The 72,089-nt window shown below is 35.2% G+C and overlaps 5 protein-coding genes and 2 pseudogenes across 5 annotated transcripts; 3 read left to right on the forward strand and 4 right to left on the reverse strand.

Moving 5' to 3' along the window:
- The first annotated feature begins 7,141 nt into the window (after positions 1-7,141).
- On the forward strand, positions 7,142-8,074 carry LOC144376757 (olfactory receptor 4C11-like). The gene has a single exon (XM_078045040.1). The coding sequence runs from the start codon at positions 7,142-7,144 to the stop codon at positions 8,072-8,074; it is 933 nt and encodes a 310-aa protein (XP_077901166.1).
- A 16,651-nt stretch (positions 8,075-24,725) lies between these two features.
- On the forward strand, positions 24,726-25,658 carry LOC101966140 (olfactory receptor 4C11). The gene has a single exon (XM_005329948.2). The coding sequence runs from the start codon at positions 24,726-24,728 to the stop codon at positions 25,656-25,658; it is 933 nt and encodes a 310-aa protein (XP_005330005.2).
- Positions 25,659-33,990: 8,332 nt separating this feature from the next.
- Positions 33,991-34,923, forward strand: LOC101973735 (olfactory receptor 4C16). Its single transcript, XM_013360620.2, has one exon. It carries the CDS (start codon positions 33,991-33,993, stop codon positions 34,921-34,923), a length of 933 nt encoding a protein of 310 aa, XP_013216074.2.
- Positions 34,924-42,940: 8,017 nt separating this feature from the next.
- LOC106144627 (olfactory receptor 4C16-like) lies at positions 42,941-43,880 on the reverse strand (annotated as a pseudogene).
- A 5,614-nt stretch (positions 43,881-49,494) lies between these two features.
- On the reverse strand, positions 49,495-50,440 carry LOC101974010 (olfactory receptor 4C11-like; annotated as a pseudogene).
- Positions 50,441-56,181: 5,741 nt separating this feature from the next.
- Positions 56,182-57,105, reverse strand: LOC101966435 (olfactory receptor 4C15). Its single transcript, XM_005329949.2, has one exon. The coding sequence runs from the start codon at positions 57,103-57,105 to the stop codon at positions 56,182-56,184; it is 924 nt and encodes a 307-aa protein (XP_005330006.1).
- A 10,087-nt stretch (positions 57,106-67,192) lies between these two features.
- Positions 67,193-68,116, reverse strand: LOC101974295 (olfactory receptor 4C15). The gene has a single exon (XM_005330060.4). The coding sequence runs from the start codon at positions 68,114-68,116 to the stop codon at positions 67,193-67,195; it is 924 nt and encodes a 307-aa protein (XP_005330117.4).
- Between the last annotated feature and the right edge of the window lie 3,973 nt (positions 68,117-72,089).

Consider the following 72,089-nt stretch of genomic DNA (forward strand, 5'->3'; position numbering starts at 1 on the left):
AAAATCTACTGAGAGACTCCCAGAAAGGAGTAGAAAACTACTGCAGAATATTAACAATGGTAAGATAGATAGGGTGCTATGAAACCATACAAAAGGGAAGTGAGGCTTGGGTCAAGAAAGATTCCTAAATGGGAAAACATTAAAAATCATAAAAATCATATCGAAGGGAGAGAGTAGGATCAGTAAATAGGCAAGATACAAAGCTAAATCATTCCTAGGACAGGTACTAGATACAGAGGTTATCAAAAAAAAAAAAAACCTATGCAGAAAAATTGCATACTAACCTAGAATAAAGGTAGATTTTAACTTCCAAGAATCAAAAGACAGAAAAAGGCAAGATCAAGAAAGGTTTCATAATACTGTTAAACCTTAATGGTAAGGTCCATGGGTCAAATTTTGATAGCATTTTTAATCTAGCAAGTAATGTTGTTAGATTCTTGTTTTGTGAATAGAGGGGAAAGCAAAAGACTATGATAGGAGTACAAAAAGTTTGTGGCCCCTGGCCTCCATGCAGACCATGTTGTGCAGTTAACAGTGAGTACTCTAGAGCTGCTGAGGCCAAAGTTAAAGCCAGACTTCACTTGAGACCACATGCTTTCTTCCCCCTACCATATTGGCTTTCTTGACTTCCATTTGTCATTTGTTAAAACATCTTCAGTTCAAGTTCTGTATCTACAGAACACAAACTGACATGGAGAGAGAGGAATTGTTCCCCAATTTTTTTTAAAGTTTTAGACAACAGAACTGATTATGAGGAAGATTAGATAGAGAAGAATCATAGGTACGATTCAGGTTCTGACTTTCACCACCAAATGTTTGAGGAAATTCAGAAGATGGAGGAGAGAGAAACATAAGTTTTGCAAGTGAAAAATGCCTCTGTTTCGTATAAAAATGTTTTCCCTCCCACTACCAGTGGACTTCAAAAGGTTAATTTTGAGGTTATTTGAGACAATAAGTTATAATGTAAAGGGAAGATATAACACTGACTCCCAATACTAATACTGACCCCAAACAAATGGAAAGGGGAACTGTAATATTATAAAAGTTAAAATGCACCACACCTATTTCAAAACTGGTGAAACTGGTTTTCTGAGTGTTCAACAACTAAGACTTGGAGGACAAAAACAAGAAAAATGAAAGTATAAGAAGCCATCCGTGAAACACAGGAGGATCTTCTCTTGGCCTGGAAGCCAGGGAGAGAGAGGCCTGGCATTGGGAACTTTCTGTATCTCTCCCATAGAAATAGATGCCCAATGCACACAGCCCTTCCCTTTGCTCTCCTAGGAAGGTCCTCATAGTAGATCCAGAGATGGGTGTAGCCCATTAGGAACGGAACAGCCCAACTTTAACCTTTTTTGGAGAAGAACATTCTATGGAAGGCCCTTGATGTCTCCCAACATAAATAAAGCAGATGTGGGCACCATTTTGCCAGAAGCTCCGTCCATCTGATCAGCTTGCCCATTCTGCCCCCACTTTTGAAAGTACTTTCTGTGCCCTGTGATTTTTTGCCATTGTATTTATCTTAGCTTTCACTTATCAGCCAGCCCATTCCACCAAGGGGAATCCCATTCCCACTGCCCCCATGAGATGTGGGTTGGATAAAAGATCTTAACAAAACTGTCAATATTTTGGCCATTGCCCTCCAGGATCATCTAAGACCAAAAGAACAATGGGGCCCCTCTATGTTGATCATATCCAGGAGGCAAGAACACAAGAAAGAGCATGAGGTCCCACAGTTCTCTTCAGAGGCACATCACCAATGAAAGAAAAACCCCTAAAGGACTTGCTTCTCAAGGGTCCCAGCACCACCCTGAGGACCAAGCCCCTAACACATAGGTTTCTGAGGGACATTAAAAATCTCAAACACATTAGCCACCAAATGACCATGCACACTGACCTGTCCAACATGATATTATCTTGCTCAAAAAACAAAGTTGAGCCTGCACGGCACTCACTACTCCATCATCAAATGTAGTTGTATATATTTCTTCAATTTTTAAAAATAAGCAATGTACTAAATGATCATTTCTCCAAAGAAGATAATTAAATGGCTAATAAGCAGAAGAAATGGCTGTCAACATTAGTACTCATAGGGAAACGTAAATCGAAAGCACAGAGAAAAAGAACCTTGAACCTTTCAGATGGCTATTATTAACAAAAAGAAAAGAAAGAGAAAGAAAAAATTGTAAAAGAAATAAAAATAAGAACACTTGTGTCCTATTTATGGGACTATACAATGTTTGACTTCTATGAGATTTGCTCCTTAAAAATTAACTACTAGATGATCCAATTCTATTTTTGTGCACAAACACAAATCAATTGAACTCATGGACTTTAATAGATGTGCACTCATGTATATGGCAACCTTATGTGTAATATCCAAAACACATAAGCAATTCAAGTGATCTACAACTAAAGAACAGATTTTTAAAATGTGATACATACATACCTAGGAATATTATCCAGTACTTGCGATGGATGAAGCTTGAGGACACTGTGTTAAGAAATATTAACCATGCACAAAAAGTTTAATACTAAATTAGTCCATTTATGTGAAGTACCTTAAAGTAGTCAAATTTTAAAAATCATTTGGAATTTTTTTCATGTGAGATATTTTATGCTTCTTTATTTAGTTACTCATTATATTACATATTTAGGAACTCATTGGTATTCATTTTATACTTTAAGATATATTTCAATATTGTATTATTTATTTCCATGTCCAAATTATTTATAGCTTTGACTATGATGGGTTCTATCGGCCGACTCCAATTTCTCTGTCACATATGCTTATTAACGTATTTGCATTTTAGAATTCCCTACTTTCTGCCATTACATGATGCTCATATAATTTGTGCTCCAGACCAAAAATCAGCCATTACCTCGAGAACTCCTAATATTTCTGTTGGAGAATGTTACTAAAAATAATACCAATACTCTAGACAATTATTGTTTCTTATTCTTTTAAACAATGGCACTTATAGATCATTTTAGCACACTTAAATACAATAGGCCACCTCTTTTTCCCACAATGAGACAAATGGCTGGTTAATTCATTATCACAACTTATTTGTGTTTCTTAATTGGGAGGTGAGGGACCCTTTAGAGAACAACCTTTCCCCAGATTCCTGTGTTTAGCATCATTTATGTATAAATACTCCCCCCAGGATGGCAAAAGAGAAGCCTTCACAGCCAGAATTCTGTGTGATCATGGATTTAAGGAAATGGGTGAATCTGGGACTAATTTAGCTTGTCTTCTAAAATGTAGATGAGAATAAAAGCCTCAAGTTGCAAATTTAAAGTGAATCTGCTTCAGACAGAATTAGAGAAGCATTTTTAATTCTCATTTAAATACATGACTCCCAAATTGCCTTGGGAAGGAAAAAAAAAGCAACTGAACATACTTAACTTATAAAAGAGTTAGCAAAGCAAGGAAGAATTGCACTTGGAAGTAATTTAGTCATATTTAATAGTTGCAGAAATTAGTAAAATCAATGCCACAGCCAGTATCTAAGGCATGGTAGGCATTTGTGGAAGATAGAAATTCTGGAGACTTCTCTGAGAGCACTACAATCCAAGGAAAGAAAATGGAAATAGAAAGCATGCACAGCAGTTGCTGATGGACATGGGCACTATTCTGTGGGTAAGGAATATTGGTAGACAGGGAGATGAGAAGCAAATGAAAACAGTAACTATTGCTGTGTTCCAGGAAAATATTTCAGGGTTCCCAGTGGTGATGATGTTGCAATGGATACAGTAGAAGGCAAGCATCCCTTCTCCTCTTGGCCATTGAGCATAGAAGAGTATGGAATGCCACTGCATTATATCTATAAGAAATATAGATATGAGGAACAGATGTAGTCCTCTTCCTTATGTTGCTTCATTCTAATTTACATCTTTCTTATCTATCTATGAAATTTACAAGTGTTAGGTTTTTTTTATTTGATATTCACTTCTGTTTGAGTGCATGTGGAAAATCTCATGAAGGCAAGCAAACCTGTAGGTAATAACAATTTTGTGGTGTTTAGTGTGATCAAAGAGCACTGGATTACTAAGATACCCATGCAATTGACTCACCATCTCAATCAAGACTCTGGATCACAGTCCTACCTTGGGAATATCACAGTACTGCCTGCCTACACCAGAACATAATTGTTAAGAAAAAATTATATGACAGTGTGAATAGAACTTCTACTAAGGTAAGGGGTTTCAGAGCTTTACTTTTAATGCATCAAGAATATAACACATTTTCACATGAATGTGGAGACTCTCATGCTGAGTGAAATTAGCCAAATTCAGAAACTCAAAGGTCAAATGTCTTCTCTCATATGCAGAAACCAGAATAAAATAAAGGAAAGAGGGAGGGAAGAATAGGATAACACAAAGAACCAATCAAGTGTAAATTAATAGATAAGCAAAAAGAAATCAGAATAGAGAAAAGAGAATGCAGGGGACAGAATTCTTGAAGGAGAAGAGGGAAAAGGGGGATCGTGAAGTGAAATTGATTTTCATGTATGTATGAATATGTTGTGATGAACTCAACTACTATGTATAACTATTAAGGCTTAATTAAAAAAAAGAATATGACACATTTTCAAATTTTACCATAGTGAATACTTTTTAAAACTAGGTCTTCCTCCAATCTCTGATGCCAAAAATACAATCTCCTCTCCAATTCGCAGACTATGAACACTTTGTAATCGCCTGATGTGAACAAAAATGTCACCATCTAAAGCATACATATCTATTTCTTTTCTTTTTATTTTTAATAATAATATCAACATTTATTTAATGATTGTATTACAATATCTCATTGGTAATGCATATTTGAAACACAGTATATGGGTTTTAATATTTTAAAAAACTTGGAGTCTTGGGGCTGGGGATGTGGCTCAAGCGGTAGCGCGCTCGCCTGGCATGCGTGTGGCCCAGGTTCGATCCTTAGCACCACATACAAACAAAGATGTTGTGTCCGCCGAGAACTAAGAAAAAATAAATAAATGTTAAAATTATCTCTCTATCTATCCCCCTGTCTCTCACTCTCTCTAAAAAAAAAAAAAAAAAAAAAAAAAAAAAAAAAAAAAAAAAAACTTGGAGTCTTATCATATGCTGCCTTTGCCTGTGGTACAACTATAGAAATTACATCTTAGTGAATGTGCCTTATAAGAAAATCCTTCTGATGTTGAAAAAGTCAACCTCCTTCCCCAGAACTGCTCTAGATTTTGTAAATTTTAATTTAGAATATATTTTAAAGGTCCGTGTGTGTATGTGTGTACTTGTGTGTATAATTTTTAATGTTTGCATAAAAATACCATTCCTGGTTCATTCAATCTCAAAGAGGCTGATATGGGCACTAAATTGTTATCTTTCACCTCCAGGGAAAGGGCTGTTAGGAAGTTCTTTGTGACCATTAGTGGCTATATAGTTGTATAAGAAATATATTTTAGTATTTATTATAAATACTATTATTTATGAATATAGAAAATTACCCCTTAAGAGATTGTGCCCATTTAAATCCCTATCAAGAATATTTAGAGATAACTGTTTTCCACATCTTTCTTATTAACTATTAATTAAAAGATATTTACTTAAAAATCACAGTTTTAGTTCAAGAACTGAAAAGATATTTCTTTGGAATTTTAATTTGAATATACTTTTCAATAAAAATTAGGCTTCCTTATGATTCTTTCTAATAAGAAAAAGGGTGTCTTTTAAAATTGACACTTTGTCAATTCTGTATGTGTTCTTTTTTTTAAGTTGACCTGTGAAATCCATTTAATTTGAAGCAAATATGCTTTCTTAAGTCAAGAGATTTTTACACATATTTTATTCACTTCATAATTAACTTTTGCTGTTGACTATGCCATTATTTAGAGAACATATGTGACAAGGTTCATAGAAAAATTTGTCCTGTATTTGGCATAGCCAAAACAAATGAATGACCATTTTATTTCTATCTTTTCTCCCTTGAAGTCAGGAAATGGAATACCTAATAATATCAGTTGTAATTCTATTGAAAGTTTCAGCTATAACTTGGAGAATTTACTGCTAACATTTCTAAAAATCCTTAGTCATGAACCTGAAATTTGGAAAAATACTCTTATTGATATATGTTTTCCTCTTTTCCTTTACTTTAATGTGTCTCCTAGGGTCTAAAAAAACATATTTAAATATTCAGAAACATAAAGAATTAAAAAAAATTTAACTATATATAACAATGTTATAAAAAATTGTAGATGCTGAATTTGGACATAAGATGTTTCAAGAGGTAAAGTAAATAGAGATTGACTTAGTTAAACAACAGATTAAACTAACTCTTGTTGGAATGGATCAATGTCTTGTTCATTCACAAAATTTTGCTTAATGTTTCTATTATTTTCCGTTCTCTTTTCTCCTCTTCTATTCTCTCCTCTTCTCTTCATGAAGACAATCTCAATGTTTAGAAAGTTATTTATTAATGTTCAGAATATTTTAAAAATAAATATACTAAACTGCATTAGCAGGTTCAAGAAGGTTAAAAGTATACTGAGGTAAATTCATTATCTCTGTTTCTCTCTTTTCCTCTCACTCATTGAATATGTGTGTTTGTGTGAAAAAAGTTATCTTAAACGTTAAACAATCATTACTAAAATGTTCAACATGCTTATTCTATAACTACATTTTAATAGAAGCACCAGCTTCAAATTATGTGAATGTCTATTGAGATAAATAAAGCTTAAGCATTCTTTAGATTTTCAGTGCATCAACCTACTGTTGATAGCTCCTTCCTGAGGACTGATGGAACACATTCATCAGTTTGGAAATCTATCTACTCACACCAAGTACCCTAAATTTGCTTGATGAAGCAATTGCATTTTTATTACATTTTCTATATCTTATTTAATCATTGTCATATCCAATCTGGTAAATGCAGTAAAATAGTTTCTAGAAAATTCATGTTATCCAGAGGGGAAAAAAAATACCCAGAATGAAAAGTGATTGGAACCTATTGGGGGTTCTCATTGAAAGCACCTCTTATAAAGTTGTAGTTTAGTGACAAAGAATATGCATTCTACTTCAAATTCAGTATTTATTTTATATTTTTTCTTTTCTTCTTTGCAGATTGTTTCAAACATGAGATATCCCCACACCAAATGAAACCATGTGGCAAAATAGTAATGTAACTGAGTTCATATTGCTAGGATTGACCCAGGATCCTTTGAGGCAGAAAATGGTGTTTTTCATCTTCTTAATTTTCTATATGGGGACTGTAGTGGGGAATACACTTGTTATTGTGACCATCAAATCCAGCAGGACACTTGAAAGCCCCATGTATTATTTCTTATTTTATCTGTCCTTTGCTGATTCCTGCTATTCAACATGCACAGCCCCTAAACTCATTGTGGATGCTCTCTCTGCAAAGAAAGTCATATCCTACAATGAGTGCATGACACAAATCTTTGCACTACACTTATTTGGCTGCATGGAGATCTTTGTCCTCATCCTCATGGCTGCTGATCGCTATGTGGCCATCTGTAAGCCTTTGCATTACCCAAGGATCATGAGGAGGCAGGTCTGTCTCATCTTGATTGTCCTTGCCTGGATAGGGTCCTTTATGCATTCCATTGCTCAGATTATCCTGGCCTTGAGATTGCCCTTCTGTGGACCCAACTTGATTGACCATTATTGCTGTGATCTGCAGCCCTTGTTTAAAATCGCCTGCACAGACACTTACTTGCTGAATCTGCTGTTGGTGACTAACAGTGGGGCAATTTGCTTAGTCAGTTTAACAATTTTAACCATCTCATACATTGTCATCCTGCATTCTCTGAGAAATCACAGTGCAGAAGGGAGGAAAAAAGCACTATCCACTTGCACATCTCACATCATTGTTGTTGTCTTGTTCTTTGGTCCCTGTATATTCATATATACACGCCCCCCAACCACATTCCCCATGGACAAGATGGTGACAGTATTTTATACCATTGACACACCCTTCCTCAACCCACTCATCTACACACTGAGGAATGCAGAGGTGAAAAACGCCATGAGAAATCTGTGGCATGTTAAAACTACATCAGAAAGCAGGGGATGAATTGCGAGTCCAATCTCATGTTTATACATTTATGATATGACTGAATCTCTATAAATATTAAATGTGATAATTTGTGATAACTGTGAGAGTAATATGTACTTATATATAAGTTTGTGGGTTCTGAATATTGTTTAGATGATAAGCAGTATGAATTCCATAGTATCTTTTTTACAGAGCTGTTGTGAAATTTTAAGTCAGGTAGTTATAGAAAATATTCCGTCTCAACAGGTTATCATCCTTTCCAGCCACTATGGTTCTAGGGCCTGGCCACTTCTATACATTCTAAACTCATGTGCCGGCTTTCTTAGAGTTTTCTGTGTTTTGACCTCCGACTGTTAATGCCCCTGACCTCTTTAGTCTGACTCTTTCTTTCCCTGAAATTCCATTCTGGTACTTGTGAACATGACCTACAAGTCCGTCAATCTTTACTCTGATCTATCTGATCAGAAAACATTTATACCATCAGAGCAGCTGAAATTTATAAGTAGATATAAATAAAGTGCAACCATTTTATTGTGATTATCTCCTCCCTCTTTAAGGGATTCGAAATAAGTAGCAAGTGTCTTCTTGAACATTCACAGACAAAGGAATCTTTTAGTATCTAAAGTGCCCTTGTCATTTATGACTGGATTGCCTTTGGAAAGTTCCACATTTTCAAATAAGAGGTTCTTTTCATATAAAGTTATTCTAACCTATATATTTCTAATCAAAACATTGTGAGTTTTTTTTAAAGCTAATGCTGAAAAGCCTTGAGATATTCAGGTTTTCTTACAAAATTAATGTTTACCATTTGTAGCAAAAGACCCTCTAAATCTAAGTTAAATAAAAGTACAATAATGGGCATTGTGAAAGCTAAATAAAACTAGAGATAGAGAGATACAACATGTTTTCTCAGACTGAAGAGCAGAAAGGTAGAAACTGACGTGAACCCCAAAGTGATAGGATCTATTTTATTTGAAGTGAATGATGTTGATGAAATTACCATGGAAATTCAGAAATACAGCACTTGTGTCTAGAGAGTAGGCTCAGGGAGAACTCACTACTATTGTGCAAAGCCCCTTTCTCTCTCCATTTATACTGCTATGTCCCCTTTCTTTATTTGTTATTTTTCTATGCCATTGTGTTGTGTGTATAGCTTCACAAATTAAAATGTCCATTGTTTTTCATGCCAAGAATGGGAAAAAGGACAGGTGAACAGTTGTACCTTAGAGGCCTAGGCTTCAGATTATATTCTGAAAATTAAAAATTCTTTGACTTCAGTGTAGAGAATTGTACCACATTTTTAGTAATGCTTACCAAATTCCATATTATTTTTAATACTGTGCCTTATAATTTATTTATTAAACATTAATCATTTAATATTTGTAGCCTTTCAATAATTCTTGTCACAGAATCTTCAATTACAGATTTTTCATGCTCTGACCTTAACATACTTTTTGACTTACCCTGAACTTTATTTGCTTTGCTGCTCCTATAGCCAAAATGAATTCCTTATTATTCTTTGAATGTTCTTTTCTTATTTGAATTTGACACAGTTATTCTCCTCCTTAGTTTATACCTAAAGGATTTAAAATTCACATACTACAGTGACAGAGCCACATAAGTGTTTATAGCAGCACAATTCACAAAAGCCAAGTTATGAAAGCAACCTAAGTACCCTACAACAGATGAACAGAAAAAGAAAAATGTGCTATATATACACAGTGGGATATTACTCAGCCATAAAGAAGAATGAAATTATGGCATTTGCTGGTAAATGGATGGATCTGGAGACTATCATGCTAAATGTATAAACCAGTTCCAAAACATCAAAGGCAGAATGTTCTCTCTGATATTTGGATGCTAACCCATAACAAGGGTGGGGAAGAACAGAAGTTCATTGGATAAGAAAAAGAGGAACAAAGGGAAGAGTGGGGAGATGGGAATAGGAAAGACAGAAGAATGAATCAAACAACTTTCCTATCCTTATATGTGAATACACCACCAGTGTGACTCCACATTATGTACAACCACAATAGTGGGACCCTAATTGGAACAAGTTATTCCATGTGTGTATAATATATAAAAATGTGCTGTACTGTCACGTGTGTCTAGCAAGAACAAAAACTAAAAATAGTACTCTGCCTTATAATTGAAAATTCTTACCACTATTCACCATATCTTACTGCCACAACTGGTTGTTTTAAAGTTAATTCATGCATAAAGGGAGTAATACACTTTATACTTTATAGACCCTGAAATGAATTGATTCTGTGATAGACTTATCTAATTTACTCATATATAATACAAGCCACACACACACACAAACACACACACCAGAGGATTCATAGAGCTTTGCATTTTAGAAAAATAAATCAAGATCAGAGGTAGATTAAAAAAAATGAAATATTCTTAAAATGTAGAGGAAAATGAATAGATTATACAACAAGAAATACCTCTATAAGGAAAGAAAATTTAAATAGTTCTATGTGATTCAAAGCACCATTAATATGTATGATTATTATTTGTCATTTAAAAAATAAAAAAAATCTTCTGATAAAATGAAGGAAAATTAACATAATAAATCTAGGATTCCATAAACATCCAATGAATAAGTTCACAGTGACCAGTTCACTCATATTAATACACCTAAAACCATGATTTCAAACTATCCTTTCACTTGAAGAATAAGGAGAGGGTCTAATATGTATCAGATTTTTTTTGTTATTGTTGTTACCACATAATTATGTCACACAAAAATATACGAAGTTATCTATATCTATTAAGGAATTAAAAATGAAAATAAAAAGTTTAGAGAAATGAATAAATTTCCTGAGAATTGTCAGAATAATGTTTTATTTTATTAATTTCTTAATTATATTTATGATTGGTTGTTATAATTATGTTTATTATTATTTACATTTTTTTTGTATTGAACACAGAGGCACTTACCAGTGAGCTACATCCCTACTACTTTTCCTTTTTAATTTTGAGACAAGGTTTCATCAAGTTGCTGAGCATCTTGCTAAGTTGCTGAGACTGATCTCAAACTTGCTGACCTCTGGCCTCAGCCTCACAAGTTGCTAGAATTACAAGTATGCACCACAGTGCCTGGCAGAAGTAGTTTTGAACCTGTTCTTTTAATCTCGCATGTCAGGAATAACTTCCTCTCCCTACTTTATCCCAAAATTGAAACATTGCTGTAAAAGTCCTAAAAAATCTAAAAACTTTATATGAGCTGTGCAATGGTCATAATTTGCATATTTTAACTTCAAGAAGGGAGGGAGAATTCAATGTAAGTCTACAAGTTTTGAAGTTAGACTGCATGAACTCAAATTCTATGCTTTTGTATCTGTGGTGAGAAACTTAATATCAATGTTCTTTTTTTTTAATTTTTTTTAGGATTTTTATAGGTTTTATTGATTGTTTAATGAGTGCATTATAGTTTTACATATTAGTGGGGACCATTATAACCTACTCATATATACAATGCTCCCCCACTTCCTTCCCCTCTTCCATCTCCCCCATTCCTCTACCTCTATACTAACTGTTATTCCTTCTATTCACTTAGTATTTTTTAATTTTTTGTTTTATAGGTATACATAAGGGTGGAATTCACTGGTGCATTCATATATGCTCATAGCGTAATTTTCATTCTACAGTCAATTTCATTCTACAGTTGCTTTTTTTTTTCCAATCCTTCCTTCTAACTCCTCAATCACTCATTGATCTTTTCCCTTTTCAATGGGGTTTCCTCTTTATTCATCTTATTTTGCTTACATGAGGGAAATATTTGATTCTTGACTTTTTCAGTCTAGCTTATTTCACTTAGCATAATGTTCTCCACCCATTTACCTGCAAAAGCCATAATTGTAATTCCATACTTCTTTATGACTGAGTAAAACTCCATTATATAGGTCTACTTATTTACTTTATCTTTAAACATCTGGAAGTAAACAGATTCCTAAATAAATAATCCTTTAACAAAAAAGAAAATCTCAAGAAAAAAAATATTTTAATAAACTTAATAAAAATAATAATATAAGAGATCAATATTTGCAGAGCATTGCTAAAACACTGCTGACTAGGAAATTAATGGAAATAAACACGTGCATGAGAAAAGATAAAGTCTGAAATGTATGATTTTCGAATGTTATTGAGAAGAATTAGAAAATTAAGAAGAAAGCATCAGTACATTTGAAGAAAAGTCAGTAGAAAATATACAAACTAAATACCAAAGACAAAAGGTTTTTAAAACTGACCCAAGATCCAAAGTAGTAAATGTAAGAATCAATGATCTAACCTCTATAAAAATGGGATGTCAGAAAAAATGGAGAGAAAGAGAGAGAGAGAATATGAGGCAAAATTTTTGAGGAGATATATGTAAAATTTCATATTAAATAAAAAACGTTTAGACACACAGAGAGAAATATATATGGAACTATGTGTATATACTTCATAAATCCATTAATATATATGGAAATATACAGAAAGAGAAAGAGTCAGCCAGATATTAAAAGTCATTCTACATTATATAAAAATAAAAAATATGAGCAGACACCTATTAGAAACTGGGAAGGCTATGATGAAAAAAAGAAAGCACCTAAAAGACAAGAGAAAAAAAGAACAACAAAAAAAATCAATGCAAGTGTACTTTTCCCCCCCACATCCTTGCGAATGTGTATTGTTGCCTGTATTCTCGATAATTGCCATTCTGACAGGAGTGAGATGAAATCTTAGAGAAGTTTTGATTTGCAAAAGAGTAAAATTATGATATTTGCCTTAAATGATAAGAGTTGGAAAATATCATGCTAAGCAAAATAAGCCAATCCCACAAAACCAAAGGCCAAATGTTTTCTCTAATACGTGGATACTAATTCACAATAAGGTGGGGGGCACTACGGAAGACTAGTGTTACCTTGGATTGGGTAGAAGGAAGTGATGGGTGGGAAGGAGAGGGAATGTGGGGATAGAAAAGACAGTAGAATGAAACAGACATTATTGCTGTGTGTATATATGTGACTATGTGACCACTATGATTCTGCAACGTGTACACTCAGAAAAATGAGAAATTATATCCCATCTATGTATGATATATCAAAGTAGCATAAATGCATCCTACTGTCATGTATAACTAATTAAAACATTATAAAAAAGAGATCCACAAAAATATATATATTAAATGAATATAGTCTTTTAAAATGAAAATTTGTAGAGGACCTGTAACTTTTCAGGAATGCAAGTCAGAGAGTTTGAACTAAATCCTGCAACATTATATATTTTCAGATAATCAAAAGTCAAAATACAAGGCTAAGGTATCATGTTAAAAGAAATATATACCTTGTGGAAATCCAATGTCCCAGGAAGAAACATGACATATGTCACTAAATAAACAATTATGTATAAAGAACAGTTTTTTTGTATTTTTTTTAAATTGAGTATAGTCAACATAATAATTACTGAATTATTACTTCTAAAAGACATGTTGCCAAAAAATGTATGACAGTAGCACATAGCACAAGAAAAGGGTAACTGGAATCCCACTATCATGAGTCTTTACATCACACATAAAGTAGTTTATTCACTTTAAGGTAAAATGTGGTGACTTTATGTAACTACTACATTTAATTATATGATGTTTATTCATTACAATATCTTATTATAATCTCTAACCAAAGAACAATAAGAACAGGTAAAGCTTTCAAGCCAGTAGGAAAGGTAGAATTAAACTTGAAACAAAAACAATCACTCAATTGTTCAAAAGAAAGAAAAGTACAGATGGGAAATAAAGAAAGAAAGAAAGAAAGGAAGGGAGGAAGAAAATTACAATAATGGTAAACTTGGATTAAAATATCTAAATAATAATGTTAACAGCAAACATTGTACATTTTAAAAGAAGAAGATGTCACATTCAACAAAACATTTTTCAGCAAAGAAAGTAATGGATTACTTCTCCACACAGCAACCTGATGAATCTTAAGGGCTAGGCACAGAAGATTCAACACTGTGGTTTAATATACATGAAGTTCTACATGAGGTAAAATGAATATAAGGTGATAAAACTCAGAATTGTAAGTGGTAAGGGGAATTTTTAACTGAAAAAGAAAAAGCAACAAAGAACACTTTGAGTTACTGGAAAAATTTTACATCCTAAATTTGTTAATAGTTACTTGAAAATATTAATTTATCAAAATACCAAATCATATGAGGTCTGCATTTCATTGTATATAAATTTAATTTTAATAAAAATGTATTTTTAAAACTCACCATATATAAATTCAATGGGAAAATGTTTGCCAAATATATTAATAGGCTGCCTTTTCAAAAAAAAATGAATGAGTGTTAGTACATGAGTATTAACTGAGACTCATGCTTTATGCAGATCTCCTTATTTTTTAACTCTTGCCCTTTTTCTTTTTAGAATCCTATCAAGATAACACATTGATTGAGTCATCACCTTCTTTTCAGCACATCTTGACAGGGAAAATTTGTTGAGGACCTGTAACTTTTCAGGAATGCAAGTCAGAGAGTTTGAACTAAATCCTGTAACTGTCTGATTGACCTGAGATCATGGATCTGAGGGAGAAATATCAAAGATATAAACTCGTTTTCTTCATACCACGTCAATGGGTATGTGCTACCAGTATGACTTCACCCTTGCTGGGAATTTGCCCTCTTAGCTGAGGCAGCCATGGTCACTTTCCTTTCTGTAGTTGCTCATCCCCTATCCCATACTGACTTGTTTGGAAGGGGTCACTAGGCACAGCCCACAAGAAGAGTCATGGGTGTTCTCTAAAACTTCCAGGACACTTTATCTATGTAAATACTTTGAATTTATATTCTTTGAAATTTCTCTACTCTCCTTTAAATTTAGTTATGTGAATGTCCATTTTCTGTATATGTGTATGAAAAAAAATCAGACCACTAGAATGATCCTTTGCAATGCTTCTACTTTAATTCTCTCCTATTGTCTTGTATGTTTTCTGGGTTTCTCTGGTTGTTTGTTTTCGTCTCCACTTATACAGATAATCTTCTAGCAATCTTCATTAAATAGACTTCCAAACATTCTACAATCAATATGCTGTTATGGCAATACCAGAGCTGGTTGTGAAATGAAATTATAAAAAACATTATGGTAATAAACTTATGCCCAGGGAAAGGGTCAGTTCTTCTTTGCTTTAATTAGACTTTCTTCAGGAAGCCTAATTAACCATGGGTCCCTACCTTTTGGATTATAAATAACTATCCTAGAAGTCTGATTACTACATTTATTTATTTATTGATTGATTGATTGCTGAGTTTTGTTTGCGACTAAAATGCTCAGGGGTCACTCCAGGTGAACTGAGCAAATTGGGCTGTACGAAGTAATCACACAAGAGATACAAATACCTTTTTCTTTTGGGATCACTGTGAAGGCTCCTCTGATCTTAAGGGTCCATAGGAAGAGAGAGAGAGAGAGACAGAGAGAGAGAGAGAGCCCACTCGTGCTGACCCCTTTTATTGAGGAGAAGGTATTCAAATGTGGCAAGGGGTCAGGTTTAAGGGGGGCTGAGTCTAGCTTCATGATATCTGCTGTCAGCAGGTTGACTCACATCTAGGTAGGCCACACCCAAGGGCATAGTAAGAGAAAAAGACACACAAAAGTTGTTTCCATGGGACATTCTATCCCAAACAGGGCAAAGGGTAATATTTCAAAGTATTAGGTGAGCATAGCTCCATCCATGGGGCTGTAGCAAGGCATGCCCATGCACGAAGACATGTCCCTGAAACCCAAGAAGGGTGGGGAAAGTCCTGCCACATTTCTGCAACTGGGTGCCTTAGCACCCAGATGGGAAGTGTGACTCAGTCATGTGCAATGTTAGTGTCCCACAATTTATTTATTCTAGTTAGGTATATATGACAGCATAATACATTTTGATTCATTGCAGACAACTGCACCACAATTTTACATTACTATGGTTGTATGCAATGTAGCGTCACACCATATGTGTAGTTATACATGTCCCTGGGGAATTATGTCCACCTCACTCCACCATCCTTCCTGCCCCATGTCTCCTTCCCTTCCCTTTTTCCCCTTTACCAATCACAGTTCCTCCACTTTTTCCGTGCTTCCACCATTATGGATCAACATCCACTTGTCAGTGAGAACATTCAACCTTTGGTTTTTTGAGATTGGTTTATTTCACCTAGCATAATATTCTCAAAGGCTATCCATTTACTGGCAAATGCCATCAATTTATTCTCTTTTAATGTTGAGTAATATTACACCGTGGATATATACCACAGTTTCTTTATCCATTTATCTACTGAAGGGCATATAGGTTGGCCCACAGTTTAGATATTGTGAATTGAGCTGCTATAAAACTTGATGTGGCTGCATCACTATAGTCTTCTGATTTTAAATCCTTTGGGTATAGACCAAGGAGTGGGATATCTGGGTCAAATAGTGGTTCCATTCCAAGTTTTCTAAGGAAGCTCCATACTGCTTTCCAGATTGTGCCGATTTGCAGTCCCACCAGCAATGTATGAGGGTGCCTTTTTCCACACATGTTTAACAGGAATGCTGAGAGAGAGCATCCCTGTCTTGTTCCAATTTTTAGAGGGAATGTTTCTAATTTTTCTCCATTTCGAATGATGTTACCCTTGGGATTAGCATAGATATCTTGTATAATGTTGAGTAAAGTTCCTATTTTCCTTAGTTTTTTTTTCAAAATGAAAAGGTGCTATATTTTATCAAATGCTTTCTCTGCATCTATTTATATAATCATATGACTCTTATCCTTAAGTCTATTGATGTGATGAATTACATTTATTTATTTCTGTATGTTAAACCTTGTATCCCTGGAATGAACTTCACTTGATCATGGTGCAGTATTTTTCAAATATGTTTTTGTATATGATTTGCCAGAATTTTTTGAGAATTTTTGCATCTATGTTCATCAGGGATATTGGTCGGAATTGTTTTTTCCTTGATATGTCTCTGGCTTTGCTATCAGAATATTAGCTTCATAGAATGAGTTTGGAAGGGTCCCTTCCTTTTCAACTTCATGGAATAATTTGAGGAGTAATGGTATTACTTCTTCTTTGTAGGTCTTGTAGAACTCACCAATGAATCCATCAGGTTCTGAGCTTTTCTTGTTTGGTAAGCTTTTGATGGTGTTTTCTATTTCTTTGCTTGAAATTAATGTATTTAGTTTGTGTATGTCCTTTTGACTAAGTTGGGTTTGATCATATGCCTCTAGAAATTTGTCAGTGTCTCCAACGTCTTCTATTTTATTGGAGTACAAATTTTCAAAATAGTTTCTAATTGTCTTCTATATTTCAATAATGTCTGTTGTGGTATTTCCTTTTTCATCAAGAATTTTAGTAAGTTGAATTTAACCTCTCCTACTTTTCATCAGGGTGGCTGAAAGTATATTTCTGAAAGAAAATGGATGCCAACATAGAATCTATAAGAAGAAAGTATATTCACTTGTTGATGGATGGAATATTATATATATATATATATATATATATGTATATATATATATATATATATATATGTCTGTTAAGTCTAAATTATTGATTTTTTTAATCTAATATGTCAGTATATGTCTTTTAATTGATGAGTTTAGGCCATTCATATTTGGGGTTATTATTGGTATATGATTTGTATACCTGAATATTTTGCTTTATTTTTGTTTTTTAACGTGACTTAGTTTCTCCTTTGATTAGTCTTCCCTTTAGTGTAGTTCCTCCCTTTGCTGATTTTCATTGTTGTTTTTCATTTCCTCCTCCTGGAATATTTTGCTGAGAATGCACTGTAGTGCAGGTTTCTCACTATAAATTCTTTTCACTTTTATTCATCATGAAATGTTTTTATTTTGTCACCAAATCTGAAGCTTAATTTTGCTGAATAAAAGATTCTTGGTTGGCATCCATTTTCTTTCAGAACTTGGTATATGTTGTTCTAGGATCTCCTGGCTTTGAGGGTCTGAATTGAAAAATCTGCTGAGATCTGAATTGATCTCCCCTATATGTAATATGATTCCACTCATGTGCCCTTAAAATTTTATCCTTATTCTATATGCAGGCATTTTCATTATAATGTGCAGTACTGTATAGCTGTTGTAATTTTGTACATTTGATGTCCTGTAAGTCTCTTGTATTTGATTTTATAATTCATTCTTCATGTTTGGGAAATTTTCTGATATTATTTTTTGAAGAGATTGTGCATTCCTTTGGTTTGAATCTCTGTACCTTCTTATATCCCAATAAATCTTAGATTTGTTCTTTTGAGGCTATCCCATAATTCTTGTATGTTGTGTTCATGTTTTTTTATCATCATCACTGTGTGGTCAACTTTATTTTAAAGGCTGTATATTTTGTCTTTATTATCTGATGTTCTATCTTCCAAGTGATCTAGTCTATTGGTGATGCTTTCTATTGAGTTTTTTTTTAACTTGGTTTATTGTTTCTTTCATTTCAAAGCTTTCTTATATATTTTTTTCAGAATTTCTGTCTCATTCTTGAAGTAATATTTTGCTTATCTGTATTTGCTCCCATATCTCTTTGTTGTGTGCACAACGGAAGCCTGTATTTGTCTCTTATCTCTTTTTGGAGTGATCAATTTTTTCCTGTATTTGCTCTATCAGGTCATTCTTCAATTACAGATCATTTTAATTATGATTATTCTGAACTCTTTCTCTGATATTTTATCAACTGTGCTGTCAATGGATTCTATTGCTGTAGTATCCCGGTTTGTTTTGGGGCACTTTCTTCCCTTGTGTTTTCATGTTGTCATTGTGTCATCCTTTCTTGCAGTGCAGATCTGAGGTATTACAGTTTATACCCTATACTTTTGTAGTGTTCCTGAAGATTACCTGTACCTCACCTTGGTGTTGGGCTTCCAGTTCGCAGCCAGTGTCCCAAGATAGATGCTGCTGCAACTAAAGATTGTGACAGCAATAGCAAAGATAGTGGCAGGAGTGTCCCAAGATGGATGAAACCACTTTCAGTGATGGAGCTGGAAGAGTGGCCTTACAATGGCTTTGGGCTGCCTGTTTGGAGATTCAGATGGCTTCAGGCCCTGTCTATTGTCCCAGGGTGAAAGCCATTACATGGGGAGGGCCATGTAGCAAGAGCTATGGCAATATCTGCAGTGTCCCATGGGTGTGGACTAGGCCTGGTCTCCAGGCTGGGTCAGCATGGGCAGTCCTAAGCCTGGACCTGAGCTTGCTGAAGGGTCCACAGGTGGGCAGGGATGGGGTAGTCCTGGGCTTGACCTGGGCCTGAACTTCCTTCTATATTGTATTTAGAGACAGGGTTTCACTGAGTTGCTTAGGGCATACTAAGTTGCTGAGCCTGGCTTTGAACTTGCAATCCTCTTGTCTCACCCTCATGAGTTTCTGGGATTACAGATGTGCACCACTGAGAACAACTTTTATTAAAGTCCTGACTGCTCACCAAGTAAGTAAATATGCACTTAAAATATATCCCAATGATCCAATTTCTAGCTCTTTGTTCAAGAAATACAGTATGTTCATAAAATGATTGTATTATACAATTTAGGCAGGTTTGTGAATAATAGCTAAGTACATCAAGAGATTCAAGTGTCTATTAATAAAAAATGAAGACTCTGGTATATATATATATATATATATATATATATATATATAATGAAATATACTTCAGCAAGAAAAAGGAGACAAGCACTGATAAGCACAATACCTGTAATTAATAGCAACAATATTTTGATGAATGAAAGAACCTGTTCATAAAAGAGTACATTATTTATGATTTTATTTATATAAGTTTCTAGAAGAGGCAAAATTAATCTATGGTGTAAAGAAACCTAAAAGCAGCAGAGTAGCAATGGCCTATTGGGATGGGACACTAGTAATTATCCGAGCTTCAACATCTCCTTCGGATCTCCCTTCTATTTTCACATTTCCTTCCCCCACTTTCCCCTTTATTTTGCCTTAGCTTTTTCATTAGAGAGAAAAGAGTCAAGCCTTAACTCTGGGTATGGTTTATTTAACTTATCATGAAGTTCTGCAGTTCCATCCATTTTCCACCTAATAACATAATTCCATTCTTCTTTAGGGCTGAGTAAAACTTCACTGTGTATATGCACCATATATTCTTTATTTATTCATCATCTCATGGACACCTGGGCTGGTTCCATAATTTGGCTGTTGTGAATTGCACTTCTATAAACATTTTAGTGCCTATATCACTACAATATGCTGATTTTAATTCTTTTAGATAAATACCAAAGAGTGGGAAAGTCGGATTGATTGTGATTCCACTTCTAGTCTTTAAAGAAATCTTAATTCTGCTTTCCAAAGTGATTGCATTAATTTGCAGTCAAATGCACTGTGTGGATGTACCTTTTCCCCCACACCTTTGTCAGCATTTATTATTATTTGTATTCTTGATGATTGCCATTTGGACTGGAGTGAGATGAAATCTCAACAAAATTTTGATTTCCATTTTTCTGATTGATAAAGATGTTGAACATTTTTTTTCAAGTATTTGTTTTCACTTGTATTTCTTAAGTTGAGAAGTATCTATTTAGGTCTTTTGCTAATTTATTGATTACATTTTTCAAAACAAATAAATAAATATTAGCACACAATTATTGACTGAGATTCATATTTTATTCAGATATCCCAATTTTTATGTCCTATCATTTTTCTCTTCAGAATCCTGTCCAAGATGACACATTGATTTAGTCGTGTTTTTGTCAGCACAGATAGACAGGGATACTGTCTTTGTTTTTCAATGACCTTGACACTTTTCAGGAAAGCAAGTCAACATTTTGAACTAACATTCTCAGGTATTGCTTGCCTGCTGTTACTCAGCCTGGAATTGTGAGATTTTGGAGGAAGGAATAGCAAAGAAATAAAGTTTTATTTTTATCATGTCACATCAGTGGGTATGTGCCACCAGTGTGACTTTACACTTGCTCAGAAGGAACTTGCCCAATTGGCTGAGGCAGCCATGGTTGCATTCCTCTCTGCATCCACTTGTCCCCCATTCAATACTATCTTGTTTGGAAGAAAGTCACTATTCACACAGCCCACAAGAGGAGGCATGGGTGTCCTCTAAAACTTCCAGGATACCTTGTCTTTGTAAATACTTCAAATTTATATTCATATAAGTTTCTCTATTCTCCTCTGTTTAGTTATTTATTCAATTATAGCACTGCGGACTCTTGGATGGATATGTCATACTTCAGGCTATATTTCAGTATGGTTTACTTACTTATGTTGCTGCTATATTTTCAGTTTTGATCCCTGTAGGCTCTTTCGGTTGACCCTATATCTCTGTCCCACATTCCCATCACTGTGAGCCTATGTGTGTTTCAGCAATAACCCATTCTCTACCACTGTAAGATGCTCCAGTTGCTCCTATGTATTCCCAGTCCAGTTCTGGAAACAGACACTCTTTCAAAAAGGCACTGTCATTTTATTGGAGAATAGTATTGGAAGATAAATTCCTACTTTTTTTTTTTTGTAGCCCAAACTGCTGCATATTACCCAAATTAGTATCTTTAATTACAAGAATAAATAACCTCTTTATCTCATAATCTGAAACAAATTGAAGATTAAGTTACTCATCATATATGACTTATTTTTCACCTGAGAGGGATGGGACACTTCAGGGAATTTCTTCCCAGGACACCTTTAATTTGCATCATTCATATGAAATACATCTCTAAGGCAGGCAAAAGGGAGGAAAGTCCTAGTGAAAATCCTGTGTGTGGGTAGATTTCAGAAAGTGCTGAATGAATCTGGAGCCAGTTTAGTTTGCCTTCCAGCATGCAGCTTAGAGCATAAACTTGTTGGTGAGACCAAAGACATCATGACTGCAGAAAAATCAGGGATTGATTTAGGACCACATTTAAAATTCTCCTTTGAGTAAGTAGACTCTAAATTACCTTGGAAAGAGGGCAAATGAACATTCTAACCTTGCATTCTAATCTTGCCAAAGTTAGTAAAGTTGGTATGATTTGTATTTAAACTTCAGAAAATGAGTCAGATTAATGTCAAAACAGTATCTAACACAATTCCAGGGCTTTGTTGAAGAATAGGACCTTTAGGATATTTTATAGAAATGCTTTACAATCTAAAATGAGAACATGATTTTTTAAAAAATATGTTAGATTTATTCTTCTGTCTTTCCTCTTCCTATCCTCCCTTCCTTACAGTCTTTCCCCATTGTCTAATCTACTGAACTTCTCTTCTTCCCCTCCTTCTCTTTATTGTGGTTTAGCTTCCACATATCAGAGTAAACATTCTACCTTTGGTTTTTTGGAACTGGCTTTTTATCATTTAGCATGCTATTCTGAAAGACAGTAGAATAAATGTAACATAATTTTCCTAAGTGAACTCCACCATGTGTCCACCAAAAAAAAGGAGTCCCAATTAGAATAAGATAAATCCTGTGCTTTTATAATTTTATCAAAATGGATTCTACTGTCATGTACAACTAAGTACCAATAAAATAAAATAATAGGCACAGTAAATAGAAAGTGGCACTACTAGGTATGGTTGTTGATAGGTATGGTTATAAGGTATAAATAGGAGTAATAGTTTTGGTGTTTTAGATGTTGCCATTCATATTGTGAAATGTAGGAATACCTTTTCTTCAATAGTAGCTAAGTAAAAAAATGATATAGAACAATACCTATTTATATCCATAGAAAATATCTTGATTCTCTTATTCAATTTACTCCGATATATACCATTCTTATGCCTAAAACACACACACACACACACACACACACACACACACATACACAGTGCCACACAGATGTGTTAGGATGATTACATATCTAAATCTAGCTATCTATAGAGATAAGAAAAGAAAATTGATTTGTTGATATAAATGAACATATTTTATATTACTTAATTATAGAAGACAAGAACGTTTTCTTCATCTCTGTTTCCTAAATAGCTCCCATAAGGAATATATTTATAAAATATACATATGAAGCAAGTAAACCTGTAGTTAATACAGTGTGGTGGTTTATGATGCACTTAAACAGTGCTGAGTCTTACAATTACCTCTCCTGTTGCTGAAGCTCAGTGATGTCTAAAATTAATACATCTGTCCTGTACACAACAGAGGATAGTTGTGATGAATCAATAACATGTTGATATGAATAATAGTCTCTCCTAAGGTAAGGTATTTCAACTTTTTTTCTAATTGGGGTATGATTATATATTTAATATTATATAATAATATTTTCAAATATTATTAAAGTGAGTCATGTAAAAATAGCACTTCCTCACTTCAAAGAAATCAGTGTCCACCCTGCAAATATTTTATGGTCTTTAAAATAATATTTATTTGTATAAGGATGTATATATATGCAACCATATTTTTTTCTGTTAATGAAAATTTTATCATCCTATGAGAATACCATGTTGAAATCTTTTTTGGGGGGGGAGGGTTACCAGGGATTAAACTTTAAACTAAGGGACACTCAACCACTGAGCCACATCCCCATCCCTATTTTGTAGGGGTTTAGAGACAGGGTCTCACTGAGTTTCTTAGTGCCTCGCTATTGCTGAGGCTAGCTTTCAACTCTCAAGAAATCCTGCCTCAGCCTCCCTCCTGAGGCTCTTGGAAGCAGGTTTGTGCCCCTGAGCCCAGCCCCTGTTGAAATTTTGAATTACAACTTACAAGGTGTTCTTTATAGTAATCAGTATTTACATAATAATATCATCCTTGATTTTTTCATTAGCATTTTGATCTTAAAGGTTGCTTCATTTTTTTTTTTTTCCTAAGGATTAAACTCAGAGGGCATTGAACCCAGGGCCTTGTGCATGGGAGGCAAGCACTCTACCGTCTGAGCTATACCCCCAGCCCTCCCTTTGCTTTTTCTTTTTAACTACCACTGAAAGGGCTGCAGTATTAGTCTTGTTCCCTGCTGCTTGTTGGATTTACTTATCAGCTCTAAAATGATTCTTTGTGCCTGACTGGCTGTGTCTAAGGGAAAGGAATCTCTGGATCAACGTCTTTGTACAGTTGTGAGACTACAAGCTTTGAGATCACTAGGAGCTTGCAAGCACTTGAACCCACCAAAGATAGGTGTAACTGACTATTTATCACACATTTCTACATATCTTTTGTTAAAAATACAGTTATCAAAGTATTGCTTTATTTATTTGATATAGGTGCAAAGGATATCCAACTGGAATTTTAATTTGAATGCATGAACTCTGAATGAAATGGAGCATTTGTTAATATGCTTAATCTTTTTAATAAAGATGAGATTCTGCTTGGTAATATGTTCTTTGCCCTCTGTTAAATTTTTAAGACAGATCTGTGATCCATTTGTATTTGAAAAATTATGCTTTTATATACTAAATGTGATACACACACACATTTGCTTGAGGAAGCTCTTGCTATTTATTAGTTTGCTATTTCCTTATTTTCAAATATAATTGGTAAATTTATTAAATAAATTGTAAATGCATTAAATAAATTCTAGAAATTCGATTTTATTCAGAAAAAAATATATAAAAATGTAAATGCTAATCTCTTTGAAATTTTCAGCTTCATGTTTGATAATTAATATTCAAAGCATATTTGTTTAGTATTCATTTTACATTTTCTTCTTTTCTTCTTTGCAGATAGGGGGTTTCCAAATTGTGATACCCCCATATCAACTGAGATGATGCAGCAAAAGATCAATGTGACTGAGTTTGTATTGCTAGGATTGACACAGGATCCTCTGAGGCAGAAAATGGTGTTTTTAATCTTCTTAATTTTCTATATGGGGACTGTAGTGGGGAATATGCTCATTATTGTGACCATCAAGTGCAGCCGGACGCTTGGAAGCCCCATGTACTTCTTCCTGTTTTATCTGTCCTTTGCTGATTCCTGCTTTTCCACTTCCACAGCCCCTAGATTAATTGTGGATGCTCTCTCTGCAAAGAAAGTCATATCCTACAATGAGTGCATGACACAGGTCTTTGCACTGCATTTATTTGGCTGCATGGAGATCTTTGTCCTCATCCTCATGGCTGCTGATCGCTATGTGGCCATCTGTAAGCCTTTGCATTACCCAAGGATCATGAGGAGGCAGGTCTGTCACATCTTGATTGTCCTTGCCTGGATAGGGTCCTTTATACATTCCATAGCTCAGATTATCCTGGCCTTGAGATTGCCCTTCTGTGGACCTAACTTGATTGACCATTACTGCTGTGATCTGCAGCCCTTGCTAAAACTTGCCTGTATGGACACATACATGATCAATCTGCTGTTGGTTACTAACAGTGGGGCAATTTGTTCCAGCAGCTTTGTTATTTTGATGATCTCATATGTTGTCATCTTGCATTCATTGAGAAACCACAGTGCAGAAGGGAGGAAAAAAGCTCTGTCCACTTGCACGTCTCACATCATTGTTGTTGTCTTGTTCTTTGGTCCCTGTATATTCATATATACACGCCCCCCAACCACGTTCCCCATGGACAAGATGGTGGCAGTGTTTTATACCATTGGCACACCCTTCCTCAACCCACTGATCTACACGCTGAGGAATGCAGAGGTGAAAAATGCCATGAGAAAGCTTTGGCATGTTAAAACTGCATCAGAAAACAAGGCGTGAACTGAGGGCCATGTCTTATACTTATTCAGTTATGATTTGATGAATAAGTACAGACATTGATTTCAATCATGTCTGAATATTGTGGATATATCTTACTATCATTGCATATGTTGTGGGTTTCTTAGTTTTTTAGTTAGTTGACCATATTAAGTCATTTTTGTGTGTGTCAGTGCTAGAGTATTCAAAATATCATGCTCCAATAGACTTTTTAAGAGTCTTTTGTTTTCCACTTTCCTGACTACCCCTTTGAACTCTAATATCATTACATTTGATTTCCTGCTGATGAATTGTTCTCCTGACCAATAGACAGGAGTTTCCCCAAAATACTAATTCTGGCTCATAATTTTTCTGAGAGCTCAATTCTGGCTGCCTGTGAGCTACATCTCACAACACTGTCTGCATACAGGTTTGGTAAGAAGGAAGACATTTATAAAAATCCCACCTGTTCAAACTTTCGAACATCTACCAACAACGTACAGTTATTTGTATTTAATTTCTTTTATAATAGATTTACAACAAAATATTGGTCTTCCTCATGAACATTTTAAGGCAAAGGAATGGATTCAGTGTATCAGGACTTCCCATTTCATTTCATGTCTAGTTTCTATTTGAAAACTTATATTCTTTTTAATCAGAGGCTTTCCTTTTACGTTTTAGTTTATTTTAATTTATTATTTCCTTTCACTAGTAAGATAAAACTCTATTTGCGAGATTCTTAAATGTGCTAGTGAAAATCTTTGAGATATTCAGCTACTTAACTCATTAGGGCATTGAAAGTATAATAACAAAACTGTGTGACTCAAGAAATAGGAAAATAAAATAATAGATGTTGCAAACTAAAAGTTCTTTTTTAAACTGCGCTGAAGATACAATGTATTTTTAGAGACTTAAGACAAAGATATAGAATCCAGTTTGAAGATAAAAATGATATGATCTGCAAAACTGATAATGTCAAAGAAACAAGTGAAAAGACTATATGCATTCAGAAAATCCTCATACTGCTTGTCTCTCTTCAATGAGATTGGGGTGAGCACATCACTGCTCTGATTGAACTCAGGGATGCTTTACTTCTGAGTCATATCCCCAGCCCTCTTTAGTTTTACTTTTGACAGGGTCTTTCTAAGTTGCTTAGGGCCTTTCTAATTTGCTGAGGCTGTGTGTGAACTAGCAGTCCTCCTGCCTGGTACTCTCAAGCTGCTGGGATTATAAGTATGCACCACCAGTTTATTTGTGCTGTCTACAAAGGGTTGTATAGATTATTCACAAGTTATAATTGTTAATGGAATTGTCATGCCCAAGTGTGAGGAGCATATTAACAGCTCCATGTTAGTTTTGCAAGCCCTGAACTGTACCATTAAGGGTCAATACTCCTTAGCTTCAGTGTATTATAAAGACCCCAGCCTCAGCATTATTAAATGAGAAAATATGGCCATTTCAGACCATGTCTTCTGTCAGAGATGATTATTTATCCCACTCAGTTCCTAAAATGCAGAGATAATTAAAATTCATAGTTTCCTTTTAGATCAATCATGTTTGAGAGTGGGTAGTCACTCTGAAATTGTGATTTAGATGGATATGGTGTAACAGAACTTTAAAAAATTATTTTCCTTCACTTCCACAGTTTTGGTTTGTTTGTGTGTTTTTTTCATTTTTTTATTTGTTTTAATTAGTTATACATGATAGCAGAATGCACTTTGACATATTATATATAAATGGAGTATAACTTCTCATTCTGGTTGTACATGATGTAGAATCACACTAGTCATTTAATTATATATGCACATAAGGTAATAATGTCCAGTTCATTCTACTATCCTCCTTACCCCTATACCCCCCTACTCCCCTCTGCCTAATCCAAAGTCACAATTCTTCCCTAGATCCTGCCTCCTTCTTATGCACTAACATCAACATATCAGTGAAAACATTTAGCTTTTAGTTTGGAGAGATTAGCTTATTTTACTTAGCATGATATTCTCTAGCTCCATCCATTGGTCAGCAAATGCCATCATTTCATTCTTGTTTATTGAAGAGTAGTATTCCATTGTGTATATACCATGTTTGCTTTATCCATTCATCTGTTGAAGGACATCTAGGTTGGTTCCCTAGTTCAGCTATTGTGTGTTGAGCTGCTATAAACATTGATGTGGCTGTGTCACTGTATTATTCTGTTTGTTTATTTTTTTAAGACAGGGTCTTTCTGTGTTGCCCAAGCTGGACTGGAACTCTTGATCCATGTAGTTTTTTCATTTCATCTTCAGATGACCATGGCCTGTAATCAAATGACACTATGCCTGGCTTGTTTCTTCAGTTTTAATTTGACTACTAATGCTTTTGGTATATAAAAGCATCTTCCATTTTTCCCTATGTAGCTTCTTCATATTCTGTTTTTATATCCATTTTTTTGTTATTTGTTTCCTGAAACCTAATAAAACCCAGTGCTCACATTGGTGTCCCACAATTGACAAATCAGGTACAATGAGGGTCTTATAATTAGCAACCGTGGGAATATGAGTCCATCATAGATTTGTTCAGTCTTTTCTTTGCATAACACCAACACATGTGCACACACACACACATACACACACACACCAACACATGCACAAGAATATACACTCCTATATTCCAACAGAGAATTTTTCAACCATGTCTCCTGTCAAAGATGATTTTCAACAAATTAATTTCCTAAAATGCAGGGACAATTAGAATTTATAACTTCTCTTTCGATTAGTCATGTTGAAGGGTGGGTAGTCACTTCAATATCCCCCTTTGGCTAGAGATTGGTGTCATCCTACATTTTAAAGATGATTGGCTTTTCTAATATCTCAAATTATTTCTCAGATGAACTCACTCAATATCATAATTTAAATTAATATTTAAAATTAATTATTACCAAAACAAGCTCTACAACCTTGTCTAGAAATTCAGACTTTAAAAAAAAAAAACCTTCCTCTGTCTTCATCTGTCAACTGAAACTTTTCCATTTGCATACCCCATGGATACCTGAATTTCAACATAACCTCATTAACTCACTATGGATTTTAAGCTCCACAACCTGAGGCCACATAACTCAGCCAATAGAAATTTGTTTTTATAGCTTTCTAGGTTTCTTTAACTGGTGTAGAAAAATATATGGAAATATTAAAAACCATAAAATAAGACTATCATTAGTGCAGACCTTGTTAATGAATTTACTAAATATGTAAGCTGAGCAAGCTACTTAACTTCTATGAGCTTCACTTTTCTCTCATGAACTATTGTTGATTTATACCTCATGGAATTTGTATGTGACTTGAAACTACAACTAATGCAAAGTGACAAATACAGAAATATTTGGAAAATAAAATTATTTCAACACAAATGTCTTTGTTAAGAAGTGTTGTTTTACTCACATGTGTTAGCAAACCAAGTGGAAATTAATTTGAAAATTATTTTGCAATCCATGTTTAATGTAATTATTAATCTTCAGAATATATTCTATAAATCTGTTGTTTTGTAGTGGGGGGCGTCTGAAGCCCACAGCATGGAACCTGTGATTTCAGAATGCTGCACTGATGTCCCTAGATTGTACTTGCAAATTAATTACAAGACCTAGAGAACTTGTCTTCTACAGCAAGATGAGGCAACATAGGGCATTGGGTAGGAGTAGAGTTGTGTCCTGATTATCCACTTCTATTTTCACTAGTATCATTTTGGTTTTCTTTTATTCCCCTTCTCTACTCTCTGCTTCCTTATCTATGGGTGGTTTTTCTCTTTTATCCTGGACCTTTGCTCAACCTGGAGTACTTAACCTGTCAAAACCCTTGTTTGTATTTCATTAATTATTGTGAGAAGGATCAGCTTTCTATTCTTATAGTCAAAGTAGGAAACCAAAACTTAAGTGCATTACAATTAACATGCTGATGAGCAGCAAAGTAGGAGAAGCCTTAGGGATAATACTCTCTTAGATACTAATGCCTTGCATCATTATGTCTTAAAATAACCTCCCTGGAATATAGAGAGGACCTTAATTTTCTAGTTTTCTATAAAAACAGGATGAGCACACCTGACATTAATTCAGAGAGTCCTCTAACGGGTAAGCAATATATTATTTCCGTCTTTGTGGACAGAGAGGCATTATTACAGAGTAATCCAGTATAACTTTCAAATTTAATTCTATAGGTCTCCTGATTATACTACTGACATATACTCTGAGAAAGGAAGTTTTTGTTTTTAAAAAACAATTCAAGTGGCTTCTTTTAGATTAATGTTAATATATAGCATAAATGAATAAAAAACAAGTATTGGGAAGAAATTATCCTTTGTGCTCAACTAATAATTTATGAGCACCCAGGCATGTGAAAGCCATGTTTATGTGGGGGAAAATGGAGGACATAATTATTTAAAATGTACCACAATTTCTTAAAGTGGAAGAATGAAAAAAAAAAGAGGTCTGTTCATGTTTTTGGATTAGGTTGCTTGGCAGAATACATCCTCAGTAGGTGTTTGGGTACTAGAAAATGAGCAGAGATTATGCCTGCTCAGAACTGAGAGAAAAAGACATTGCAAATAATGACTTTGACAAGCTACGAAAGAATGCCAGCTTCTCCACCTCCAAGTGAGAGTCTGGAATGCATGTTGTTTATCACAGTATACGGTTTGTGTTTCTTGCATGTTTCCTAAATGGTATCATAAGAACATAATTTGTACTTGACACATTTCTGAGACTTATAAGTAGAATCATTATTGTTCAGAATAAACATTACAATGTTCATAGGCTAAACACTGTGTAATGAAGGTGAAAGATAGATAGATAACAGATAGATAGATAGATAGATAGATAGATAGATAGATAGATAGATAGATAGATAGATAGATAAGGCACAGGAGGGAGTTCCTGAAAATACTTTGGATAAAGAGCTTTCCATTTTCTTCAATATTTGCTCTGTTCAGACTTCTTCAATGTGTTGTCCAACCCACCCTTGCTTCTCCACAGAACTCCTGCTCTCTCTCATAACATTTAAAAGAGGAATAACTAACTGTACATTTATTTCATGATATTTGTGGCAGGTAGATATACAATGCATGGGCATGGGTACTGAATTCCATGATGAGCTCTGGACCATATACCAGGCTGTTCTCCAGAGCATGTCTTGGTCAATGAGCAGGATTCATGAAGCTCCAGGAGAGATTATATTACTCCCAAATTTGGGTTATGGGCAATAAAACATCATGGGAGCACATCAGCTTTCCCACAAAGAATGGGGGATTCTGAATAGAAATAAAGTCAATGTGGATATTTTCCTGATGTATTAGACTGAATCTGGGAGGGTTGGGTAGTTCTGGAGAGAGTCCTGAAGGAGCAGCAGAGCTCCTCGCTGTGGTCTCACTCTGTAGCATGAAATCATAGGAGACCCTTGGTGCTGTATTCCACGTTCCTCTGTTGTCCACACAAGACATTTTACCTTGCTTCCAGCACTTCTGGTACCCACCATGCCAACAGGTTATCTGTTCATTAACATCATTTTGACAAATTTTTCCATTCTAAATTTGGCTGATTTTGTCTGAAGATTCAAGGTGAGAACATTAATTCAAAGGTGATGTGGTTTTGATGCTTTTTTGTTTTATGGTAGTAGGTATTGAAGGCTGAAGTATTCTACATCTGAGCTACACTTATTTTTTTTAATGAAATCTTTCCCTAAATTGCCCAAGATGGCCTCATAATTTGCAACTTCCCTGTTTCTGCCTCCCAAGTAGCTGGGATTAAAGATGTGAACCACTCACTGTTCCAGGCATTACAGGATGAACCTAGTTCTAGTGACATTTTTGTCTCCAAACCATTATGTGTATGTAAACACACATACACACATGAAAATATGAATTAATATCAAGAGGACATGTAAATCCTCTTCCTTTATCCTTAAGGTGAAAGGATTCATGAGAAACAAACATAAAAACAACCAAACACTTTAAAATGATCATTTTATGAGTTTTACATCCCCAATATCATGAATCACAACATGGTGTTTTTTAAAGTTAAAATTTTTTTCAAATTCAGGTTGTGGAGTGAATTTGCCAAATTATTTAAAATCAATCTTAGGTTGTTGTTTTATTTTGTTCCTGGATTTATAAATTAGGAGCATGTTTATGTCTCTACATACAGGATAGATAGAAAGCCCCAGTAAATTAATGATGTTAATGTGCTTGGTAATCATGGTACTACAACAGTGGTAAATGCTATTGCATTTCAGAAGTGGTAAAGAATAAGTGATTCAAAAACATTTAGAGGATACCTACATTGTACAGGTGTTGGTTTGGAACTTGGAGAATAATATCCTGAGAGCACATATTTTTCCAATGCTCTTATTCTAGGAAGGAAGCTTGTGTGCTAAAGAGTAATATATGATGTTATTTACAAGCTGTAAAGAAAGCTTGTAGGGAACAAGAATGATAATTTTCTTAATCATAAGACTATCATCAAAAGCTGCCTTAGAGATCCTCCTCAAAAGATAAGTCCTGAAGTTTAACCAGATGGAAATTAAAAGGCTCTTCTGGAAAAGAAAGAGCAAGATCAGCTTTAATACTCTGCTCTGCTTTAACATCTGGATTCTTCACTTCCCCATAATAGAGATCCCATAAGATATACATATTAACCTTCAGTATGACCACAAGGCAGCTGAACCTAACATGAGATAACATACTCCAGGAAATATTTGGTGGTGTGAGCACTATGTTCCCTAATATCTTGATTCCAGAGTATTGTAGATTACAAAATAAACTGTGTTTGAAAAAAATCCTTGAAATGTGCTTGGGGGCACAGAAAAGTGTCTTCAAAGATATCAAGAAATACATGATGAATGTACAATTGTTTATCTAGAACATAAAATGATTGAAATGGGCTTTGTGGCTGCAGAAGTTGCTGGGAACTTAATGTCATTGTGATACTATTGGTTACATATTTGAAAAGGACTAAAAATCATTAAAAAGTTAAATAAGTCATGTATTTATGGTGCATAATTTATCTTAAAATATATACATAAATATAAAAAAAGAGCTTTTCCTGAAAATTGGTAGGATATGGGAATGATATTATATACATGTATATATAATTATATGTATAATTCTATAGTATAATTACATATATACATGAATCACTATATGTAATAGTTATATATATATATATATATATATATGTATAAACACTCTCTTATACATATTTACACATACTAGTGAAAACTTTATTTTTAAAGTGACATTTGAAAAGTGACTAAACATTGAATATGAAAGGAATGGAAAGAAATTGAATGAAATTGGTTACTAATTATTCTGTGTCTTTTTAAACCACATCCCCTGTCATTTCTCACATTTCAATGTGAAGTTTGAGACACTATGATCCTGATCTGGTCCTAACCAACTGATTGGTAGTAACCATGACACACAACCAATTCAGGTCTGAATTAAGTTTAAAACATCAACCATGAAAATGTTTAACTATCAAGTAGGATAACTCCTCCGTTAAATTAGTGTCTTTTGGGACTGTGAAGGCTCTAAGATTGCTTTTCAGAAAAGGGAACAATAAAAATAAAGTTGGGATATTTTGAGCTATAACAAACTATAAAAGCATTCATTTAAGTGCCTTTTTTAATGTCAAATACTAAATGTCATAACGATGCTTGAAGGTTAAACAGCATCATGGAAAAAAGCAAACGGTTCTTACTCCTCTTTTCAAGCTGGCATACATGTTGGTAAATATGCAGAGAAGTAGAATTATTTATGTAGCTATAAATCATTTATTTTTATAATGAAGTATCATAAATATGTAATCTATTACACGTATAAAAAACTGTATGAGTTTGAGGGTAGTATGTTATTTTATGGTTTTATCATGAAGCTCCAAAGGCAATCAAATATGTCTTTAATGCAAAGTATTCAACATGCAAATACACGTAAAGAATTTTTAATATGAAAAAAAGAAGTGAAAAACAATTCTTAGGTGCAATTCATATATCTAGATTGCAAAATCAATCAAAATCATGACAAAGTTAAGAAGAGTTGTATTTGAAGAATTGTGTAGAAAAGCATCACATTCATATCCTTATTTAAAAATGATATCCCGACTAAGTGGTCACTAAAAATTGAGGAATCAAGTTTTGATATGAATAATTAAAATATCATAGCAGGAAGGTAGCCAGAGAGTAATATTATATTTGTTTTAAATATTCCATAATCACACACAGCACCATGAACTATTTTTTTCAAATATTTCATAACTTAACAGAATACACCATAAATTAAATCCATTCTCTTTTGCAGATAAATCATCTCACATTCACCCCTTCCTCTCATTCATGGAATCATGCAGCTGAACAATAATGTGACTGAGTTCATCTTACTAGGGTTGACACAAGATCCATTTAGGAAGAAAATAGTATTTGTTACATTTTTGCTTTTCTATTTGGGGACATTGCTGGGTAACTTGCTGATTATCACCACCATCAAGACCAGTCGGGCACTTGGCAGTCCAATGTACTTCTTCCTTTTCTATTTATCCTTATCTGACACCTGCTTCTCTACTTCCATAGCCCCTAGAACAATTGTGGATGCCCTTTGGAAGAAGGCCACTATTTCTTTCAGTGAGTGCATAATCCAAGTCTTTTCATTGCATTTCTTTGGCTGCCTGGAGATCTTCATCCTCATCCTCATGGCCATTGACCGCTATGTGGCCATCTGTAAGCCCCTGCACTACATGACCATCATGAGCCGCCGGGTCTGCAGTGTGTTGGTGGCTGTGGCCTGGGTGGGGTCCTGTGTGCATTCTTTAGTTCAGATTTTTCTTGCCTTGCGTTTGCCTTTCTGTGGTCCCAATGAGATCGACCACTACTTCTGTGACTTGGAACCCTTGTTGAAGCTCGCCTGCACAGACATATATGTGACCAACCTCCTCCTGGTGTCCAACAGCGGGGCCATTTGTACAGTGAGTTTTGTTGTGCTCATGTTCTCCTATGTCATCATCTTGCATTCGCTGAGAAACCACAGTGCAGAAGGGAGGAGAAAGGCCCTGTCCACCTGTATCTCCCACATCACCGTGGTCATCTTGTTCTTTGGACCTTGCATATTTATATACACAAGGCCTGCAACCACCTTCCCCATGGATAAGATGATAGCTGTGTTTTACACCATTGGAACACCTTTGCTCAACCCTCTGATTTACACATTGAGAAATGCAGAAGTGAAAAATGCCATGAGGAAGTTGTGGAGCAAGAAATTGATCTCTGATGATAAGAGATGAATGGAAGTTTTTGAATTCTTCTTACTTTGGATTAAACTAAAAGAAGTACATAGAAATTTTTAACTTCTAATAGCAGATTTTATAGAATATTCCCTAGGGGAATGAGAGTTCCTTTAGGAAATGTGCATACATGTGTACTGGTTAGTTTGAATTGACTATATGTAGAAAATGAGACTGGCTGAGGTCCCAACAGATATATAAGGGTTACTGCCTTAAATATTTTTCCCTTCTGTGTCATTCTCTTATTTGCCTATGATCTTTTGTGAAATTTATCTAGTGTTTGTCTGGTCTTTTTTCACATTGGTGTTCTCTGCTTATCAATATTGTTCCACATGCTCATATCCACAGACTGGCAGCTTCTCTCTCATCCAAATAGCCTTATTTGTTAGACATTTCAACCTCTTATATCTGATTATGTACCTCAACTTATTTGTTCCTCCTGACTCAGCAGAATGTACCATATGAAATGATTATAAAGTTTTCTGTTATTGTGAACATTATGGATAATCTAGGTAATCCCCAAACCAATACTTGAAGGAATATACTTTGGACTCTTACCTTATGTTTACAAAGAACCTTCCAGAACAGGCAGAATATGGGCAGAAATTTCACCCTTCAGAAGGAGTCCTTTGATCTTACACAGACTTTGTGGTTTTATTTTCTTTTTCTAATAAAGTCATTCTTTTCCTAAAATATACTTTATGGTCCTAATTTGTTGCTTCTAATTTGAAGGAGTGACCTTAGGTTCCTTAAAAAATTACAGTTATTGAAATTTGTTCATAATAGAGCCTTATTATGATTGTGGCATAGCTGGCACGAATGAAAAATGATACATTTATATGTATTATAAGGCAAGAATACAAGCAGTTGAGTCAGATGTATTAGTGTACCCCTGTAATCCCAGTGACAGGGGGCTGAGAGGAGGATCACAAGTTAAAGTCCAGTTCCTCAATTTAGCAAGACCCTGTCTCAAAATTTTGAAAAGTACTATGAATGTAGCTCAGTGATAGAGCACCCATAATTCAATTCTCAGTACTGCAAAGTAAATATATATATATATAACCAGTTGATGTTGAAGACTTTAAAAATATGAATGATTTTAACAAAGTTTGAAATACCAAAAAGAGAATTTGAGCTTTGTAACAAATATTTACTATAGTGTATGAATTATAAATTTTCCTCCTTGAAAAGGCAGAACTGAAGACAGTAACAAAACAATAAGTGGTTTTCAGGGATTCAGGAAGAGAAGAAAAACAAAGAACAAATGGAGCACGGAACATCTTCAGGACAGTGAAACTATTCTGTACGATGCATGTATAATAGATACATGACAACAAATTTATCATAAAATTCTACAATACAAAGAATAAACAGTAACAAAATATGTGAATTTCAGTAAAAATTTATTAATACTGGTTCAAAATTATTAGAAATGTTTAACACCAATGCAAGGGGCCACAACAGGGCCTTGCACAGCTATAAGGGGCAGAATGCCATTATTAAGATATTCTCTGTACTTTCTGTGTAATTTTCATGTAAACCTAAAACTACCCTAAAAAGAAAGCATATTTCTAAGTTATGCTAACAACAGAAAACCCAACTTTCCATTATAAGTTTTTAAAATGTATTATTGGAAATTTTTACAAAATTTTGGTATTTCTTCTATTAACATATTGGTGCCCTCAACCCAAAATTTTTCCTAGTGTGCAACACAAATGGTACAAATGCCATGATTAAATGCACAATATTATAATTTCTGTGTGCCAGTTTTTAAATATTGAGAAATATTAAGTATTCATAAACATTAATTTGAATGCTGGTTATCATGAGTAATTTGCATTAAATGACTTTAACTACATTTCCTAGAAAGATATTAGTATGTTCAAATTTAGAGATCTAAAAAGTGCCTTTACTCCCAGACCACCCACACCAGCCTCTGAGGGGGCCCAGTGCACAGCAGGCCTGGTCCACCCCTTTCTGGGGGGAGGGGGCAGATACTCAGCAGAGCCTATCTTCTGGTGAAGGACCAGCATTTCTGACCAGTGGACTACCTGGGAGGACAAGCCCAGCAGCTCAGATCCACCCACTCCAACTTACTCAGGACCCAGACCCAGGATGCAGTAGCGTTCATTGAGGGACACCAGCAGGGTCTGGAAGGGCCTCTTGCTAGTTTTCAGATGTCCATCCTCTTCCCATGTCCTCTTATGGCAGAGAGCAGAGAAGGAGGGAATCAGGTCCCCTTGTTGTCAGGGCACTAATTCCACGCATGAGGACTCTGCCTTCACAATTGAATTGCCTCCTTAAGTCGCCATCTCCTAATGGTATCTCAGCTGGGGTGAGGATTCAACATGGGAGTTGTGAATTCATGACATTCAGTTCCTGCCAAGGCTCTCATGGATAAAGCACAGAGACTGCAAGAACAGATGAGAAATGTAAGCAGGAATTGGAAGGCACCACATCTAGGTCCATGAATTTTTTTCTTGAATCCAGGACCCACTGAGATGGATCTCTTGATGGTGTGCAGGGTGGATGGAATTCAGCCTATGTCCACAGGGGCCAGTCTAATCTACAGGCGATTCTAGGAACTGGACTAGGCCTTGTTCTTCCACCACTTTGATGAACCTGTACCTTCAATTCGTGGGGCTTTGTCTGGGAATCAAATCTCCAGATGAGACTGTGGGTCTATGGTAACTGGTTTGGAGCCTGGGTCAATAGAGGTGACCTTAGAATTTCAGTTCATGGGAAATATCCTGGCATTGGGGTCTGCTGGGGTGAACTTTGATGCTAGGTCTTCTGGAGAAAGCATGGATCCTAAATATTGAAGAATCTTGGACCACACAGACCATCCTGGAGCCTGAAACTGGCCTTAAGCTGATGTAGGCATGGAGACTACATACACGTAGCCTAGGGTCAGCCTGTTGCTGGCCTGTAACCTGCAACTTTGAAGATTGGCCTGAAGCCTGAGCCCGCTACGGCTAGCCTGCATGTTGGGTATATGGATGCTGATCTGGAAGCTAGATCCATCTGGGAAAAGCTGAAACCTGGGCCAATAAGAATGGTCCAGGGGATTGAGATTGTGGGAGCTGGTCCAGCAATGGAAACCACTAGGAAAAGACTGGCCCTTTAATTTGCTTTTGGTGTGACCGAAGGGGCTGGCCTTGAGTGTGAGGCCATAGTGACTAGCATGCTGCTAATTGGACAAGGAGCCTGTATCCACAGCACCAGTCTGTGCCTGAGGTCAGGGGGGCTATCCTGGAAAAGAAATGGGCCTGGAACCTGGGATCATAGGGGATCCTGTTTTGCCAAGGTCTCGGCTTGGCACCAGAATCACGAGCCACCACACACCTTTGTAGGTTCAAACAGCAATTCTTTATTCCCGCTCTCACACCGCCTCCACACAGGTCCAGGGGCAAATCGCGTTCTGCCGTCTACCTGCACAATTCACCTACTCCACGAGGCTATCTCCAAATCCCATTTTAATCTCATGAGAACTCAACGGGAACAAGCAGCAGGAACACCCTAATCCCAGCAATAATCTTCAACCTCCAACTTCCCTAAAACCCATTGTCTTAAACTGGCAACGCCTTAAACTCAAGGAGCCGGTTACTTCCTCAAACCTGATCAGCTCTAAACCCGGATCCGCCTTGGTCCTTGAGCAAGGTCACCTTATTAAAGCATGCATGCAATGTCCCATCGAATGTCCTCTAAGCAGCATGGAGTACGCTTGGCAAGGAAATTTCGATGCGTCATTCCTACTTGGTAATGGCCCTCAGCACTGTTTGGCATGAAGGAGGGCTTGGAAGTTCAGTCTATGGGTACCATTCTGGAGTCTGTGTCTGCAGGCTTTGTCCTGGACTCTGATTAAATGGTGATGGCCTAATGAATAGGGTAACAGGTTCCAGCCTGGTGCTGGACGGGGCCTGAATCCTGGTCCTGTGGGACAGGCTTGGATCTGGAGCTACAGAATCTTGCCTGGCATAGGGCCAACTTGGAAGTTCAGTCCATGGCTGCCAGCTTGGAACTTATATCCAAAAGATATCCTTAAAGACTGAGTTTTTAAGATATCCTTAAAGCCTATGACTAGGGTCTGGATCATTCTAGTGCCTGGGGCCAAGATCAGTCCTTTGGTGGGACTGGTCTAGAGTCCAGGGCTACTAAAGTTTGGCTAGTGGTGAGTCAGGCCCCAAGAACTTCAAGGTAGACCTAGAGTCTGGGCCACTGGTGCTGTGGTGAGTGAGAGGCTTAGTCCACAGGTACAGGGACTAGAATCTGGTGCTCTAAGAGTCTGCACAGCACTAGATTTCACTGAGGCAGGCCCTGCTTAGGGGTCTAGGACAGAGTGTAGTGCTCCCTTCCCTCTTCTGTCCTGACAGGGAGTCTCTCTCTTCATGCCTGGGGATGTGAAAATGGGTGACACCCATAAAGTAAAACTGTTCTTCCTACCTCTTTAAATTCATTTTTTCTAATGTCTATGTTACACACTCAGGTACTATAAACACTCACTTGGTTTGTTAACTCTTATGAAAGGATATTTGTACATTGACAGTTGTTCAAAATATTTATATAGGGGGAAATATGATAGAAATTTCTATTTCATCAATTTGATATGGCATTGCCCCAATTTGAAACTCATGATTAGTAAATTACACCACCAACAGGTTATTAAGGATTATTTACAATAACTTCCATCAATTACAATGTAAATAGGAAAACTACTTTGTACTACACAATTTTCAAACCTTAATTTGTTACAGATCTAAAATACAACAGATTTTTTTTTAATATTTCTTCATTTTTTAATTGCAATGGAAACCTCAGTAAAAAAAGTTCTCAATTCTCTGTATCTGTAACAGATATCTCAGTTGAAATACCTGTTTCCCAAGACAGGGCACAAGTTTTAAAAAATAGTTGCCTACCAGCTATATTTTTAGATTATTTACCCATGGAGAAAAATTTTCTTGAAAAACAGGCAAATAAGGATATTTGACATTATTGTTATTCAAAATAGTGACTTTTACGAAGACTTTGGCATGCAAAGAATACAAAGCAGAGGAAGATGTAAAAATGAGACGAATATAATAAAAACTCCACATTGGTTGTCATTCAATTCCAATCAGCATTTGAAGCAATATCTTTGTTCTTGAAATCATAACAACAAATGAAAAAAGTCTAAATTCTAACCCCAAATAAGAAGTAGATATCTTAAGCATAAACACAGTGAAAAAATCCTCATGCTTTTTATGTAGCTTTCAAATTATATTTAAAATATAAAAATTTACTCTATGGGTACTAAGCATGAGAATACTCCAAGAGAAAAATCAGATGCATATTGGCCTTTCGCTCTTTCTTCCTTCAATGCAATAATGAGCATCCAAAACCAGTTCCCTAAATGCATGGAGTATAAAGGCTCCTGAAGTAGGTGCACGTAGAGTTGGGAGAAGATTTAAGGGCACTAGAGGTACCTGGGTTCAAGCCCATTGGCTATCCCCATGGCAATTCTTGGACAAATCTAACAATATGTAATTCTCATGACTTTATTTGTTCAGTTTTTCTAACATAATTTGTAAATTATTTTAAATAGCTTTAAATATATAATTTTAAATTTCAGGATAGATTTTATGGTTGGTAACCAAAAATTTTAAAAAATTGTCATAAGATTATTTATGCAGAAAATAAATATGTATTTATCATAAATATTAATAATCCTCCTCTCCGCTATCAAGGCTGATCATATATTAATAGTGAAATAATTTTTCTTTTTATTTAACACAATTAAGGCCAGACTTAAATTTCCCCATTTCTGTAAGGTTTTTCCTTTTTCATTGTGTTCCCTAAAACCTTATTCCATACCTTATTTATTTCATTGCTCTGCCAATGACTAACTTCTCCAGATTACTTAATTGGTCTTTCACAGTTAAATTTTGTGTTTTGTTTTAATTAAACTGCTCTTCTTATACTTTTTCTAATGACTATTAATCAAATGACATTAGGATCTATTCTTTCTTGACTTTTATATATTAATTTCAAACATTCTGTAAAATGTGCTAGAAATTGTAAAAAGCACCATAAAATGATTAAATTTTTTATGTAGTGCTAAGAATTGAACTCTGTGCCTCACATGTGCTAAGCAAGTTCTCTACCACTGAGCCACAACCCCAGCCCTTATAAAATTATTTTTAATTTAATACACATATTTTAATTTCATGCATGATATAGCACTATTAATACTTTCACAGAAGCACAAGGAGAAAATTTGGCAAATTGACACATGTAAAATGCTGCACAAACACTACAATAATTGTGAACATATTAGAAGTATTTATGAATTTCTAGTGTAAAATAAGATAATAAAATAGTGAAGTGATTATTTCAAAGTCAACTTTAAATTTTGAATTATATAGATAGGATTCAAGTAGAATCAAGACTTTCAAATATGGTTTGCTGGTATCAAAGATATAAGTTACATATTTTCCTCCAAATCATACAATCTATTCATAGTGGAAATCCATCAGCAAGGAAAAAACATTTCTAAGAAAATCTTCATCATTTTAAATGATGATGGCCAAAAGACTCTATTTAAAAGATTACTTTAATTATTTTCTTCAGCTATGTATATAACTATATTTAACTAAGAACAAAATAAGCTCTGAAGATGATTCTCTTTCATTTAATTTGTATTGCTGCATACTAATTAGACGGAAGAGTGAATTTCATTGTGACATACCTGCATATAAGATAATTTGATTAATTTATTATCCAGCACCACCCCTTGCCCCCACTTCTGCCCCCTTCCTCTGATCTCCTTTCTTTACTCTCTTGATCTCCCTTCTACTTTCATGAGTTTACTTTTTTTCCCTCTGGTTTCCACTTGTTATGGTGACAATATGATGTGTCTTCCAAACTTCATGTGTGAGAAAATGCAAGAAAGTGAAATATTTGAGTTATGGGCCTTAACCCAATTAGTGCATTAATCTCTTGATAGGAATTAACTGATGGTCACTATAGGCAGGTAGCACATGGCTGAAGGAGGAGGTTCATTGGGTGTTTTCCTTTAGTGTATATATTTTGTTCCCAGCAAGGTGGAGTCTCTCTCTCTCCTCCCTTTTCTGTCTTTCTGCCTCTCTAGCTATCTCTCTCTCTGCTTCCTATTGCCGTATCCCCCACTGCTTTCCTCTGCCACACTCTTTCACCATGATGCTCTGCCCCACCTTGAACTTAGGAATGGAATCTGCAGCCTATGGATTGAGACCTCTGAAACTGTGAGCCCCAAAATAAACTGTCAAAGGAGTTGTCTACATTTTCCCTATGTCCTGACACTCTCAGTGAGGCTGAATACAAAAGTTATGGAATTAATCAGGTGGAAAAAGATTCTAGGAAACAGTATTCAGGCAGTGGCAAGGATATTGCTGGCAGCTTTTATCCAAATAATGTGATGATCAGGAGTAGAAATCAAAGCAGAAAAATCTGTAAAACTTGCAGTTTGGCCAGAAAACTGCAAGTAAATGTGGGTCAATGAATATGTGGTTGTTAAAAACAACATTTTAGCCACTAAAGAAACACTAAAAGACTTTGCCCAGAGACAGTAAGAAAGATGACTTGAGATCTTCTCAGGAATTGGCAAGACCACACCCATCTCAAACTCAAGGATGAAAAAGTGAAAATTCCCCTGAGCAGAGACAATCAGGACACCCTGCTTTCACACAGTGGGTCTAGAAAGTTGTTTCACCATGCTCAGCCAGCCAGGCACTTGAAAGTTACTGCAGCCATGGTCCCTGGAAGTTGGTTACTGCTGGAGATGGCAGCAGACATTGGCATCAACTATGTGATGCTGGTTCTTCAGGATTGCTGATTCTTCCTCTACTAAACCTGACTCAACATTAATTAGTGTCTGTAAGTACACTTCCTCCTTTCCAGAAGGAACTAACCCACAGGAGATAAGTTTTTAGTATATTAACCAAACAATAAAAAGATAATATTCTTTTTACTTCTTCCAGGTCAACACAAAATATGAAGGCATTCATCTCATGTGATCGGAGACCAATTTCTTGCTCCATAACTTCCTCATGGCATTTTTCATATCTGCATTCCTCAGTGTGTAAATCAGAGGGTTGAGCAAAAGTGTTCCAATGGTGTAAAACACAGCTATCATCTTATCCATGGGGAAGGTGGTTGCAGGCCTTGTGTATCTAAACATGCATGGTCCAAAGAACAAGATGACCATGGTGATGTGGGAGATGCAGGTAGACAGGGCCTTTCTCCTCCCTTACGCACTGTGGTTTCTCAGCAAATGCAAGATGATGACATAGGAGAACATGAGCACAACAAAACTCACTGTACAAATGGCCCCGCTATTGGACACCAGGAGGAGGTTGGTCACATATGTGTCTGTGCAGGCGAGCTTCAACAAGGGTTCCAAGTCACAGAAGTAGTGGACCATCACATTAGGATCACAGAAAGGCAAACAAACACAAGGCAAGAAAAATCTGAACTAAAGAATGCACACAGGACCCCACCCAGGCCAAAGCCACCAACACACTACAGACCCTGCGGCTCATGATGGTCATGTAGTGCAGGGGCTTACAGATGGCCACATAGTGGTCAATGGCCATGAGGATGAGGATGAAGATCTCCAGGCAGCCAAAGAAATGCAATGAAAAGACTTGGATTATGCACTCACTGAAAGAAATAGTGGCCTTTTTCCAAAGGGCATCCATAATTGCTCTAGGAGCTATGGAAGTAGAGAAGCAGGTGTCAGATAAGGATAAATAGAAAAGGAAGAAGTACAATGGACTGCCAAGTGCCCAACTGGTCTTGATGGTGGTGATAATCAACAAGTTACCCAGCAATGTCCCCAAGAAGAAAAGCAAAAATGTGACAAATACTATTTCAAATACTATTTTCTTCCTAAATGGATCATGTTTCAATATCCACATTATAGTTTAGCTGCATGATTTCATGAATGAGGAGAAGGGGTGAGTGAGAGATGGTTTATCTGCAAAAATAAAGGAATTAATTAACAATATGCTATGTTACGTTATGAAATATTTTAAGCAAAATTTATATTTCTCACCAGGGACCCCAGTCTATGTTTTCATTTTTTTCTTTCTGCCTCTCTTCCTTTCTTTTTTCTTTTTTGTTCTTTCATTTTTCCACTGAGCTACATCCTAAGTATTTTTTTCTTGAGACAGAGTCTCATTAAGTTGTTGAATGTCTAAGTTGCTGAGGCTGTCCTCACACTTGCCATCCTTCCGCCTCCGCCTTCAGAGTCTCTGGGATTACAGGCATGCACTCCCATGCCATCTGTCTATAGTTTCTTAAAAAATCATGCCAACAAACTTTCCTCAATTTTAATGACCAATTCATTGTATTATGAGTCTCAAATATTCTTTTGTATGTAATTATTTTCCATAATTTCCTGAAAATACAAATGCTGTTTAATTTTTACATGATTCTGATAATTTCTTTGCCAATTCAGTTAATATGAAATTAAAAGGTATAGATCAATTTAATAATAACTTCAGCTTTTTCATAGTAAATATCAGCACCCATGTTTTACAAATAGGTCACAATATTTATAGTATATCTGTGTACCTTGGAGTTTCATGATATAAATAAGAACCTAAATGCCACAACTACCTTATAAAGAGCATTTGTAGTCTCTTGGTTACATTTAAATGAAATGGTAGTAAAGTATATGACAACTCCATTATTCATATTGCTCTCATTCAAGTTTGTAGCATATGAAGTTGGGAACTGCAGTTATTTGGAGGGACATCACCAGGCAGCTGTCATAGGATGAGATCATGGTTTTATCTCCAAGAACAGTTTTTATTATCCAATCTGAAAAGTACATGAAACAGAGTAGAAATCCGGAAAAGGGAACAATATGTTGTTTTAGAGTTGAGGGATAGAGATACTACTTGAATTTTTCATTTTGTTTATGTCCTGCAAAAGTCAATGATTATTCAATTTTGAAATGGCACTTCTTTCAATGAAGATTTATTTTAATGTGCACAATAATATTATCATGGGTTCCACTTTCAAAAACAAAACATTTATCCTAGAACTTTCTTGTCATGATGAGACTCAGATAGGGAAGTAAAAACATAAATTAAAGTGTAAGTTACTTAAATGCAATCTGGAAGACGTATGTGGCCCATTATGTTCCCATTCACATTGTCAATAGGTTGTATTGAGAGTCGTGAGTTAGCCAACACATGGGATATGACAGACGAAATAGACACAAAATTACTTTTACTTGCTTCTCCTTTTCTGTCAGTAAATTTTCTTCTTCTCAATAGGCTTGAAGTGTTGAAAATTAAATTAAAAAAACTTATTCACTTTTAAGGATTTTTTAATGATCTTAAACTATAAAGAATCTGAGTTGAACATCACTCTTGTGTTAATCATCACAAAAAGCTAATTCTTTCCACATCCCATGTGTGATTATTCAAAACATATTTATCCAATATTGTATCAATGAACAAACATTTTTAAACATGTCTCCTTGGAATGGAATTGATAGCTTGCCACATGTGCCAATGTTCAGCTTTCCAGACTAGGAAATGTAATCATGTACCCAAAAAGAAAGAGAGAGAGAGACAGAAACAGAGAATGAAAGAGAGAATATTTGTGAAACAATTTAGTAACTTCCACACTAAGAGAAGAGGATTAACTTGAAAAATCCTCTATTTTTTTATTTTAATAACATACATGGATAAATCAGTAACCCATAAAAATCTTGAGCTTATATTTTTAATGTCAATTTTTAAATGTCAGTTGATATGTATCATATTTAGCAGAAAATATTTGAACACTAAGATAGATGTCCTTTCTTTGTGTCATTACCCTTATGTATTAAATACATTAAAATATATGAGATAGAAATTTAGATTTGGTGTTTATGATTTTCCTATTATTGACAAGCATACTCATAAGAAACTTCCTTCCACTGCTATATATTTACATTAATGAAAGATGACTTGCAGAGGTTATCAGAAACATAGCATGTCTCCTTTGGAATGCGATTTTAAAATATCATATGAGAACTTAGTGTTCTTTCTTTCCTGAGCAAAGCTTAGAATCAAAAGTCTAACCAAATAGAATTGATTCTCCCATTTGGAAAATGATAATGAGATGTATTGCCTTTACTCTTTTACTGATTTGTTATGCAACTAAAAAAAATAGATCAACTTTCAGAACCTTGAGTCTTACCTGCTACCTTCTAATGGAGGACTCTGTATGCAGATATTTTTGTCCATAAAAAATGACTTAAAGTGAATATTCACAGTGATTTTCTAATCAAAGATTTATCTTCATCCTATTTCATAATTTATAAAAACAAAATGATTAATTTGCTGATATATAGAGGCTTGCAGGCCAAGTGTTTCTCTAGGGTGTAATTTCTTAGGGATATGAGCTATTCTGAGGGCATGACAATGATCCATTCTTTAGATCAGACCTGCTTACAGATCCCTTGAAACTCCAGCTTCAGCTGCTGGCTTGAGAAGCTGGGAAGGGAAAGGAGCATTCCCTGAGGAACATAGGAAGCTGTGGTCAATAGCTCCTTCCAACACAGTCCCTTGGTCTCCAAGGCTGATACAATGCTTTAATTATTCAGAATATTTGCTGCCAAAACTATTTCTACACTAACAGGCACAGTTGTTTTTCAATTCCCCAGTGATAACTTCTAGCAGCCAACAGTTTTTGGCAAGAAGCTTTGGAGTTGAATCCTACTGTTCACTACTGAAAATGGCTCTTGCTAGTAGACTCCAATTCCCTCAACACAGGAAAAGATTCTCTGAAGTCATTAAATCAGTGACCTAGGATGGTGTTTCTATCTCCAGTGTCTGATCTCTTCAAGAACTGTCACCAGGACTTCTTTCCATTCTCCATGACCATAAACTCATGTCAATTCTCTGCCTCTGCAAGAGTGTCTTCCTGAGATGACTCTTATCCCTTCTCCTCATATCTCCATCCTCACTCAAGACTTGCATGTCCCTTGGAATTTCCATTGTTTATATATGTGGCAGCAGACAACTTCATAAGGAGTAGGGAATTGTTTTTCAAATCTTGGTGAAGGTTTTTACATAGTGATGCTCTGAAGTTCCATCTCATCTTTGTTTCCAATGTATCACTTACATGTCAATATTTGGCAGGCTGAAGAGCTAAATGCTCACATGAGATTTATTTCAATTTTCTTTCCTCTGCAGTAATACAATTGCTTAGATTACCATCAGATCCAAACTGCATATCAGTATTTCTACTAGTCTTGGATATAAGATGCATTGGAACTGCTTATAGCCCCAGAAGGAGAAGGGACTAAAGTGGGTGGGAAAATCCTGCTAGGTGGAAAGCAGTAGGAGGATTCTTAGAATGGTAGGTTGAGCTCAGATACCCCATGCTTCAGCTCCTCATCTCCTCTCCAGCTCTATTGGGTCGGCTCCAATCTGCAAGCAACTCCCTTGACATAGACAGACTGTGTGTGTTCAAATGGCCCACATGGAAGAGCTTCTTCAAGAACATGAGTCATTCCCATCCTACTGTTTTGCTTTTAGGAATCTTGCTCACTCCTTAGTACTTTACCTAAGTTATTAATGCAAGAAGGAGGGAAAAAGAAAGAAGGCAGGCTCTTAAGGTCTTTAGTGCACTGAGTGTTTGTAAAGACTTGGAAGAGAAATAACTTAAAGAGTTGAGGCTGTTGGTGGATTGCCTATAGCCTGGGGAATGTGTCCCAGCCCTGGCACAGAGAAAGCATACTTGCTCCCTAGTACTGGTTCAGTAACTAGGTTAACTGTTTGAAAAGCTAAGCAAATGCAAAAGCCAATAGATGATAAAAGAGAGGTACCACAAATACTTCATATGAGAACTTCAATATTTATGATTTAGTCTAAGTAGTTAGTGAAAAATGCATTATTTTGCTAGACTCCCTCATGCCTATTTTATGGTTTAGAATTTTCTTTTACTTTTATTCCCATCACTAAAATGGTAAGAGGTGAAGCACCACAAACCTTTAGAATGTCTAGACTTTGCAACCTGCCTAGAGAAGCTTTGCCAATCTCATAACCTAGTGTATCTAGGGACCTTGTTAAATAATTAAATGACATGGGAAATATAATGCTCTTTTTATCAGGTTCTAGCTCAAATAGGCCTTTTAGTTATGTTGGTTTTAAATATAATTTTACAAGAACTGAAGAAACTTAGCTGTGTTCATCCTTATATATACAGAGATATAGATGTAGATATTTGGTTACTCAGAGGGGCAGAGTGTTTAGAAGGTAGCTACTGGCTGTTTGAAGATCAAAGAATACATCACTAATGATCTAAGGAATTGATATTTTATTCCTACATCAAGGAGTCAACAATTAGAAAAGTCAGAGATAATCTTGAAAAAGCTTATGAAAAGGCCCCCAAGGGAAGCAAAATATAAATCTTTCAACATCTGCCAGTTTCAGAGACAGTGAGCCAGTGTGCTAAGATACAAAGTCAAGTAGAGCTTTTTTCTCCCTTGTCCCCCAGACTGAGCTGTCTGCCTTTCCAATTTTAGGGTCCCAGGCCTAAAATTGAATTGGGGTATTTTTGGAGTGGAGTGGAGAGTGGGGGGATTTTTGACAGTTTGGTTAATGTAATGCACTGAACATTTTAATTTTCAGCCTTGCCTAACACCCAGGGGGATCTGGTCTCTGTGTTATGTTACAGTGAGAAGAAAAGAGTAAGAAGAAAGGTTTGTGAAATTTCATTCAGACAGATGAAAAAAAAATCTCTTCCCTGTATTAAGTTTGAAGGAGTAACAACAGATAAGAATCAAATTTTTATTTCAATTATTCCTTGCTTACATAAGATCCAATTACACTTTAAACTACATAGGACTAGATTCTAATGCTTTAAAAATAAATTGTGACCCACAAAATAAGGAGAATTGTGCATACTCATCTGAAGGGAGTGTAAATAAATGTGTCACTTGTGAATAGCACTGACGGCTTTGATAATGTACTCTTTGGCTTGTAAATGTTTATTCCACCACATCTGTATTACAGGTATTTGAAATCTTTGATTCCAAATCTTTGAGGTATTTGGTGCAGTGTTGTGACATTTTGTATTCAGTCAATGGAGATGCTCATGCACATAACAAAGTACATCATTTTCTTCCATTATCTTGGTGTCAATGTAACTGAAATCATGATATTATGGTGCCAGTTATTTCAGTTATTACCTAGTGACAATGTAACTGAAATCATGATATTTTAATTTGAAGACTGGTTAATGTGTTTATATATATATATATATATATATATATATATATATATATATAGAGAGAGAGAGAGAGAGAGAGAGAGAGAGAGAGAGAGAGAGAGAAAGGGAAATATAGGTGAGTGTATAATATAATATATACAATGTATAATATTATATATATATGAATAATTATTTTCAAATTATATAAAACATTTTCCCATAAAACCAAAAGTCCAAAGTTAGGAAACACTAGACCTGGCTTTTCAATTCTTGCATGTTCCCAAGAAATATGGTATCTTTCCAGTCCATGCAACAAAAACTAAACTAAAAGGATGTATATTATATAATACACATAACATTTATCAATTCAAGACATACTTTGCTGCACCATAATTTTTTCATGGCAATTTTCACTTCTGCATTCCTCAGTGTATAGATCAAAGAATTCAATAAAGGTTTCCAACTGTATAAAACACAGCCAGCATCTTGTGTACTGGAAAGGTGGTTGGTTGATGAGTGTATATAAATGGACCAAAAATATAACAACAATAATAAACAATAAATTGGGAGGTAAATGTGGAAAGGGCTTTGTACCTTCCCTCTGCACTGTGGTTTCTCATAAATTATAGGATAATTATATAGGAGATAAGAAAGACTGTGAAACTCACCATGCATATGGCCCCACTGTTAAACACTATGAGCAGATCGATGACATAAGTGTCCATGCAGGCAAGTTTCAACAAAAGTTGCAAATCACAGAAATAGTGATCAATCACATTGGGACCACAGAAAGGAAATCTCAAAGCCAGGAAAATCTGCTGAAGAATGGATGCAAGATCCCACACAGGCCAGAATCACTAATGCATGACAGACACACTGGATAATGATGGTTGTATATCGCTGGGACTTACAAATGGCCACATAGCGATCAAAGGCCATGAGGATGAGCACAAATATCTATGCAGCCAAAGAAATGGTCTGCAAAAACTTGAGTCATGCACTCATTGTGGGAAATAATCTTCTTCTGAGAAAGGGCACCCACAATCAGTCTGGGGGCTGTAGTTGTAGAGAAGCAAGCATCTGCAAAAGACAGGTAGCAGAGGAAAAAATACATGGGACTCATAAGGATCTGGCTTGTTTTAATGGTCACCACAATGCGAAAATTCCCCAAAAGAGTAATGAGGTAAAGAATCAAGAAGAGCCCAAATACTGTCTTCTGCTTGCCAGCATCTTGTGTCAACCCAAACATAATGAATTCAGTCAAGCTGCTGTTATGCATCACCATGTCAGAGGCTGTAGGCAGCATGCAGTTGACAAATCTTTAATCTACAGATGAAAGCAATTACATCTTGAGGAAATTATGGTTTTACTTCTGAATTCTGGGTTCTGTTCTATGTTATGCTATCTCCAACTGCCTTTGGGGTGAAGCAAAATCCCCTATGAATCTTTGTTAGCTGATGCTCAGACCTCTATAACATTTATTACCTATTGACTCAGAAACACACTGCATTGAACCACAGCTTTTGTATCTGTGGAATAAAAATAAATTTCCTTCAAATATTTTATTCTGACCTAGATTTAGAACTGTAGACTTTGTTTTTTTTTCTTGGGTAAGTGATTTAAATGCTTTAAAGTCTAGTAATTGTGTACCATAACAGAATGCAAATAGTTGCCCAATGCTTTCTGAATTTTCAGAAGAACTGAAAAGTGTTATATGCACACATGAACACATACATACATCATGTACTAATGAATTTTATCCCTGTATTCTGAAATTTTTTTTTTTTTAACCAAAAAAATTATTTTATTCAACATTTTTCTTTTAATATATTGAGCATATATTGAATAACATATATTTAATATATATCAAATAAAATATATAAAATAAAACAAATAACATAACATTTAATATGTAACATAAATAACATAAAGCATAAATTTAAAAAATATCAAATAATTTTTTTTGTCTTATGATATCTTTATTTATTTATTTATTTATTTTTTATTTATTATTTTTTTTTTTATTGGTTGTTCAAAACATTACAGAGCTCAAGACATATCATCTTTCATACATTCGACTCAATTGGGTTTTGAACTCCCCAAATACATAATACAGACTCACTTCTGTTTCATACTCACATTTTTACATAATGGCATATTAGTGACTGTTGTATTCTGCTACCTTTCCTATCCCCTACTATCCCCCCTCCCCTCCCCTCCCCTCCCAACATCCCTCTCTACCTCCTCTGCTGTTGTTCAATTCTCTCCCCTTTTTTCCCCCCACCCCCTTGCCCCTCATAACCTCTTATTATTTTGTGTATCACTGAAGGTCTCCTACCATGAAGAAAAAAAGACACTATTTAAATACAAGGAAGCACTAATATTGTTGGAAAATTCCACGTGATAAGAATCCTTTCAGTTCATTTAACTCATTTTTGTGTCCATTATCTCTCACCCCCTTAGTGTTTTGTATGAAATATGCTTTACAAAGAATCTATTTTGACAACCATTTACCTATGTCCCTTGTGTTTAATGCATCAGTTCACTAATGGTCACAATATAACAGTCTGGATAATTCCTTGAGGTCAAAATAATTGAAGGAAACTATACTCTCTTTCTCTACGCAAATATTTTTCCATTAGAATATTGAGCTTCTTTGCCTATAAATTAGGCATGGAATAGAATTTCTGATAGTTTTTTTAAAATATTTTTTTAGTTGTTGATGGATCTTTATTTTATTCATTTATTTATATGTGGTGCTGAGAATAAAACCCAGTGCTTCACACATGAGAGGCAAGCACTCTACCACTGAGCCACAACCCCAGTCCAAATTTCTAATACTTTTATAACCTAAGCAGTGTGCTTTTTTGTCTATGCTTGAATTCCCAAGAATACTTTCTCTGAAAGCATTATCTGTAATTTTAAAAAATCTGTAATTCCAATATACAATTTATGATCCTTATTCATAGCATATATAGTTAACATGATTAAAATTATCATGCCATGCCATTTTATATCATTATTTTGACTAAGAATTATTATAACAAATCTTCTTGTTTTACTTTTCAGATTAATTGCTAATTTAATAATATAAATCATTATAAGAAGTATTAGTTTAGGCAGATGAATATAGCACAACATGAAATGGAACCCAGAATTCAGAAGTAAGACCATAATCTCTTCAATCATTTTTTCATTGGGATATTTATGCTATTTCAAGTTTTCACTCTCATAAATGGGCCTACAAATAACTTTAGAATAATTTACCAATTGCTGTATTATTACTCAAATGTAAGTGACTATCAGTGTTATTGATAACTATTCAAAGTTATTTTCAATATATTGTGTTCCATTATTAAATATATAATTATTATAGAATAACATATATTTATCATAGAATAATTATAATAGAATAATGATCATGATAAAACACTCAGAGTAAACAGAACAATGTAAAAAGAAAATTAACATCTCTTTTTAGATTATTTGAATCTACTTTTCTACTCTCTATAAATAACCAATCATATCTTCTAAAAGCACATCCTAAAACATTTATAGACATATTTGTACATGTGTTTCCATTTATATTCTCTTTTTCTCATATACAAGTATGGCTGGCCCATGTATAAAGCTTGATAATTTTTCCAGAAAAGTTGAGGCATTTGCGAAATAAATGTTATGATGTTACTTTATTATTATACAAAAAATTATCTTATGAAATATAAATTATATCATGTTTATAAGATTGCATCTTATTCATGTTACAAACCAATTTTTAAAAGTTTTTTCTGAAATTCTGCCCTTCTCATCATATGTTATTTTTTGACAAATCATCTTTAGCAATATTTATATTTTAGTAAGATGCATATTAAAGCCAGCCTCAGCAAATTAACAGAGCTCTAAGCAACTTAGCAAGACATTGTCTCAAAAGAAAAAAGAAAGGGGCTGGAGATAGGACTCAGTGGACAAGCATACATGGGTTCAAACACTGGTACCAAAAACAAATAAATAAATGTGTGTTTGTGTGTATGTGTGCATATGTGTGTGTGTGTACATATACACATATGTGTGTGTGCATTTGAAAATATGATGATTCATAAACATGATGGAATATTTACTACAATTCTCAAATGCACTGGTTGAGATGCTCACCATGACTTTGAATGCTCCCTGTACCATCTGCCTTTTCTACTAGAGCTTGAGCTTATCTATGTTCCAATTTAACAACTGCTGAATATATTCCCTGATCACTCCCTGTCTCACACCATCAACCCTTCCTCTGCTCTCACCACCACTCTCCATTTCTACTGTGGACACAGCACCAGTTTAAACATGAACTTCTCAGAAAAGCCATTTCAGATTTCACCAAGCAGGTAACTTACTTGCTAATGTTATCAATGATTAATCTGTATGCATATTAATTGAATCACACAATATTTGAAGTATCATTCTCCCATTTTAATTCAACATTATTCATTTAATATATTTTATAATATATTAAAACCACGCTTATGCTAAAGTGAGTAGAAGAGTTTTATAGGGAGCAATCAGAGATCCAGGATGAAAACCTGAGTTTTCAAAGTTCATGAAATGACTGTCTAATACACAACCCATATGCCACACAAAACTCACACTACAAGGATCCAGGTGGAGCCAATATGAATCTTAGAATCCATAGAGAAATAAGAGAAGAAACCACTGGACTTTTCAGGTGTTCTGATTACACTAATGGATGCAATCTTTAGGACATATAAAGAATGTCAGTTTATATGTCTATTTGAAAAATAATGGTGAGAAAAATATTTAAATGATTAGAGGACAAGGGGAGAAGTCAGAGCCAAAAGGAAAATGACATTTTTACTAAGAGCCACAGAAGAAAAATAATGTTGGAATCAGAAAGAATAATAACCACAGTGAGCCACAATCCATAGTAGACAAAGCTTAGATTAGCAGGGAAAACCTAAATAAGACATTGAACAAAGTCAAGAATGTATCTGACTTATGATTTCACAAAATGTCACTTCTGAATAATATCTTGTTCTATATGTATTGTCTTCTCTCAGATATCCAGAGACATTTTTCTAAATTATCACTTTTACATTATCATAATGTGTTTCAGAAAACTCTTGGAATAACTACAAAAACTGTAACAGGTTAAGTTATAATTAGCATAACAGTTAAATAGACTAAAAGCTGAAAATATTGGAATGAGCTTCACCATGCCTAAAGTATTCAGCATAGAAAATAAAATAGAAAACCAAAGCAACCATGGTTTGGGGGAGAATTTTGAATTACTGTTGTTCAATACACTAGTGAAAATGAAACTTTTGGGTAGATGTCTTTCAGTATTTGTTTATCCCCCTACTAAATGTTAGTGGATTTTCTCCTTATATATAACTACAGAATCCATGATGAAAATGTTGTCCACTAAAAAAAAATGGAGTTTGAATTTGAGCATATGAGGGAGCAGACATGAATTGGTGTTGGTCAGTGCAATCTTGCCAAAACAGTGTTGTACCGTACACCTACGTTTTAAATTTTGGCTTCCAAGGTACATTATGCAATGGAGCCAATGTAGCAGATTCATACTTATTGAGCTAGTTCCTAGTGAGAATGAAGTAAAATATGAAGACCTTGGAAGGCAGAGGGCTTGAAGAAGCTACTCCTGCTTTGAGGACAGGCAGATGTGAAGAAAGGAAAGGCCAAGGAGAAGCATAGTCTCATGTCTGAGCCTTGTCACACTCTTGGTCTCCTGTAGGACACCCACATTGTTCAGGTGAGGTTTTTGACTAACAATGTAATGCTTGAAGTACTTTTCCAAGGGTGATCAGTGAAATTACTAGTATCATTTGCATGTCTATTTTGAGAAAGACTATTAATAAACTCTTTTACTTTGGGGGTGGCATGAAAAATTGAGGAGAGGGAAAAAAGAGATCATTTACTATTTTTTTCTGTAATACTCAACTGGCATGTCAGCAGTGTTTTTTGTTCCTGTGCTTGTTGTTGTTGTTTTGTTTTTTTTTTTCTAGGAAAAAATAAATATTTAACTCAATAAATTTATCACCCATGACACTTGACAACCCAAGACTAACAAAACATAGTAATGACACGAAATATGTTTATAAATTGAAATGATCTATTTATTGATAATTGCCCAAATAAGTTATTTGCACCTAGGTACATGAATTCAGGAAAATGAAAATCATCAAGTCATCTCTAGTTAATCTTCTTTTGAAAATTTACATCTACATCTGGATCTTCTGTGTTCTATTCCCTCAGTTGGGGTGTGGGGAAAGTGTGTCCCTACACCTGTACCTTTGATCTGATATGGCTAATTTTGTGGTGTCTCAGGAGTTACCTTTCATTGTAAGAGAATGAAAGACGTCATTGCTGACTCCCTGTTGAAGAGCTCCAACTTCTTTGCAGTAGCTGATTGGTATAAGGTGGTCACATGACCCAGGAGACCATTACCATAGGCAGAATTGGACCAATCAGATTTTAACCACTCATATTCAAGAAGTGAATCAACTTTAGAAGATGATACTGGATTCACATTTCAAATGAAGTGATATGATGCAGGTGCCTTAAAATTTCTTCTCTTTGATGTTCTTAAATCCTGATATTCTACATGAGAATCATTGACTTCAGTATCAGAACATTTTTTTCACTTGAAATGTTCTAATTTCCAATATTTTCTTCCATAAGAATTTTTCTACAATTGAAAGTGTAACATGAATGGAAATCATTCTTATAAGTTAAATTCCCTCCAATTTTTAATAAATTTAAGAAAGAATAAAATCAAACTATCTTTAATTTTCATATGACAGCATTGAGTAGGCAACACTGAGTGAAATTGTGATCTCAGATTGAAAATCTTAATTTTAAATCTCCTACTCAGTATCATGTCTTCTTAGAATTAAGTAATCACTTTCCATATAAGGGACAAGGCCAAAAAATGTTTGTCTAACTAAATAATAACTCATATATATGCTACATTATATTTTTTTGTGCTGTAATTATTTTTTATCAGAGATCACCAAGTCTCTTCCACAATTTCCTCATGGCATTTTTCACTTCCTTGTTCCGCAGTGTGTAAACCAAAGGATTGAGCAAGGGAGTGAAGACAGTGTAAAACATTTCCACTTCTTTATCAAAAGAGAAAATAGATGGAGGCCGTGCATATATAAAGATGCATGGGACAAAGAACAAAACCACAACAGTAATGTGAGATCCACAGGTGGACAGAGCTTTCCTCCGCCCTTCAGCACTGTGTTTTCTCAGGGAGAACAAGATGACGCCATAGGAGACAAGCAACAAGGAGAAGTTGATGATGCAGATAAACCCACTGTTGGCGATCACCAGAAGACCTAGAATGTGAGTGTCAGTGCAGGCCAGCTTCAATAATGGGTACAAGTCACACATGAAATGATCAATGACATTCGGGCCACAAAAGGGAAGGTTGAAAGTGAACAGAACCAGTGTGATAGAATGCAAGAAGCCCCCTGAGCAGGACACCCCCACCAGAATGCCACAGCGCCTCCGGTTCATGATGGCAGAGTAGTGCAAAGGCTTGCAAATGGCCACATAGCGGTCATAGGCCATGGCTGAGAGGATGATCACCTCTGTCCCACCAAATAAGTGTTCAGTAAAAAGTTGAATCATGCATCCTTTATAAGAGATGGTTTTCCTTTCATGAATGGAGTCCGCAACCAACTTTGGTGTGATGGCAGAGGAGTAGCAGGCATCCAAGAAGGACAGGACAGCCAAGAAAAAGTACATGGGGGAGCCCAGCAGTGCAGGGCTATAGATGATGGTCATTACAATCAGCATATTGCCTATAAAAGTTGCAATGTAGACCAACAAAAACAAAACAAATAATATTTTCTGAATATTAGGATTCTGTGAAAGCCCCATGAAGACAAATTCAGTTATGAAGCTTTGGTTCTTCATGATTTTACAAAATGGTTAACAGAAAACTGATAATGTGATTCTGCAAGGAGAATAAAAATTGCATCAAACCTAGTTTTAATAGTAATAGGCAAATCAACAAGCTGTTACATACTTATGATTTTTTTTGTACCAGTAATTGAACTTTGTGATGCATAATCACTAAGACACAACTCCAGCCCTTTTTTAGTTTTTTGACACAAAGTCTCATGAAGGTCTTGCTAAGTTGTTGAGACGAACCTCAAACTTGCAATCTTCCTGCCTCAGCCTTCAGAGCCTCTGGGATTACTGGAGTATACCCACATGCCAGATTAATTATAAGTATTTATTATTATTATTATGAGTATTACTTATTGAGATATTATCACTGAAAAAAATAAAAAATTTGTTGATTGCAGTTATCAGAGATCAGAAAACTTGGGGTAGGGATGAACTGTAGAATACTTCAAAATGCCAGAATTTTAAAAAGGGAAAAAGAAAGCATGCACACATGTTAAAGAAAAAGAATAATTTTGTTTTGTTTTGTTTTTTCAAGTGATATTGAAAATTTATCAGTGATTCCAGGGCAAATGCATACAAACCATTCTGACACTATAGAAGGACAGTAATTTATTAACCATGCCTGCCATGGGCATGTAACAGTGGAGAGAAGCATGCCACTTGTTAGTGGAGAAAGTCTTGTCTACAAAAATAAGTAGAAAACATGCATTTTAAGAGGTACTCAAAAATGATGGCTACTCATGCTCTGTTTCTTTAAAAATCCAAGATGAATTGGCCTTCAAATGAATTAACTAATTCTTTTTTTTTAAAAAAAAAAGAATTCATGGGAAAGTTTCTAGCTCTAAAATATCAATGAAAACATATATAGGTTTTGTTGATTTTGTTATTTATTATGATTAGTCCTGAGGGTTATCGTGATCCCTGAGTGAATTCCAGGCCAGCTCCAGCTCAGAACTCATTGTCTAGAAGCCAGTCTGTCTCAGGTGTTATCATTCCATTCTACCAAATGGAAACTGAAGCTTAAAGACCTTATGTTCAAGTAAACAACAGATGCTTGATATGGGATGTCACACACAGCACCTCTGTCCCCATGCCCAAGTCCTTTCCTCTGGATCAACAGGAAAAGGATGGGAATTTTTCTTTTCCAGCAAGGACTTCACTGCAGGCTGAACTTTCTAGAATTTCTGTCCACTTGTGAACCTTGAAGCCTTGTTAATCTTAGGATGAGGCAACTTGATGAAGGAAACCCAACAAGTGATGTGGAGTGGCCTTTCTCCCAGACATGCAAATCAGCAACAACCTCCAAGGTAAGAGAGAGAATAGAATAGGTTAACTGTCAGCCAAAGTCTAGAGGCTTCATTCTTCCTTTGCCAATGCTTACTACAACATGATCCATTCTCATCAGATATAACTCAAGATAAATGTTTCAAATTGATGAGACCATCTCATCAGGCAGAGATGTTCATTTATCTCACCTCCCAGGGTTATCATGAGGGTCAAATTTTAAACTGTTTAAATGTTGCTTATGATGACGGGCCTTTACCAGTCGCAGCTTTGCCTGCAAAAAAAGCTCCTCAACAAATCATCCAAGCAATTATCTGAACTCTTGACATCAGTTCACAAAGACAGCTTTAAAGAACGAAGAATGAAATTAAGAATGAAAATTTTCTCACCTAAATATATAACTGAAATGTATCATTCAAATAGCATATGTATGTGTCCATATAAACTTTTCTACATTTATATGTATGTTTATTTAAAAGGATGAAGTATGATGGGTTTTATGTAAGAATAAAAACTCAACTGTGTTTATGATTCCCATTTAGAGTAAGCAGAAACAATTTAAAGTTCTTACAATGAATTAACATATATTGTGTAAATTAATACTTGTTTGCTTTATTTAAATTCATTTTAATTGTGTTCTCAGGACCAATATCTGTACTTTCAACTTCATAGCAACTTAAAAGAAAACAATATAAAACAAAGTCTGAATGTACATTGGAACCATTGGAAACCACTTATTACAGAATAAAGAATAGCAATGCATAAACCAGCAGTGTTCATCTTACTATAGGACCAAATCAGGAAAGACAGAGAAAAGAAATGAGTAAGTATATCTGTGCCAGATTGTGTAAACCTAGGTTCAAATCCAGATCCTTCTCTTTGTTCTGTGGCACAGATCAGGTTACGTAAAATTCTTTTAGGCTCAGGTTATTTTTCTTCTATTTATGAGTTTTCAAAAAATAGGTTTCTTACAGAAATCAGATAAATGTATAAACATAAAAACATGAGTGTTCATTAGCAGGAAGAAATAATATTTTGAAATGCACTGCACTTTTGAATCTCCCTAGTAGTCCCTGGTTATGTTATTGTGGACTCAGACCCACCTGTATCCATGCCTCCTTCAGACAGCTTCACTGAGAAAGAAAACCAAACAGAGTAGGAAGTTGAAGAAAACAATATAGAACAAACTCTGAGATTTGTCTAATAATTACAGATATCTTAACTCTCCATTTCTGCTTTCTGTGTGGTCTAAGAGCAATATCACTGCTTAATTAAAATGTTGTTTAATGTAAGCAAACCAATCCCTTTTTTCCCAAAGGGAAATAATTCTCAATATTAGTGGTAAATATCTGACATGAAGAATATGTTGTCCCTCATGATTTGTGATCACAAGGTTTAGACTTTTAAATCATTAAATGCTCAGTATCTTAAATAAAAGTCATTGTCTTGGATTGAATCTTGATATATCCAAAGGGCAATAGTGGAAAAATTAGTGAAATATGAATAAAATCTGGTTTTTATTTATAAATATGTATCTATGTTCATTTCATAGATTGACAAATGCACCCATAATAATGTAAGGTAATAATATTAAGGCAGATTGTCTCTTCTGCAGGAATTTTGCAGAAAATGTATGTACCTTTGTGGTTTATCTAAAATTACTCCAAATGAAAAGTTAATAAAATGAAAAGCATGATCAATTTCTGCTGTCAAATAGCTACAATTCCAGCCTCAATGTCTAACAGCAATGTGCCATTAAACAAAGCCCTATGCTTTAAGCTGCCTGACCACAGGGCCAAATACAGGGAAATTATGAACATGGGGTTCACAATAGAAGCCAAAATGAATACAATAATACTGGCATCACCATTTTTAAGCAGCACAAACATACACAAAGTGAATTAAAGGACTGAATGAATCACAAGAATAGTAATTTTTAAAAAATTAAATGTAATCTTTTTGAAAATATATTGGCAAATACTTCTACAATCATAACTATGTTTATATTATTTCTCCTAATTATTCAAACCCTAAAATATATAATGAAACCAAAATGACATGAGGGTGTTTGAGAATGGAAAATGCTGCAGTAACATAAGAAACAAAAACACAGCTCAAATATTCAGTGAGAAACATGTCTGTTTACATCAGACCTTTGCATTCATATCACATGATGTAATGAATAAAACCATAATCAATGATGTAAGGAAATAGAAGGGAAAACATTTTGCAACATGTTAAAGAAGAAATAAAAACATTATACTAATTCCCCTCCATTTGTATGGATAATTTAAATAGAGTTTTGCCATCAAGAAGATAAAAAATTGCAATGATAAAGTCTTTTCATTTGCAATAAATGTTTGGTTACTATGATGAGAATATTTATGATTGAACATAATTAGCAAAAACCACACAAGACTCTCCATCATCAGAACAGCTCACAGAAAGAATGTGAGGTTTGAGGACAATTCATTTACAAAGGAGGAAGCAACACACTACCATAATAAAGAATCTGAAGTTAAAATGATAACCTGGGGTGAATTTCCCATTAATGGCACTACCAGAGGCTCAACTCTCCTCACCCTTTATGCATTTACTGATACCAGTTTTAAATTCACATTTTATGATAGAAGTTTAATGTGTCTGCATTTGTCCCAGAACATCCTTTGGTTTTCCCTTTCTCAGTAACCATATCCTCAGATATGCTGGAGCTGCATCTGAGATTGCTGAGGGCCCCTCACAGCATGAACTGCATGAACCATGGGTGCTGCACCCATCCTGAGGTGGTCACATTGAGAAGTGTTCATCCCTTTGCACAACTCTGCACACTGACAGCTGCTTTCTTTCTCTTATCAGCAAGAGCTGCTATTCATTGGACTATTCATATTCTGTATCAACTATGTACTATTTATTCCACATGTATTATTTTATTGACTTCCACTTCCCTTGAGCTTGCTAATCTTATAATCCTCATTCAACATGAAAATTCTGAGGTTGTAAAGTCACACAGTTATACCAAGTGCACAGTTGCTGACAGACACCTTCTGTGTACAGCCCTCAGCATCGCCACACGACCCACCATTTTAAGCACTGAGTCACAATTTGAAATCAACCATGAAAATTCAAAACAATAAACTATAAATCTCACCATGTGTCATTTCCTTGAAATTTCTAGCGATGGCTTCTCCTGTTCTCAGGAGAAATCTTCACTTGTGCTCTCCAAACTGTGACGTCTACAGCCAATGTTTCCTCAACCCCTGAGACAGAGAAGAGGAGCCTCTCTGACAGTCAACCGTCCCCACTGCTCTTCCAGAGCAGTCTAAGGAACGAAGAAACAAAGAGGAGCAAAAGTTTCTCTTGGATTTCCAACTGACTTTAAAGAGGCTTCCATCATAGCTTATGCACCTCTAGAATTACTGTTTGGTTCCCCCAAGGGAGAAATTATTTATCAGCATGATGTGCCAAGACATCATTTTATGTGTTTTTTTCCAATTGCTTGAGTATTATGTCCCAAGCAATTAGAGGTTTTGTTTGTTTCTCTGTTTTCTTGTCTTCATGCCCTTGTGTTTCTATCTGCACAAGTTTTCATTTCCCATGATACTCAGGAATAGAGCACTGGGTCTTTGGGAACAGAACATACTGTCTCTTGCAGGATTCAGACCAAATGCTTGCGTGTATAGGAAATGTAAAAACAGAGTTCTGTGATAAACCATCATCCACCTGTACATATGGAAAATGTACTTCAGCAAGGAGTACTTATTAAAGAAAAATATTTCATATAAAATATGTGTAGAGGATGTATTATTTGAAATGTTACATTTCTCTCAGAAGCTGAACTTATAAAACAATAATTTTAGAAACAAAAGCAAATTTAAAGAGGAGATTGGAGAAAATTTCCTCTTGTCATTTATTTGAAAGACAATATGCCAGACCTAGTTAATGTCAAAGAACATAGGATTTAAAATGATGTTTAGGGAAAACTCGGTCATAGCTTCTTAAGCCCCCTCACAAGGATCCTCATAAACAATTTTCTATATTTTCAGTATCTAAATTCTGCATCATGTCTAATTTTATGTCTTTTCACCCTCCTCAAAGAGTGCTAAATTTATAGGATTCATGAGAAAGATAGAGACACTAAAGGACCGTCACATCCACAGTCTATGAACATAATCACTGAATTCAAAAACGTGATATTTGTTGAATGTCCACAGTCCCACAGCCACACACTGTAATCTGTAGAAGGAGAGAGTGGTCAGGCAATTTAAACCTTGCAAACATCAATTCAGATAATCAAATTCTCAACTAGATTCTGAAACACATAGATGTAACCAGACTGTGAAGTGTGTTATCTCAGTGATCAGCATTGAAATGTCTGCAGCCACACTGCCTCCTATCAAACCACACCCCACTGCCCACCAGGGATCTGACATTCACCCAGTCCCTTGGTCTTCCCCTGTAGAACATAAGTGATTCTATAACCTATCTTATCAGTTCTGGCTTTCCAAGAGGTAAATTCCATTATGCAAAATATTGATTTCAACTGTTCATTTACCTATAATGCAGATGCCTGCATAACTGCTTTAAAACACAGAGTTCCTTTGCTGAGTGACATATGTTGATACCATAGATCATCCTAGACTTTTTCACATAGATGAGAAGGTATGAATGACAGATCAAAAACACTTTAGTAAATATAAACAAACAAAATGAGTTTAAAGTGCATGGCATCATGAATATTGATGTAAATAAAAATAACCATAAAATAGATCTTAGGTTGTGAAAAGGCTCATAACTAGAGATATGAAAAATCAGAGGAGTGAGGACATTTGGGATAAGAAAAATAAATGGAAATAAGAAGGAAAGCACTTTTGGGGACAAAAAGATCAATGTTAAATTTCCAGTTAGCCAGATTCCAATGTCATAGTCAAACGAAAAATCAATAACAAAACCTAAAAAACAGATATTCAGGTAGACCATGAATGTAAGGTTATGAAATTTGGATAATTTATTTATTAAGTAAGTATCAAATTTGGAGGCATAAAAAGATGATAGCAGCTTTTCAATTAAGCCACACCAAAGAATAAATGTCACTCAAAAAATTTTAATTGAATTTTATCTCTCTCTCTTTTAAACCTAAGTTACACACAATTGGACTTGGAAATCATCCATAATGAAGATCCTACCCCTTTTCAGATGCCAGACACCCACCGAAGATATCCATCTTTCTATTCCCTGCATTTAGTAACTCAGGGCAAAATATACAAGCTGACTCATGGTGGTCCCCATATAATAAAGACTAGAATTAGGACTTCCCAAGTACCATCTATTGGTGGTTGTGGACTTGCCAATTTGTTTCTTCTGGAAGGCTCAGAAGAGTTACTACTTACTGTTATCTGTGGGTACAAAAATACTAAACATATTTCCTCAGCTTTAAGAGGATCATTTCATATTATCAGACATAGGAAAAAGTTTTATACGGTATTTGTTACTCATATGTTCTATAAAAATGTGGTATACAGTTTAATAGCAGACAAAAATCTTTCTCCCTTTGAGTGAGTTATTCTTGGTTTTCATTATGAAGATCATTGGAGCTTACAGACCAAAAATTCAGGATGAGATGACATGAATCCCAATGTGATAATGGCCAACCCTACAATCCTTCAGGTCGATCCTCACAGGCTTTTACTGAGATGCTTATTTTATTTCTGTAGAGAAGGAGAAAATTAAGGTAGTACAAATTCTCATCACTTTTCCAACTACTCCTAGCTTTTTACTTCCTTTCTATCACCTGAGAAGTAAAACAGGACAGTTAATATATGATTCCTAAACGTAACAAAATAATTACTTCAGATTTCAGATGCACTGCTTGAGATGCTCACCATGACTTTTAAAGCTACCTGTACCACTATCTTCCTTTGCACTTGTCCTCCTGGGCTTGAGCTCATCCATGTTTCAGGCTAACTGCTGTCCCTCCTGAATACATTCCCTGATTGCTCCTTGTCTCACCACCATCAACCCTTCCTCTGCTCTCACCTCCACTCTGCATTTCTACTGTGGAAACAGCACCAGTTTAAACATGAGCTGCTCAGAAAAACTGTTCTAGATTGCACCAAGCAAGTAACTTACTTGCTAATGATGCCAAGTATTAAAATGTGTGCATATTTATTGAATCATATAATCTTTAATGTATCATTCTCTCATTTTTACTCTCATTTTTCTCTCATTTCAACATTATTCATTTAAATATTTTACAATATATTAAAGCCACTGTGCACAGCTCATGCTAAAGTGAGAAGTAGAGTTTTGTAGGGAGCAATCAGAGATCCAGGAGGAGAACCTGAGTTTTCAAACTCCCTGAAAAGACTCTCCTAATACACTACCCCTCATGCCACACAAAGCCCACATTCTAACTATCCAAGAAGAGCCCATATAAATCCAAGAAGCCACAGATAGATAAGAAAACACTGGCCTTTTCAAATGTTCTGACTACAGTAATGGATGCAATCTTCAGGATGAATCAAAAAGAATGTCAGTTTATACACATATTGAAAAACAATAGTGAGAAAAATATTTAAATGATTAGAGGACAAGGGGAGGGGTCAGAGCCAAAAGGAAAATGACAGTTTTTACTAAAAGCCACAAAAGAAACATAATCTGAGAGTCTGACAAAGTAATGCCCACAGTGCAAAAGTGAGCCACGATCCATGGTAGACACAGCATAGTTTAGGGGGGAAAACCTAAATAAGACATTGAACAAAGTCAAGAATGTACCTGACTTATGATTTCACAAGATGTCATTTCTGAATAAAGTTTTAAAATTAGGATCTTGTTCTAGGTGTATTTTCTTCTCTCAGATATCCAGAGACATTTTTCTAAATTCACACTTTTTACATTAATATAATGTGTTTCTGAATACTCTTTGAATAACTACAGAAACTGTAACAGGTTAAATTATAATTAGCATAACAATGAAATAGACTAAAAGCTGAAAATATTAGAAAGAGCTTTACTATGCCTAAAGTAATCAGCATAGAAAATAAAATGGAAAACCAAAGCAACCATTGTTTGGGGGAGAATTTTGAATTACTGTTGTTCAATACACTAGTGGAAATGAAAAAGGTTGGGTAGATGTCTTTCAGTATTTGCTTACTCCCCTGCTGAATATTGGTGGATTTTCTCGTTGTACATAAAAACAGAGTTCCCAATGCAATGTTGGGCATTAAAATAATTTTTAAATAAATGTTGAATTTGAGTGTATGGTACATCAAACATGAATTGGTGTTGATCAGTGCTATCTGACCAGAATATAGTTTTATTTTATAGTTATATTTCAAATTTTAGTGTTACAGATACATAAAGCAATAGAGCCAATCTAGCAGATCCATACTTCTTGAACTAGTTCCTAGTGAAAATGAAGTAAAATATGAGGATCTTGGAAGGCAGAGGGCATGAAGAAGCTACTCCTGCTTTGAGGATAGGCAGATGTGAAGAAAGGAAAAGACCAAGGAGAAGCATACTCTCATATCTGAGCATTGTCACACTCTTGGTCTCCTGCAGGACACCCACATTGTCCCAGGTGAGGTTTTAGACTTAACAATGTAATACTTCAACTACATTTTCAGGGGTTAACAATGAAATTACAAGTATTGTTTGCATGTCTATTATGAGGAAGACTGCTAAAATCCTGTTTTACTTTGAGGGTCACATGAAAAATTGAGGAGAGGAAAAAAATAGATGATTTAGTATTTTTGTCCATAATACTCTACTGGCATGTCAGCAAGGATTATTTTGTTTTGTTTTGTTTTGTTTTTGCTTTTGTTGTTGTTGCTTTGTTTTTTGTTAGAGAAAAAATTAAATACTTAACTCTCAATAAATTTATCACCCTGACACTTGACAATCTGAGGCTAGCAAAACATAGTAATGACACCAAATATGTTTAAAAGTTGTAATGATCTCTTTATTGATAATTGCACAAATGAATTATTTGCATCTAGGTACATGAACTGAGGAAAATGAAAATCATCCAGTCAAATCTGGCTAATTCTCTTTTGAAAATTTGCTTTTATATCTGGTTCTTCTGTATTCTATTCCCTCAACGGGGGTGTGGGGAAAGTGTGCTCACTATACCTGCAGTTTTGACCTGATAGGGTTAGTAATGTGGTGTCATAGGAGTTACCTTTGATTGTAATAGGATAAATGACTTCAATGCTGAACTCCAAATTCTCTGAAGTAACTTCAAGTACCACTACCATAGGCAGAATTGGAACAATCAGATTTTTATCTCTCAAATTCAAGAAGTAACTCAACTCTAGCAGATGATACTGGATCCACATTTAAGATGAAATGCAAAGATGCAGGTGACTTAAAAGATCTTCTCTCTGATGTTCTTAAATCCTGATATTCTACATTAGAAACACTGACTTCACTATCAGAGAGAACATTAACATTCTTTTCACTTAAAATGTTCCAATTTCTACTATTTTCTTCAAAAAAAAGTTTTTCTATTCTTGAAAGCATAATATTAATGAAAATTATTCTTAAATTCCTTCTTCTTTTTAATAAATTTCAGAAAGTATAAAATTGAACTATCTTTACTTTTCATATGGCAGAATTGAGTAGGCAACTCTGAGTGAAATCATGATCTCATATTGAAAATATTACTTTTAAATACCCCACTCAGTATAATGCTTCTTAGAATTATGTAATCTCTTTCCATATAAGGAACATGCCAAAAATATTTATTTTACTAAATATTATCTTCTTTATATTTACATTCTATTTTTTGTACTGAATTATTTATATTTTATTAGAGATCACCAAGTCTCTTCCACAATTTCCTCATGGCATTTTTCACTTCCTTGTTCCGCAGTGTGTAAACCAAAGGATTGAGCAAGGGAGTGAAGACAGTGTAAAACATTTCCACTTCTTTATCAAAAGAGAAAATAGATGGAGGTCGTGCATATATAAAGATGCATGGGACAAAGAACAAAACCACAACAGTAATGTGAGATCCACAGGTGGACAGAGCTTTCCTCCGCCCCTCAGCACTATGTTTTCTCAGGGAGAACAAGATGACGCCATAGGAGACAAGCAACAAGGAGAAGTTGATGATGCAGATTAACCCACTGTTGGCGATCACCAGAAGACCTAGAATGTGAGTGTCAGTGCAGGCCAGCTTCAATAATGGGTACAAGTTACACATGAAATGATCAATTACATTAGGGCCACAAAAGGGCAGCTGGAAAGTAAACAGAATCTGAATGATGGAATGCAAGAAGCCCCCTGACCAGGCCACCCCCACCAGAATGCCACAGAGCCTCCAGTTCATGATGGTAGAGTAGTGCAAGGGCTTGCAAATGGCCACATAGCGGTCGTAGGCCATGGCTGTGAGGATTATCATCTCTGCCCCACCAAATAAGTGTTCAGTAAAAAGTTGAATCATGCATCCTTCAAATGTGATGGTTTTCCTTTCATGAATGGAGTCCACAACCATCTTTGGTGTAATGGCAGAGGAATAGCATACATCCAGGAAGGACAGAACAGCCAAGAAAAAGTACATGGGGGAGCCCAGCAGTACAGGGCTACAGAGGATCGTCACTACAATCAGCATGTTGCCTCCAATAGTTGCAATGTAGACCAACAAAAACACAACAAATAATATTTTCTGAATAGTAGAATTCTGTGAAAGCCCCATGAAGACAAATTCAGTTATGAAGCTTTGGTTCTTCATGATTTTACAAAGTGGTTAACATAAAACTGATCATGTGGTTCTGCAAGTAGAACAAAAAATTACATCACACTTGTTTTAATAGTAATCATCACACCAACAAGCTTTTATATACTTATGATTTTTTTCTTGTACAAGTCACCGAACCTTGCCATGCATAATCACTTTGATACATCCCAAAACCTTTTTTATTTTTTTATTGGTTGTTCAAAACATTACAAAGCTCTTGACATATCATATTTCATACATTAGATTCAAGTTGGTTATGAACTCCCAATTTTACCCCAAATACAGATTGCAGAATCACATTGGTTACACATCCACATTTTTACATAACGCCCTATTAGTAACTGTTGTATTCTGCTACCTTTCCTATCCTCTACTATCTCCCCTCCCCTCCCCTCCCATCTTCTCTCTCTACCCCATCTACTGTAATTCATTTCTCTCCTTGTTTATTTTCCCATTCCCCTCACAACCTCTTATGTGTAATTTTGTATAACAATGAGGGTCTCCCTCCATTACCATGCAATTTCCCTTTTCTCTCCCTTTCCCTCCCACCTAATGTATCTGTTTAATGTTGATCTTTTCTTCCTGCTCTTCCTCCCTGCTCTGTTCTTAGTTGTTCTCATTATATCAAAGAAGACATTTGGTATTTGTTTTTTAGGGATTGGCTAGCTTCACTAAGCATAATCTGCTCTAGTGCCATCCATTTCCCTGCAATTTTTTTTATTTTGAGAAATTCTCACTAAATGACTTAGGGTCTTCCTAAGTTGCTGAGACCAGCTTTGAACTTGCAATCCTTCTGCCTTCACCTTCTGAGCCTCTGGGATTATAAGAGTATCAACACATGCCAGACTACTTATTGCCAGGGTCCAGCCTTGGTGGGGAACCCAGGGGTCCTGAAGGAGGAGTGGTGTCAGCGAAAGAAGAAGAGTTGGGACAACAGGTTGCAAGTTCTGAGCAGCCCCCAGAAAAAAATCTGCTGCCCCTAAAGGGGCCTTTATTTTCATACCTTTTTTGCAGGTGTTTTTTTCAGGTATTTAATGGATAGCTTCAAAGGGTGAAACTTCTTTGGTTACATAATTTTCATGAGTTACACTCTTTTCTGACATATATTGATTACCTCAGATATTGAGTATATTGTTTAAAATATTTTCCTATAACCTTAGCTTTTACATTTTTACCTCAATCACTAGGTGCTAGGCTATGCAACTTGACTACATGTCTCCTGACCTATTATTCACTTTTAACTTTAAAGCATACCAATAATTATTTCATTAACCTTTAACTTTAAAACATACTTATGATTATTGGTAAGCTTTCTTACTTCTAAACTAAAATCCCAGTAAAGCACACTTAAAATAGTGATAGTCTATTTCTTAAAAAGCCTATTACTCTTAAGTGCCTCTAAAATATATCTATGTTAATTTTACATTATTTTATTTTTAATTTCCAAGGTAATTTCCTTTTTTCATATGACCTGTTTTACTGCTTTCCTTCAGAATTTCTTTGATCCTTGGTTAAAGTACACCAAGTTTTATGTCTTTGTATTCTGTAACTAAAGGGCAGTCTCTGCACCTCAACCTATTTGTCATTTATATTAACTGTATGTTTTCCATTTTCATCATAAATTTCTATGTAAAGCAAAGGAGGGTGTGTTGATGGGGGGATGTATTTTTATTAGCCTCTTTTCCTCTAGGGGGATACCATAAGCTACATATGGTGGTCCTTGTACTGTTGGCACAGCAATTGCTTTTCTGTAGCTAGGCTCTTGTACATGTTGTGGTTTTAGGGCTGAGTTGGGGGAATCTATTGTAAATGGTTAACCATGGGATAAATATTTCTTGTTTAGGCTTAAGGAATAACACTATTGTTTGTATCCTGAGGGATATTGAAATGCACCTCATGACATGTCTCAATTGTATCTTTAGTCTCATTCTGGGAATTTTCCTGCAATCTCAGTCAATACATACTTCTATTATTGATTGACATAGGCCCTGTTATCCATATCATGAGGATCATAAACAAAACACTTAACATGCCCCATGGTTCCAGTTTCCAGATGGTGCAGCCCCGCCGCAGCATCCCCCATGCTATGACCCTGTCAGACAACAGGTGCAGGAATGCCTTCACCAACTTATAAGAATTATATTATTATTATTATGAGTACTGAGAATTAAAATGAGAATTTTTTTAATGTAGTTACCAGAGGTCAGAAAAATTGAGGTGGGGGGTGAACTATAGAATACTTTAAAATGTCAGAGTTTTAATAAGGGGAAAAGAAAGTATGCACATATGTTAAAGAAGAAGAATAGTTTTTGCTTTTTTTAAGTGACATTGATAATTTATCAGTGATTTCCATAGCAAATAATTGGGAATCATTCTGAAACTATAGAAGGACAGTGATTTATTAATCATGCCTCCCAAGGGCATGAAACTGTGGATAGAAGTATGCCAGTTGTTACTAGAACACTCTTATAGGTAAGAAGAAGCACAAAAATAAGTATTTTAAGAGGTACTCAAAAATGATGACGATTCTTGCTGTTTTTTTTTTTTAATGTCCATAGTGAATTGGCTTTTAAATGAATTAACTCGTTATTTAAAAAAAAAAGAATTCATGGAAAATTTTCTAGCTCTAAAATATCCGTGAAACATATATAGGCTTTATTGGTTTTGTTATTTGTTAAGTTTACTCCTGAGGGTTATCATGGTCCCTGAGTGAATTCAAGTTAGAGCTCATGACTCATTGTCTAGAAGCCATACTGTGTTGGGTGTTATTATCCCATTCTATAAATTGGAAACTCAAGCTTAAAGACCTTATGTTCAAGTGAACAACAGATTCTTGATACGGGATGTCACACACAGCACCTCTGTCCCCATGCCCAAGTTCTTTCCCCTGGATCAACAGGAAAAGGATGGGAATTTTTCTTTTCTAGCAAGAACTTCACTGTAGGCTGATCTTTCTAGAATTTCTATCCACTTGTGAACCTTGAAGCCTCTAATTCCTTGTTCATGTTAGAATGAGGCAACTTGATGAAGGAAACCCAAAAAGGGATGAGGAATTGGCCATTCCCCTAGACATGTAAATCAGCAACAGCCACCTAGGTAAGGAAGAGAATAGGTTAGCTGTCAGCCAAAGTCTAGAAGCTTCATTCATTCTTTGTCAATACTTACTACAACAGGATCCATTCTCATCAGGTATAACTCAAGATAAATGTTTCAAATTGATGAAACTATCTTGTCAGGCAGAGATGTACATTTTTCTCACCTCCCAGGGTTATCATGAGGTCAAATTTGAAAGTGTGGAAATGTTGCTTATGATGAGTGGCCTTTACCAGTTTGTAGTTACTTCTTTATGTACTTCTTACATAAAGAAGCCAGCAGCCTTGCCTGCAGAAAACTCCTTCACAAATCCTCCAGGTAATTAACTGAATTCTTGACATCAGTCCACAAACACAACTTCAAAGAATGATTGAAAATGTCCTCACCTGAACGTATAACTGAAATATATCAGTGGAAGAGCATATGAATTGTGTCCATATATACTTTTCTACATTTATATGTATATATGTTTATTTCAAAATATATATAATGGGTTTTTAGTAAAAATAAAAACTTAACTGTGTTTATGACTCCCATTTAGAGTAAGCAGAAACAATTTAAAGTTTATACAATGAACTAATATGCATTGTGTAAATTAATACTTATTTGTTTGCTTTCTTTAAAACCATTTTAATTGTGTTCTCAGGACATTCGTGACTGACATCTATACTTTTAACTTCATAGACACTTAAAAAAATATGTAAAACAAACGCTGAATGTACCTTAGATCCATTGGAAACCACTATTACAGAATAAAGAATAGTAGTGCATCATCCAGCAGTGGTCATCTTACTCTAGGTCCAAAGCAGGAAAGACAGAGAAAGAAAATGAGTAAGAAAATCTGTGCCAGATTGTGTAACCATGGGTTCAAATC

Source organism: Ictidomys tridecemlineatus, chromosome 4, assembly GCF_052094955.1.
Source record: "Ictidomys tridecemlineatus isolate mIctTri1 chromosome 4, mIctTri1.hap1, whole genome shotgun sequence".
Taxonomy (NCBI): domain Eukaryota; kingdom Metazoa; phylum Chordata; class Mammalia; order Rodentia; family Sciuridae; genus Ictidomys; species Ictidomys tridecemlineatus.

What these genes read in the sequence shown, in the direction of transcription:
- LOC101974295 (XM_005330060.4), bottom strand. Translation starts at nt 68,116, where the DNA reads ATGAAGAACCAAAGCTTCATAACTGAATTTGTCTTCATGGGGCTTTCA.
- LOC144376757 (XM_078045040.1), top strand. Translation starts at nt 7,142, where the DNA reads ATGTGGCAAAATAGTAATGTAACTGAGTTCATATTGCTAGGATTGACC.
- LOC101966140 (XM_005329948.2), top strand. Translation starts at nt 24,726, where the DNA reads ATGCAGCAAAAGATCAATGTGACTGAGTTTGTATTGCTAGGATTGACA.
- LOC101966435 (XM_005329949.2), bottom strand. Translation starts at nt 57,105, where the DNA reads ATGAAGAACCAAAGCTTCATAACTGAATTTGTCTTCATGGGGCTTTCA.
- LOC101973735 (XM_013360620.2), top strand. Translation starts at nt 33,991, where the DNA reads ATGCAGCTGAACAATAATGTGACTGAGTTCATCTTACTAGGGTTGACA.